Below are 72,089 nucleotides of genomic sequence, written 5' to 3'. Positions count from 1 at the left end.
CCTGTAATCTCAGCACTTTGGGAGGCCAAGGCAGGCGGATCACGAGGTCAAGAGATCAAGACCATCTGGCCAACATGGTGAAACCCCATCTCTACTAAAAATACAAAAATTAACTGGGTGTGATGGCGCATGCCTGTAATCCCAGTTACTTGGCAGGCTGAGGCAGGCGAATCGCTTGAACCGAGGAGGCAGAAGTTGTGGTGAGCCAAGATTGCACCACTGCACTCCAGTCTGGGGTACAAGAGCAAGAATCTGTCTCAAAAAAAAAGTGAAATGATCCATTTTTTTCCAGAGGATAAAAAAAAAAAAAAACACTAAACTCTAGGCTGTCTACAAGAAACCTATTTCAAATATAGAGGATATAAAAGATACACCATGAAAACACTAATAAAATGAAAGGTAGAGTTGTTTCTTAGAATCAAACAAAATAGCCTTCAGAACAGGAAATGTTACTAGAGATGCAGAGCAGCGTTTCATAATTATAAAGAGGTCAATGAGTTTTTAAAAACCTAAATGTATACATACCCCAATAACCAGAAGTCCAAAATACATGAAGCAAAACGTAATAGAACTAAAACACATGCGCGCGCGCACACACACACACACACACACACTATTACAGTTGGAGATGTCATCAGTTTCCTCAGTAATCGATAGAAGAACTAGACATAGAATCAATAAGTATATAAAAGACATAAACAACAAACGCTATCAACTTACCAGGCTGAACTGATGTTTGCAGAATGCTCTAACTGAAAACAGCAAAATATACATCCTTTCCAACTAAACATGGAACATTTACCAAGAAAGACTATATTCTAGATAATAAAAAAGAAGCTCAATAAATTTAAAAAGTTCAAATCATTTAAATATGCTCTATAATAACAATGTAATTAACCAGAATTAAATGATTAAAGATACTGAAAATATTCTTACTATTTAAAACTAAATAAACACTGTTTTAAATAACATACAAATTAAGAAAGTTCACTAGAAAAACTAGAAATTATGTCAAACCAAATGAAAATAAAAACACACCAAAATATGTGAGGTACAGCTAAATCAATGTTTAAAAGAAAATATATAGCATTGAATGCTTATTTAAGGAAAAATAATTCAAATCAATGTCCCTAGTTTTTGTATAAGAAAGAAATAAAACAATGAGTAAATCAAACCCAAAGTAAGTTGAAGAAAGAAAATAAAAAATGATCAGAATAAAAATCAGTGGGATAGAAAGCATAAAATCAATAAAGAAAAATCAATAAAATAAAATTCTGTTAATTTAAAACAAAAGGTAGAAATGATACAAATTAATATCAAAAATGAAAGGTCATCACTAAGGATTCTACTAACATTAAAAGGCTAATAAGGAATATAATAAGGAATACTAGGAACAACTGTATTCCTTCAAAATTAAAATATATACAAAATCTGTATACTGAAAACTTTAAATCACTGATGAAAGAAATTAATGAATATCCACCAACTAGAAATGTAAATCATTGTTATGGATTGAATTGTATTCCCCTAGGATTCATATGTTTAAGTCCTAACCCCTAGCAAGACTGTATTTGAAGACAGGGACTTTAAGGTGGTAAATAAGGTTAAATTAGGTTATAAGGATGGAACTCTAACGCAATAGAACTGGGTGTTTTCTAGGAAAAGAGAGACACAAGAGAGCTCCCTCATTTCCCAAGGCCATGTGAGAAGACAGCATGAAGGTAATCATCTTCAGGCCAGGAAAATATTTCTCACCAGAAGCCCACTCCGATGGCGCTGTGATCTGGGACATTGAGACTCCAGAACTAAGAGAAAATAAATTGTTTAAACAACTTAGTCTTTGATATTGTGATGCCAGCCTGAGCTGACTAATACAGATTTTAGTACCAGGAAATAGAATGGTATTGTAACAAATAACTACAAATGTGGAAGTGGCGTTGCAACTGAGTGATGAGTAGAGGCTGGAAGAATTTTGAGGTGCATGTTAGAGAAAGCTTAGATTGCCTTGAAGGGACTTTTCAAGAAATGTGATCATAAAGGTGATTCTGGTGAGAACTCAGAAAGAAAATAGGACAGCTATAGAGAAAATGTATGTTATTTAGAGAATACATATATCAGCATGAACAGAATGTTGGTAGAAGCACGAACAATAAAGTAGATCTGGTGACGTCTCAGACAGAAATGAGGAAGATGTTATTGAAAATTGGAGGAAATGGTGACAAAGACCTTGGCTGAATGGTGTTCTAATATTTTGTGGAAGGTAGAATTTATTTGTGATGAACTTGGATATTTAGTTGAGGATATTTCTAGGCAAAGTGTTGGAAGAAAAGCCTGAGTTATCCTTACCGCTTATAGTAAAATTTGTGAGGATATGAATTAAAGAAGGAATTGTTACGTAAAAAGGAACCAGATTAGAAGATTTGGAAAATTTTCAGTATATCCATATTGAAAATAAAAAGAAGAAGAAGAAGAAAGTGTGAAAGACCATCATGGGTTGTTCCTGGATAATTATTCCAAGAAGAAATTACTGTGTATTTAATTAGCTACCTGTGCAAAAGCCAGGACTGGACAGTAGTGTTACCTGGCTGTGAACATGCCTTATCCTTTAAAAAGTAAGAAAAGGTAATGCTAAGGACAATTCAGACATTGATAGGGCTGCCACTGCCACCACAGGTTCATGATATATAGTCTCAGTAGTCAAGTCTGCCGACCCACCAGTTTCAGAAACCTGACCACCTCCTTGGTTTCAGAAGGTGTAGCGAATTCTTCTGTCAATGCAGTTGCACCAGCCCAGATCCTTAGGAGCAATATTTCTGCCTGTGGTCAGGAAGGCAGGAGCACTGTGTAGTGACAAGAAGGTGCGATTACTGCCCCAGTGGGCCCAGAAGGTGGGACCATTGTCCCAACGGGACCAGATGGCAGAACATTCTGCCAAAGAAAAATTTTCTTGAGCCTTAGATCCAGTAAAATTTGCCTCACTAGGTTTTAGATTTATTTAAGACCTGCTGCCCATTCTTCTTTCCCACTCGTGCCTTTTGGAATGGGAATATCCATCCTATGCCAGCCCCACCATTATGTTTTGCAAGCACAAAATCTTGGTTTTACCAGCTCACAGCCGGAGGGGAATTTTGCCTCAGGATAAATTTATTTCAGGTCTCTCTATAACTAATTTACTAGTGGGGCTGTTGAGATGGGGTGAATGTATTTTGCATATGAGAAGGACATGATTTTGGGGGGGCCAGAAAGTGGAATGTTATGGACTGAATTGTGCCTCTTCTCAAATCATATGCTGAAGCCCTAACCTCCAATGTGTCTGTACTTTGAGATACAGCATTTAAGGAGGTAATTAGGTTAAATGAGGTCATAAGGGTGGGGGTTTAATTCAATAGGAAAGGTGTTTTTATAGAAAGAAGAAAAGACACAAGAGAGTTCTTTCTCTTCCCATGTGCACATAGATAAAAAAGCCACGTAAGGACAAAATGAGAAGCAGCTATCTGCAAGCGTCTGCAAGTCAAGAGAAACCTTACCAAAATCCAATTCTACTAACACCTTGTTCTTGGTGTTTCACCTCTAAAAATGTGAGAAAATAAATCTCTGTTACTTAAACCACCTAGTCTGTTTCAGCAGCCCAGAATGACTAATACAATCGTATTTAACGATAGAATGATTCAACTGGGTGAAGATGTCAATTTTCTCCAAACTGATATAAAGATTCGACACTATCCCAATCAGCATCTCAATAGGTCTTTTATGTTTTTAGAAACTGATAAGCTAATTCTAAACTTTGTATAAAAACACAAAATATCAAGGAGTACCAAAATGATTTTGAAAAGAAAAGCAAAGCTGAAACAATCATGGTAAATGATTATATGATTTCAAGACAGTCAAAATCGGTAAAGATCAAGACAACTGTAATATTGGGGTCATGATCCATTTGAGATGCCATAATAAAATACCTTATACTTGAGGTAATTTATAAACAACAGAAATCTATTGCTTACAGTTCTAGGGCCTGCAAAGTCCCAGATCAAGGTACCAATAGATTAGATGTCTGGTGAAGACTAAGTCGTCATAGACAGCACTTTCTAGGTGTGTCCTCAACATAGTGGAAAGGGCAAATTGCTCACTCAAGACTCTTTTATAAGGACATTAATACCATTTATGAAGGCTCTGCCTCATGACCTAATTACCTCCCAAAGTCCCACCTCTTAATACCTTAACCTTGGGGGTTAAGATTTTAACATAAGAATTTTGAGGGAACACAAACAGAAGATACAAAATGGCATAGTGATAATCACATATAGATAAATAGATCAGGAAAGAGAGTCCACAACTAGATGAACACATATATGGACAAATAATTTTTAGCAAGATGTCAGTAATCTTTTGGAGAAATGATACTCTTTTAAACAAATGATGCTGAGACATTTGGATATCCATGTACAAAAAAATTAAAAAAACAAACAAACAACAACAAAATCGCCAACAAGCCAAAAAAAAATTACTCAAAACTAACTTTACATATAGAAAGTGTAACTAAGAATTTGTTATAGACCTACTATATGAGCTAAACCCGTATAACATAGAGAAGAAAAGTTGAAGAATATCCTTGTGACCGTGGGCTTGGCAAAGATTTCTTAGGGTACACAAAAATCAACCGTATAATGAACAAATTGATAAATTAGGCTTTATCAAACTGAAAAAAACGTTTGCCCTTTGAAATACATACCAAGAAATGAAAAAGAAAGAGTTCTGAGAGAAGATATTTGAAAAATGTATATCTCATAAGTACTTGCTTGTACCCAGAATTTGTGTGGAATACATACAAACCACTTCTTTATTATTATTATTATTATATTTTAAGTTCTAGGGTACATGTGCATAATGTGCAGGTTTGTTACATATGTATACTAGTGCCATGTTGGTGTGCTGCACCCATCAATTCGTCAGCACCCATCAATTCATCATTTACATCAGGTATAACTCCCAATGCAATCCCTCCCCCCTCCGCCCTGCCCATAATAAGCCCTGGAATGTGATGTTCCCCTTCCCAAGTCCAAGTGATCTCATTGTTCAGTTCCCACCTATGAGTGAGAACATGCGGTGTTTGGTTTTCTGTTCTTGTGATAGTTTGCTAAGAATGATGGTTTCCAGCTGCATCCATGTCCCTACAAAGGACACAAACTCATCCTTTTTTATGGCTGCATAGTATTCCATGGTATATATGTGCCACATTTTCTTAATCCAATCTGTCACTGATGGACATTTGGATTGATTCCAAGTCACTGCTATTGTCAATAGTGCCACAATAAACATACGTGTGCATGTGTCTTTATAGCAGCATGATTTATAATCCTTTGGGTATATACCCAGTAATGGGATGGTTGGGTCATATGGTACTTCTAGTTCTAGATCCTTGAGGAATCGCCATACTGTTTTCCATAATGGTTGAACTAGTTTACAATCCCACCAACAGTGTAAAAGTGTTCCTATTTCTCCACATCCTCTCCAGCACCTGTTGTTTCCTGACTTTTTAATGATTGCCATTCTAACTGGTGTGAGATGGTATCTCATTGTGGTTTTGATTTGCATTCCTCTGATGGCCAGTGATGATGAGCATTTTTTCATGTGTCTGTTGGCTGTATGAATGTCTTCTTTTGAGAAGTGTCTGTTCATATCCTCTGCCCACTTTTTGATGCAGTTGTTTGTTTTTTTCTTGTAAATTTGTTTGAGTTCTTTGTAGGTTCTGGATATTAGCCCTTTGTCAGATGAGTAGATTGCAACAATTTTCTCCCATTCTGTAGGTTGCCTGTTCACTCTGATGGTAGTTTCTTTTGCTGTGAAGAAGCTCTTTAGTTTAATTAGATCCCATTTGCCAATTTTGGCTTTTGTTTCCGTTGCTTTTGGGGTTTTAGACATGAAGTCTTTGCCCATGCCTATGTCCTGAATGATATTACCTAGGTTTTCTTCTAGGGTTTTTATGGTATTAGGTCTAACATTTAAGTCTCTAATACATCTTGAATTAATTTTCATATAAGGAGTAAGGAAAGGATCCAGTTTCAGCTTTCTACTTATGGCTAGCCAATTTTCCCAGCACCATTTATTAAATAGGGAATCCTTTCCCCATTTCTTGTTTTAGTCAGGTTTGTCAAAGATCAGATGGCTGTAGATGTGTGGTATTATTTCTGAGGACTCTGTTCTGTTCCATTGGTCTATATCTCTGTTTTGGTACCAGTACCATGCTGTTTTGTTTACTGTAGCCTTGTGGTATAGTTTGAAGTCAGGTAGCATGATGCCTCCAGCTTTGTTCTTTTGACTTAGGATTGTCTTGCAATGCGGGCTCTTTTTTGGTTTCATATGAACTTTAAAGCAGTTTTTTCCAATTCTGTGAAGAAACTCATTGGTAGCTTGATGGGGATGGCATTGAATCTATAAATTATCTTGGGCAGTATGACCATTTTCACGATATTGATTCTTCCTATCCATGAGCATGGTATGTTCTTCCATTTGTTTGTGTCCTCTTTTATTTCACTGAGCAGTGGTTTGTAGCTCTCCTTGAAGAGGTCTTTTACTTCCCTTGTAAGTTGGATTCCTAAGTATTTTATTCTCTTTGAAGCAATTGTGAATGGAAGTTCATTCATGATTTGGCTCTCTGTCTGTTACTGATGTATAAGGATGCTTGTGATTTTTGCACATTAATTTTGTATCCTGAGACTTTGCTGAAGTTGCTTATCAGCTTAAGGAGATTTTGGGCTGAGACAATGGGGTTTTCTAAACATACAATCATGTCATCTGCAAACAGGGACAATTTGACTTCTTCTTTTCCTAACTGAATACCCTTGATTTCTTTCTCTTGCCTGATTGCCCTAGCCAGAACTTCCAACACTATGTTGAATAGGAGTGGTGAGAGAGGACATCCCTGTCTTGTGCCAGTTTTCAAAGGGAATTTTTCCAGTTTTTGCCCATTCAGTATGATAGTGGGTTTGTCATAAATAGCTCTTATTATTTTGAGATACGTTCCATCAATACCGAATTTATTGAGCGTTTTTAGCATGAAGGGCTGTTGAATTTTGTCAAAGGCGTTTTCTGCATCTATTGAGATAATCATGTGTTTTTTGTCTTTGGTTCTGTTTATATGCTGGATTACGTTATTGATTTGGGTATGTTGAACCAGCCTTGCATCCCAGGGATGAAGCCCACTTGATCATGGTGGATAAGTTTTTTGATGTGCTGCTGGATCCGGTTTGCCAGTATTTTATTGAGGATTTTTGCATCGATGTTCATCAGGGATATTGGTCTAAAATTCTCTTTTTTTTTGTTGTGTCTCTGCCAGGCTTTGGTATCAGGATGATGTTGGCCTCATAAAATGAGTTAGGAAGGATTCTCTCTTTTTCTATTGATTGGAATAGTTTCAGAAGGAAGGGTACCAGCTCCTCCTTATACCTCTGGTACAATTCAGCTGTGAATCCATCTGGTCTTTCAGTTGGTAGGCTATTAATTATTGCCTCAATTTCAGAGCCTGTTATTGGTCTATTCAGGGATTCAGCTTCTTCCTGGTTTAGTCTTGGGAGAGTGTAAGTGTCCAGGAAATTATCCATTTCTTCTAGATTTTCTAGTTTATTTACGTAGAGGTGTTTATAGTATTCTCTGATGGTAGTTTGTATTTCTGTGGGGTTGGTGGTGATATCCCCTTTATCATTTTTTATTGCATCTATTTGATTCTTCTCTCTTTTCTTCTTTATTAGTCTTGCTAGTGGTCTATCAATTTTATTGATCTTTTCAAAAAGCCAACTCCTGGATTCATTGATTTTTTGGAGGGTTTTTTGTGTCTCTATCTCCTTCAGTTCTACTCTGATCTTAGTTATTTCTTGCCTTCTGCTAGCTTTTGAATGTGTTTGCTCTTGCTTCTCTAGTTCTTTTAATTGCGATGTTAGAGTGTCAATTTTAGATCTTTCCAGTTTTCTCTTGTGGGCGTTTAGTGCTATAAATTTCCCTCTACACACTGCTTTAAATGTGTCCCAGAGATTCTGGTATGTTGTATCTTTGTTCTCATTGGTTTCAAAGAACATCTTTATTTCTGTCTTCATTTCATTATGTACCCAGTAGTCATTCAGGAGCAGGTTGTTCAGTTTCCATGTAGTTGAGTGGTTTTGATTGAGTTTCTTAGTCCTGAGTTCTAGTTTGATTGCACTGTGGTCTGAGAGACAGTTTGTTATAATTTCTGTTCTTGTACATTTGCTGAGGAGTGCTTTACTTCCAATTATGTGGTCGATTTTGGAATAAGTGTGATGTGGTGCTGAGAAGAATGTATATTCTGTTGATTTGGGGTGGAGAGTTCTGTAGATGTCTATTAGGTCTGCTTGCTGCAGAGATGAGTTGAATTCCTGGATATCTTTGTTAACTTTCTCTCTCGTTGATCTGTCTACTGTTGACAGTGGGGTGTTGAAGTCTCCCATTATTATTGTATGGGAGTCTAAGTCTCTTTGTAAGTCTCTAAGGACTTGCTTTATGAATCTGCGTGCTCCTGTATTGGGTGCATATATATTTAGGATAGTTAGCTCTTCCTGTTGAATTGATCCCTTTACCATTATGTAATGGCCTTCTTTGTCTCTTTTGATCTTTAATGGTTTAAAGTCTGTTTTATCAGAGACTAGTACTGCAACCCCTGCTTTTCTTGTTCTCCTTTACTTGGTAGATCTTCCTCCATCCCTTTATTTTGAGCCTATGTGTATCTCTGCATGTGAGATGGGTTTCCTGAATGCAGCAAACTGATGGGTCTTGACTCTTTATGCAGTTTGCCAGTCTGTGTCTTTTAATTGGACCATTTAGCCCATTTACATTTAAGGTTAATATTGTTATGTGTGAACTTGATCCTGCCATTATGATATTAACTGGTTATTTTGCTCGTTAGTTGATGCAGTTTCTTCCTAGCCTCGATGGTCTTTACATTTTGGCATGTTTTTGCAATGGCTTGTACCTGTTGTTTCTTTCCATGTTTAGTGCTTCCTTCAGGGTCTCTTGTAAGGCAGGCCTGGTGGTGACAAAATCTCTAAGCTTTTGCTTATCTGTAAAGGATTTTATTTCTCCTTCACTTATGAAACTTAATTTGGCTGGATATGAAAATTCTTTTCTTTAAGAATGTTGAATATTGGCCCCCACTCTCTTCTGGCTTGTAGAGCTTCCGTCGAGAGATCTGCTGTTAGTCTGATGGACTTCCCTTTGTGGGTAACCTGACCTTTCTCTCTGGCTGCCCTTAAGATTTTTTCCTTCATTTCAACTTTGGTGAATCTGACAATTATGTGTCTTGGAGTTGCTCTTCTCGAGGAATATCTTTCAGGCATTCTCTGTATTTCCTGAATTTGAATGTTGGCCTGCCTTCCTGGGTTGGGGAAGTTCTCCTGGATGATATCCTGAAGAGTGTTTTCCAACTTGGTTCCATTTTCCCCCTCACTTTCAGGCACCCCAATCAGACGTAGATTTGGTGTTTTTACATAATCCCATACTTCTTGAAGGCTTTGTTCATTTCTTTTTCTTGTTTTTTCTTTAGACTTCTCTTCTCACTTCATTTCATTCATTTGATCTTCAATTGCTGATACTCTTTCTTCCAGTTGATCGAGTCGGTTACTGAAGCTTATGCATTTGTCACGTATTTCTCGTGTCATGGTTTTCATCTCTGTCAGTTCGTTTATGGCCTTCTCTGCATTAATTATTCTAGTTATGAATTCTTCCACCCTTTTTTCAAGATTTTTAATTTCTTTGTGCTAGGTACGTAATTCCTCCTTTAGCTCTGAGAAGTTTGACGGACTGAAGCCTTCTTCTCTCATCTCGTCAAGTCATTCTCCGTCCAGCTTTGATCTGTTGCTGGCGATGAGCTGCGTTCCTTTGGAGGGGGAGATGCGCTTTGATTTTTTGAATTTCCAGCTTTTCTACCCTGCTCTTTCCCCATCTTTGTGGTTTTATCTGCCTCTGGTCTTTGATGATGGTGACGTACTGATGGGGTTTTGGTGTGGGTGTCCTTCCTGTTTGTTAGTTTTCCTTCTAACCGTCAGGACCCTCAGCTGTAGGTCTGTTGGAGATTGCTTGAGGTCCACTCCAGACCCCGTTTGCCTGGGTATCAGCAGCAGAGGCTGCAGAAGGTAGAGTACTGCTGAACAGCGAGTGTACCTGTCTAATTCTTGCTTTGTAAGCTTCCTCTCAGGGGTGTACCCCACCGTGTGAGGTGTGGGGTGTCGGTCTGCCCCTAGTGGGGGATGTCTCCCAGTTAGGCTACTCAGGGGTCGGGACCCACTTGAGCAGGCAGACTGTCCGTTCTCAGATCTCAACCTCCGTGTTGGGAGATCCACTGCTCTCTTCAAAGCTGTCAGACAGAGTCATTTGCATCTGCAGAGGTTTCTGCTGCTTTTTGTTGTTGTTGTTGTTTAGCTGTGCCCTGTCCCCAGAGGTGGAGTCTACAGAGACAGGCAGGCCTCCTTGAGCTGCTGTGGGCTCCACCCAGTTCGAGCTTCCCAGTGGCTTTGTTTACCTACTTAAGCCTCAGCAATGGCGGGCACCCCTCCCCCAGCCTCGCTGCTGCCTTGCAGTTAGATCACACACTGCTGTGCTAGCAATGAGGAAGGCTCCGTGGGCATGGGACCCTCCCAGCCAGGTGTGGGATATAATCTCCTGGAGTGCCCATTTGCTTAAAGCGCAGTATTGGGGTGGGAGTTACCCAATTTTCCAGGTGTTGTGTGTCTCAGTTCCCCTGGCTAGGAAAAGGGATTCCCTTCCCACTTGTGCTCCCCAGGTGAGGTGATGCCTCACCCTGCTTCAGCTCTCACTGGTCAGGCTGCAGCAGCTGACCAGCACTGATTGTCCGACACTCCCTAGTGAGATGAACCCAGTACCTCAGTTGAAAATGCAGAAATCACCTGTCTTCTGTGTCACTTGTGCTGGGAGCTGGAGACTGGAGCTGTTCCTATTCGACCATCTTGCTCCACCAGTCCATTCAAACCACTTCTAAGACAACCAGCCCAAAGATGAACAAAAGACTTGAACCAATATTTTACATAAAGATCCCAAATAACAAATAAGCACATGAAAATATAATGAACATTATTAATCATCGGTAACAAAGAGGTAACACTGCATACACACAAGAATGTCTAACATTAAAATGAGTGACAATATGAAGTGTTAGCTTTAATGTGGAGCAACTGGAGTGCGTGCTCACAAATCACTTATGCAAATTCAAAATAGGAATTTGGAAAGCAGTTGGCAGGTTTAAAAAGTTAAACATCCAGTTCCCATAAAACCCATTAATTTAATTTCTAGCTTTTTACCCGAGAGAAATAAGAGCATCTCTACACACAAAGATTTGTACTTGTATATTCATAGTAGTTTTATTTATAATGGCCAAAGACTGGAAAACAAAATATTCATCAAAGTGAAGGAATACTACTCAGCATCAAAAAGAAAACATGTGGTAGTTGGTTTTCTGTTCCTTCATTAATTTGCTTACGATTATGGCTTCCAGCTGCATCTATGTTGCTGCAAATAACACAATTTTGTTCATTTTTACAGCTGCATAGTATTCCATGGTGTAAATGTACCTTATGTTATTAATGTAATCCACCACCTAGGTTGATTCCATGTCTTTGTTATTGTGAGTAACCCTGTGATTAACATATGCATGCATGTGCCTTTTTGGTAGAAGAATTTATTTTCTGTTGGGTATATACACAGTAATGGAATTACTAGGTCAAATGGTAGTTCTAAGTTCTTTGAGAAATCTCCAAACTGCTTTCCACACTGGCTGAACTAATTTACATTCCCACCAACAGTGTGTAAGCATTTCCTTTGCCTTGCAGTCTCATCAACATCTATTATATTTCACTTTTCAGTTATAGCCATTCTGACCAGTGTGAGGCAGAATTTCACTATGGTTTTGATTTGCATTTCTCTGATAATTGGTGATGAACGTTTATTCATGTGTTTGTTGGCCACTTATATGTCTTCTTTTGGGAAGTATCTATTCATGTCCTTTGCTCACTTTTTAATGGAGTCATTTGTTTTTTGGTTATTGATTTAAGCTTCTTAAAGATTCTGAATATTAGACCGTTGTTGGACATGTAGATTTAAAATACCTTCTCTCCCATTCTTTATGTCATCTTTTTACTCTGTTGACAGTTTCTTCTGCTGTGCAAAAGCTCCTTAGTTTAATTAGACCCCATTTATCAATTTCTGTTGTTGTCGAATTGCTTTTGGGGGCTTAGCCAAAAATTCTTTCCCACAGCCAATGTCCAGAATGGTGTTTCCTAGGTTTTCTTCTAGGATTTCTATAGTTTGAGGTCTTACATTTAAGTCTTTAACTCATGTTGAGTTATTTTCTGTATATGGTAAAAGGAAGGGGTTCAGTTTCACTTTTTTACATAGGGATAGCTAACTATCCCAACATCATTTATTGAATAGGGAGTCCTTTCCTTGTTGTTTGTTTTTGTTGGCTTTGTTGAAGATAAGATAGGTAGGTGTCTGGTTTTATTATGGGATTTTCTTTTCTATTCCATTGATTAATATATGTCTGTTTTTGCATATGATGCAGCACGGGTGAACCTGAAAATTGAGGTTTAGCCCATGAGGGTTCTTGACTTCATCCAGGAAAGAATTCAAAGGTGAACTGGTGCTGTTAGACAGCAATCTTTTATTGAAAAGTGCTGTTCCTTGTGGAACAGGGCTAATACACAGGTTATGTGCCCAGAGTCAGCAACATATGGGATCTTAGCAATTGTATTTATACTCAAGTAAACCCACTTTCAATTACATGCAAACTAGGAGGCATGTCAATGCAAATTTAGGGGTGGGTATTTATAGCTTTCTAAGAAATAAGCAGTAAATTCTGGGTTGTTGCCACAGAAAGGGTTGGTGACTTCCAGGTCATTGCCATGGCATTTGTAAACTGTCATGGCACTAGTGGGTGTGTCCTATGCTAATGAGCAATAAGACAGCTATGAATTGCCTTCATTGACATCTGCTTGTTTATGCTGATTTCTTCACTTTATCCCGTCTGGATTATATCCTATTTCACTCAGCAGTGTGATGACCAGAAAACAAGTCCTGCCAGTCTCCTACCTCATATCATGCTGCTTTGGTTTCTGTAGCCTTATAGTATAGTTTGAAGTTGGTGTGTGATGCTTTTGGCTTTGTTCTTTTTGCTTAGGATTGTTTTGGCTATTCACTGTGTTTTTTTGGTATGATATAAATTTTAGAACAGTTTTTTTCTAATTCTATGAAAAATTATGTTGGCAGTTTTATAGTAATTGTATCGAGTCTATAAATTACTTTGGGCAGTATGGCCATTTAATGATATTGATTCTTGTAATCCATGAGTATTTAATGCTTTTCCATTTATTCGTGTTATCTCTTATTTATTTCAGTAGTGTTTTCTAGTTCTCCTTATAGATATCCTTCACCTCCTCAGTTAACTGTATTTCTAGGTATTTCAATTTTTTGGCTATTTTAAATAGGATTGTGTTCTTTATTTGACTCTCAGCTTGAATGTTACTTGTGTACAGAAATACTACTGACTTTTGTATGTTTATTTTGTACCCTAAAACTTCACTAAAGTTGTTTATCGGTTCTAGGAGACTTTGGCAGTCTTTAGGGTTTTCTGGGTATAGAATCATATCATCAGTGAAAAGTGATAGTTTGACTTCTTCTTTTCCTATATCAATGCTTATTTCTTTCTCTTGCCTGATTACTCTGGCTAGGACTTACAGTATGATACTGAATAAGAGTGGTGAGAGTAGGCACCTTCGTCTTCCAGTTCCAGTCTCCACCCCCAAGTGGAATGGTTCTAGCTCTCTCCAAGCAATATGACAATGGCTTTGGGCTTGTCATAGATGGCTTTTAACATTTTCAGTCATCGATGGCATTTCCTTTGTTGCCTCATCTGTTAATGAGAGGTGACAGCGTGCTTGCAGCCCTCGCAGCCCTCGCTCGCTCTCAGAGCCTCCTCAGCCTCCGCGCTCACTCTGGCCGCACTTCAGCCCACTGCTGCACTGTGGGAGCCCCTCTCTGGGCTAGCCAAGGCCAGAGCCAGCTCCCTCTGCTTTCGGGGAGATATGGAGGGAGAGGCATGGGCGGGAACCAGGACTGCAGGGTGGCGCTGACGGGCCAGGGCCAGTTCCAGGTGGGTGTGAGATCCGTGGGCCCCCGCACTGGGAGCAGCCAGCCAGCACTGCCAGCCCTGGGCAGTGAGGGGCATGGCACCCAGGCCAGTGGCTGTAGAGGGTGCACCAGGTCCCCCAGCAGTGCCGGCACACTGGCCTGCACTCAAATTTTCACTACCCGAATTCTCGCTGCCTGAGCCCCCCTGCCACTGTGGGCTTCCACAGGGCCTGAGCCTCCTTGACAGGCACCGCCCCTGCTCCCTGGTGCCCAGTCCCATCGACTGCCCAAGGGCTGAGGAGTGCAGGCACATGACACAGGACTGGCAGGCAGCTCTGCCCACAGCCCTGGTACAGGACCCACTAGGTGAAGTCAGCTGGGTTCCTGACTCTAGAAGGGACTTGGTGAACCTTTATGTCTAGGTAAGGGATTGTAAATACACCAAACAGCACCCTGTGTCTAGCTCAAGGTTTGTAAATGCACCAATCAGTGCTTTGTATCTAGCTAATCTAGTGGTGAATTGGAGAACTTTTCTGTATAGCGCTCTGTGTCTAGCTAACGGATTGTAAACACACCAATCAGTACTCTGTGTCTAGCCCAGGGATTGTAAATGCACCAATCAGCACCCTGTGTCTAGCTCAAAGTTTGTAAATACACGATCAGTACTCTGTATCTAGCTAATCTATTGGGGGCTTGGAGAACTTTTCTGTCTAGCACTCTGTGTCTAGCTAAAGGGTAAATGCACCAATCAGCACTCTGTCAAAATGGACCAATCAGCTCTCTGTAAAATGGACCAATCAGCTCTCTGTAAAATAGACCAATCAGGTCTCTGTAAAATGGATCAGCAGGATGTGAGTGGGGTCAGATAAGGGAATAAAAGCAGGCTGCCCAAGCCAGCAGTGGTAACCGGGTACCCTTCCACACTGTGGAAGCCTTGTTCTTTCACTTTTTGCAATAAATCATGCTGCTGCTCACTCTTTGGGGCCGCACTGCGTTTATGAGCTGTAACACTTACTGCAAAAGTTTGCAGCTTCACTCCTGAGGCCAGCCCTTGAGACTAGGAACCTCCGGGGAGAAATGAACAAATGAACAACTTCCCACCGGAGGAAGGAACAACTCCAGACGCGCAGCCTTAACAGCTGTAACACTTACCATGAAGGTCTGCAGCTTGACTCCTGAGGCCAGTGAGACCATGAACCCACCAGAAGAAAGAAACTCCGAACAGGTCCGACCATCAGAAGGAACGATCTCCAGACACACCATCTTTAGGAACTGCAACACTCACCACAAGGGTCTGCGGCTTCATTCTTGAAGTCAGTGAGACCAAGAACCCACCAATTCTGGATACATTAAGACTTTTTATCATGAAAGGATCTTGGATTTATCAAAACCTTTTTTCATTTCAATTAAGATGTTCATATGGTTTTTTGAGATGGAGTCTCACTCTGTCGCCCAGGTTGGAGTGCAGTGCCCTGATCTCAGCTCACTGCAAGCTCCCCCTCTTGGGTTTACCCCATTCTCCTGCTTCAGCCTCCTGAGTAGCTGGGTCTACAGGCGCCTGCCACCATGCCCAGCTAAGTTTTTGTATTTTTAGTAGAGACAGGGTTTCACCATGTTAGCCAGGATGGTCTCGATCTCCTGACTTGGTGATCTGCCCTCCTCCGCCTCCCAAAGTGCTGGGATTACAGGCGTGAGCCACCATGCCGGGTCTTTGATTTTATGGAATACTTTCTGTAGGATCGGTAGCAGTTCTTCTTTGTATGTTTGGTAGAATTTCCTGTGGATCCATGTGGTCCAAGGCTTTTTGTGATTGATAGGTTTTTGTTATGCATTCCATTTCAGGACTTATTGGTTTGTGTTTTGGTTATCACGTTCTTCCTGATTCTATCTTGGGAGGTTATGTGTTTCCAGGAATTTATCTATTTCCTCTAGACTTTTTAATTTGTGTGCATAGAATTGTTCGTAATAATCTCACAGAATCTTTTGCATTTATGTGGGTTTGGTTGTAGTGTCATCTTTGTCATTTCTGATTGTATTTAGACTTCTCTTTTTTGTTTCTTTGTTAATCTAGCTAGCCAATACCAATCTTAATTCTTTCAAATAAGCAATTATTGGTTTCACTGATCCTTTGTGTGAATCTTTGCATGCAATTTCTTTCAGTTCTTCTCCAATTTTAGTTATTCACTCAATAATTTGGTCTCTCTCAGTGAGCGCAGTCTTCCTGGCTTGTCTAGTTTTGTGTCTTGTGCCCCTTCTGTTCTTTCCATTTTTTTGCACCAACCTTCTTTAAGTACAGGCATTCATTTGCTAAAAGGATGATAAATGTTGTTATGATAGAAATTCACAGATAAAGAGCTAATATTCACATTTGACTTTTAAACCACACATTTTACATTTAAAGCAAAACAATAGGTTGGAAACCTTGATATTACTAAAAACAAAAATAAAACAGGTTTTCTAGCTTTCACATACTATAATTAACTTTTCAGGGTGCAGCCTTGATTGACTTGAAACCATAAGTAGAAAGAACTAGGGATATAGTATAGAGGAAGATATACAGAACCCTAAGGGAAGAAAATGGAAAAGATGAGGTACAGTGGAAAGCAAGAATGACCCTGAGAGAATCAGGAAAAGTATGAAAAGTTAGAGGAAGAAGACAAACGCCAACATTCTTACTTTCCCCTTTTTGAAATCTATTCGGGTGTGGGACACATAGTGGAAAATTCTCAATAGGAATGGGGCACTCGAGAACACTGGGCTCACATTGTGACGTAGTAGTCCCCTATTTAGTTTGGTGTCTTGTAAAACGTAGTGCAATAGCATAGTGTATCAGTAGAAGAGGGAAATGTTTAGCTAGTGTGGTGATTTGAATGTGGCCCTCATGTATTGGAAACTTAGTCCCCAGTGCAAAAGTGTTGAGAGGTGAGATCTTTAAGAGGTGGTTATGAGGACTCTACTCTCATTCATGGATTAATGTCCTTTTCACAGGAGTGGGTTCATTATTAAGAGTAGGTTATGGGCCGGGCACAGTGGCTCACACCTGTAATCCCAGCACTTTGGGAGGCTGATGTGGGTGGATTACAAGTTCAGGAGTTTAAGACCAGCCTGGCCAAGATGGTGAAACCCCGTTTCTACTATAAAAAAATTAGCCGGGGGTGGTGGCAGGCACCTGTAATCCCAGCTACTCAGGAGGCTGACGCAGGGAATTGCTTAAAACCTAGAGGTGGAGATTGCAGTGAGCCAAGATCATGCCGCTGTACTCCAGCCTGGGCAACAGAGGCAGACTCCGTCTCAACAACAACAAAAAGAAACAAAGAAGAAAAGAAAGAAGGAAAGAAGGAAATAAAGGAAGAAAGAAAGAAAAGAGTGGGTTAAAAAGGTGACTTTGGCCTTCCTTCTGCTTCTCACCATATGATGCCTTCTGCCATGTTATGACACAGTACATAGGCCCATGGCCGATATAGCCCCTTGATCTTGGACTGCGTAGCCTATAGAACTGTGAACCAAACAAACTTCTATTGTTTATAAATTACCCAGTCTTTGTTTGGTATTCTGTCATAACAGCATGGAAATGAACACAGACAGATGGTTAAAGATGTGGCAACACATTTATTTCCCTAAAGCCCATCAAAGAAATGCAAAAGTTCTAGAAGATGTCCTGGTTTTGGAGACTTAGAGGCTCAGAGAAGAATGAAGGACCTACAGAGACCCAAAACTGAGAAAACAAGGCTACAGGATGTAAGAGGTTTGACACTAGAAGGAATATTATAAGGCTAGAGTATCCACTTTAAAATGAGAAACTCTAGATGAAAGACATAAAATAAATTTTGTAGGTAGTAAAATAAAAACTTCATGTCCAGTGTTGTCCACAAGCTCACACATCTTAATGCTACATTTTTATAACAACCTTCTTGGTTAGATAATCAGTCGTGAAGATGGCACAAAATACCAGATCACTTTTATCTCACACAGTGTTTTTTTGTTTTGTTTTGTTTTGTTTTGTTTTGTTTTGTTTTGTTTTTGCAGCCTCCCACCACAGCAAGAATCTAAGAAGGCCTGAAAATAATTTTGGGCCTTATCTGAGAATGAAGTCAAATGCTTAGTAGCAAAAAGGCTAAGTTTAGCATGTTAACCAAAACTTCTCAGCAAGTTTATCAGAGCAGCAGCCTGTTGAAAAGGTGATATAATCATCCAAGGTAAACATTTTGTCCCTCCAAAATACAGTGTAATATCAGTGATACTGCAAATCTCTTGGCCTCACCAAGTCTTTTAATTACATTCCATTTTGCCTCATCTACTCAGGAGGTACTTCGGGTTAAGCACTCCTAATATGAAAATCTGAAATCTGAAATGCTCCAAAATTTGGAATTTTTGAGTTCTGGAATGATGCTCAAAGGAAATGCTCACTAGAACATTTCGGATTTCAGATTTTCACACCATGGATGCTCAATGCAAATATTCAAAAATCTAAGAAAATATTAAATTTGAAAACATTTCTGGTCCCAAACATTTTTAGTAAGAAATATTCAACCTGTGAAAGCATTATTCAGCCTCAAAAGCCAAAGGCATTCATACTTAGCTATGTTATATGAAAGTATAACTGTGCCAGGAAGTTTTAACAGTACATAGAAAAGAGCCAAAGCCATAAGCTTTTATTATGGCTAAGGATGTGATCCACCAAAGCTTCTCTAGGTTCAACAACCATTTGGACTTAAAGTATGGAGTCAGAAAGATTTCTCCCCAAAAGATGGATTTTTCTTTTCTATCATATCATCAGGCTGCAAACTTTCCAAGCGTTTATGCTGTGCTTTCTCTTGAATCCTTGCTGCATAGAAATTTCTTCCACTGGATACCCTAAATTATCTCTCTCAAGTTCAAAGTTCCACAGATCTCTAGGGCACAGACAAAATGCTGCCAGTCTCTTTGCTAAAGCATAGCAAGAGTCACCTTTACTCCAGTTCTCAACAAATTCCTCATCTCCATCTGAGACCACCTCAACCTGGACTTATTGTCCATATCACTATCAGCATTGTAGTCAAAACCATTCAACGAGTGTCTAGGAAATTCTGAACTTTCCCACATACTGCTGTCTTCTGAGCCCTCCAAGTCTCTAGGAAGTTCCAAACTTTCCAACATTCTCCTGTCTTCTTCTGAGCCCTCCTAACTGTTCCAACCTTTGCCTATTACCCAGTTCCAAAGTCACTTCCACATTTTCAGGTATCTTTATAGCAGCACCTCACTCTACCAGTACCAATTTACTGTATTAGTCTGTTCTCATGCTGCTAATAAAGACAGACCCAAGAGAGGGTAATTTATTTTTAACAAAGAGGTTTAATTGACTCACAGTTCCACATGGCTAGGGAGGCCTCACAATCATGGCAGAAGGTGAAGGGGAAGCAAGGCATGTCTTACATGATGGCAGGCAAGAGAACATGTGCAGGAAAGCTCCCCTTTATAACCATCAGATCTTGTGAGACTTACTCAGTATCATGAAAATAGCACAGAAATGACCTGCCTCCATGATTTAATTACTTCCCTCCCAGGTCCCTTCCATGACACATGAGAATTGTGGAAGCTACAATACAAAATGAGATTTAGGTGGGGACAGAGCCAAATCATATCAGTATATCTAAAAGAAAAAGATTTACTAACTCAGCTTTTGATTTCAGTTCTTTCTATTCAAGGAGAAATAGTATTAAAGTTTGCACAACAAAGGAAGTTGAGAGCTATAAATGGTGAACTAATTTAAGAATAATGGATAATTAACACACCTCATGTATTTATTATTTGGTTGTGAGAACACTTAAAATCTACTCTCAGCAAGTTTTGATGCATATGTTAATTACTTGGATTTAAACATTCCACAAACTATAAACATCATCTTGTGCACCATAAATATATAAAATTATTGTCCATTTAAAACAAGTCAATAAAATAGATAAAGAGCAGTAAGAGATAAATTTTTTTGCAAATATTTTAAATGTCTGATATAATTGAAAATATTTATATTCTCATACCAGATTCTATAGTTCATCTGTTGTGAGATTTTTTGGTAAGAGTGTTTCACACTGATATGTGATGAGAAAAAGGAGAATAATTTTAACAGCCTTTTGAGATAATTATGATGTTCTTGGATATTATACCGATACTGGACAGGTTTTAACTTCTTAAAGGTTTTTGCAATACAGAGTCTGAAACCCCATCAATGAACAATTTGTTCTCTGGTATGTTAAAATCCTTGGTCCAATTCTGCAAAAAATACAGACACACACACACAAAGAAAGAATAATAAATATATTTTGGGTGAAAAGTCTCCCACTTTAAAGTGTTTATGTGTATGTATGTTTATATAACATATATATGTTATATATGTGTATGTATGTTTATAAGGACATAGAATAATGCAAAATATATTTCATACATGAAGTTATGGTTTTAAAATGTTCAATATCCACTGCACTAGGAAAATATTTGCTCATGTACATTAGGAGACAAAAGAATGTCCACAGCATCTCAATTTTAAAAAATTAAAAAATAATTTAAATTTTTATTGAAGTATTAAGGTATAGCAGAGACTATATCATGCACTTTCCAAACCATTTGCTTTTCATACTAGGCACATGTCATCTTCTCCATCTAGATGGAGCCATATAATTGTGTTCTGTTTAAAATGTGGGAAAAAACAATGGTCAGAAATGCCTTATGCAGTAATCTCCTTCACCTCCTCCTTCTCTCTCTCCTCCTTCTTTTTCCTCTCCCCTCTCCTTCTCCTTTTCTCCTCTCTCCTCTCCAGCTCTCTCTCATCTCTCTCCATCTTTCTGTCTCTCTGTTTCTCCCTCTCCCTCTCCCTCTATTTCTCTCTCTCCTTCTCACTCACATGCAAACACTCCACACCTCTGCTCTCATCCCCATTTCCATTTCCATTTTGCAATCAAAGACTGCAAAATGTTGAACACACACAATGGAAAGAGCCTGCATCCCTAGGTTCTCTGCTTTGAGGATGGACAAGCAGGACAGCTGTCCAACAAGATTTGTCTGCATCAGACATTGTATGGGCAAAAAATAAGCCACTGAATGTTTTAGGATTATTTGTTACTGTGGTTAATTTATCTCATTATACAAATAGATAAACTGTAATTTAGTCCTACTATAGAATGCTATATAACAATAAAAATCAATTATTTACAGCTACAATGAAAATCTCAGATGAATCTAACCCTAAAAAGCACCTTGAGGAATACATAGAATATAACTTCATTCATATATGGTTCAAAATATGCAAAACTAAGCTATGTGTTATTTAATATTCTAAATATTGTGTTAGAACTATAAGGAAAAGCAAGAGAATCACAAATATGAAATCAAGTATAGTGGCTACTTTTGAGTAGTAGTAATGGAAGAGGTTAGGATGCAAGGGCATACTCACAGGGAATTTGGGTTTAATAAAAAAATGTTCTTTTTTCTAAAATGATTGTGAGTTCATGGGCATTTTTTGGTATCTTCCATCTTTAAACCTTAGCTATATTTGTAATTTTTAAAATTTGTCCACTTTTTATTTTATATTTTTAGATAAGAGTGACTGAAAAACAGTTCAATTATTGCAAAATAGAGAAAAACAAAGTAGTTTCCAGTTAGCAATTTCTCCAAAAGTATTTGGCAAGAAGCAAGATCACTAGGCGAATGTTCAAAAAACTAGACTATGCAGCCAATAGAAATTGCAACAGAGTTATTCAGGAAAAAGAAAAACAGATTAATCAAAGGCCAATTGAAATAATTAATTTAACTTACAATTTGGCTAAAATTGAAAAATCCATAATCATCTGTGGAACTGATACATAATATTCAAATGGAAGAATTTATAAGTGTAAGTTCATAGAGTTGGAAGTTCTGAACAATATCTGGCTAAAAAGACAATGGAGAATATTTTTCCATAGGCATTTTTAAAACTGTAGATAAAATCATAACATGGTATAAGTGAATAAGCCCTTACAGATTCTACAGCAGTGACTCTCAATCTTTCCTGCACATTAGAATCATCTAGTGAGTTTATTTTTGAAAAAAAGTCCCATTGTTCAGTTTGCACCAGACATAAAATAAATCAGAATATCTGGGGACAGGCCCTAGGCAATGGTATTTTTAAAGATACCCAGATGATTTTATGTTCAACCAACATTAAGGACCACTGAGCTAGAGCGACTCCTTTATTTCACAGTTGAAAGGTCTGAGGTTGCAAGTTGTAGATTGTATCGCATAAGGTCACGCAGTTGGTTAATGATTTTCTGCTCTTTTCCCTGTCTTCTTTCTTCAACTTTTAAATGTTGCTGCTTCCTCTATATTTTGTACATTTATTCACAGCACTTCAGATTCTTTTGGTCTCAGCTCTCTCTTATTCTAACCACCCAGTTTAGCAGATATGAAATCTGACACCTCAGATCTAGACCATGTAGTGCCTACCCTCTTCCCAGGAGCTTCTTTAATGATATGTGGTAGCAGACCCTTTGGGAACGCCCTTGGCACTCGCAACTATGCAGCTTGAAAACGCTGAAGAATTATAATGCCATGGGGTGAACCTATGACTAATGAGTAATGAAAGCCAATGAATTTGCTTTTCACTTTCATTCCCATATACTGGTAGTCTTGAGATGCATTTCATACGCCTCATTAAGCAGGCATGGGAGCTTGAACATCTAGTCACCTATAGCTGTGGGCAACAGCATAGTGAATCTTTGTCCTGGCACTCCCTCCTCCCCTGCTAACCTTGTCTCTTTTCCACCTCCTTGAGTCTCATTTTCCAATAAAACATTTGCACTTAATTCTTTGGTTCAGGCTCTACTTTCTGGAGAATCCAAGCTAAGACATTACCCTTCTTTGGTTATCTTAATATTAATCTTTCATGGTCAATATACAATTTTCATTGCCTGGACCATGCCTGGATATTTAAGATGCAATGATTATTAAAAACATCATCAACTTGTGGTCCTTTATATATATATGTTCTTTGGTGCTTTAAGAACCTTCCATATTCATTTTCTGGAGAAGGTGAAGGAGAAAAATGTCAACAAAAAGTAAAACGTGCCAGGAAAAAAATAGATCATACAGAAAAAAGCAAACTGATTAAAACATGAAAAGAGATTGAGGAGGAGAACAAGACCAAAAGAAACCTGGAATTGGAAATGGAGAGGGTCCAATAAGTCCTCTCTATCCAAACTGCAATCAGAGTAATTCTTCATTTCCCCATAAAGACTGTTATTTCAACTATTGTCAATATATTAAATCATCCTCTTTATCTATGCCTCTATCTTTCTGCTAATCAGATTAACAAAGATGGCATTTATTCATTCATTATGTACTCATCCAATGTTAATTTGGTCCCATTGTTCTAGAAATTCTAGTAATTATTGAATTTCCGCCTAAGTTCCTAAGACAATAAGGAGACCCTTCCTAAATACATCTAACTATAAGTAAATGAGAAATGGAACGTTTATTCTTTCAAAGAGTATCATACCCATATATGACCACCATATCCTTACTTGTTCCTATTCTTGGATATATTCACACCAACACTTGGCTCTCTGGTCATCATAGAACACACAACCTTTCTTATTTACATATATTATATGACTTGTTCCTTAGTAGGGTTTTTATTTTCTCATTCATAAGTCCTCAGGTGTCTTCTGAAATTCAAGGGCTTTTCTTCCCATATTTTTCATTTATTCCACAAATGATCTTTACTATATGAAATATATCTTGTGATACAGTAGATAATATGACAACACATTCTGTCTCTTCACTGAGTTTACCTTTTAGTGGAGGTATCAAATAGAAATGAGATAAAGAATACAGATTACCATAAATAGGATGGAATAAATAGTAAATGCATAACACACGATTAGAAAGAATAGCCAGGGAAAGCTTATCTGAGGAGAGAAATGGGACCTAATGGTCTCATGGGGACCTCAGAGGGAAGTTGAGACCTAAAGAATAAGACTGAGTCAGCCAGGCAAATATCTACCAAAAAAGCATTTTAGGCAGAGATAAGTAATTGCAAAGGTCCTGAGATGGAAAAAGGTTTGATAAATTCCAGGAACAGAATGGGACCAGTATAACTGGAATATAATGTAAAATCAGGAGAAGGGCATAAAATTAGGTTAGAGAAGGCTGGGCACAGTGGCTTGTGCCTGTAATCCCAGCACTTTGGGAGACTGAGGCAAGTGGGTCACCTGAGGTCAGGAGTTCGAGATCATCCTGGCCAACATGGCAAAACTCCATCTCTACTAAAAATACAAAAATTAGTCAGGAGCGGTGTTGGGCACCTAGGGACTACTAGGTGCTACTACAGCTACTAGGGAGGCTGAGACAGGAGAATCGCTTGAACCTGGGAGGCTTAGATTGTAGTGAGCCAAGATCGCACCACTGTACTCCAGCATGAGCAACAAGAGCAAAACTCCATCTTGATACAAAAAAAAAATAGATTGGAGAGAATATAAGTACTAGACACTTTGGAGTTTTGTAAACCGAGATATGGAGTTTGCATTTTATTATAAGAACAATAAAAATCCTTGACGGATTTTTCAGCTAGGAAAAAGAAAATAGCCGGATTTCCATTTTTGAAGACATTTTTCAAGTTACTCTATGGAGAAACAAGTTAGGAGGCTGGTATAATCCAGTAAAGAATTGAAGAAGGCATTAAAGAATAAAAGGCACATAAAATAAATACATGTCAAAGATGGCATTTGATTCATTAATTAATGAAAAAACCAGTAAGATGTTACAACTAATTAAAAAGAGAATCAAATAACACATGTATATTAACAATCAAAAATACTTAGATGAATTTGGAATACTGTAGATGCAAAACTGGTCAATTTCCACAGGGCAATAATCAACTGAATTTCTATGAACAAGAATCATTTGCATGACTATAAGTTTTCTACAATTTACAAGATCGCTAAAATAGCTCAAAGATGATGAAAGTCACAAGTAAACAGGAACAGTGTGCTAGACAGGACATCCAGCAATTTTATTTTTTGTCTTCCAAAGTCTTTTACAATTTTTCCTGACAGGAGCCTGAATTAGAACAGTGATGGAGGACACAGAAAACAATGCTGAATGACAGATATGTTGCAAAACTTCATTACTGAGATCAAAATCATCCTAGCTTTGATGTAACCATCACAAACTCGAACAAAAAAAGATATTTAATCTACATGAGAGCTATTACTGAGGAACTGAGTGGTGTAAGTCCCTTGGGAGAACAGGTGCTGGCTTTTCCTCCCCTTTGATGTCAGCTTTCTGGTGAGACCTGCAGTAGCGTTTGCTTAGTCTTCACAGTCCAGTCAACCCTAGTCCTGTGACTGCTGTGCTAGTGCGATCAGTTCAAACTCTTCTGGTGTTTGCATGACTGGGCAGCAGATCTCTTGACAGGGCAGCTCAAATCGGTTGCCCATCTTTTCACGTTCCCACCAAAGTCCTGAAGGTTGAACGAGCTGACAGCCCATTGATTGTCGTCTTCTGCTACTTCTTGGCCAAAGAGCCTTATGAAACACATATGGATGTCCATCAGTGTTCCAATCCCTGCAAGACTTGAAGTGCATTTTTGGACCATAGTTCAAATGAATTTAGTAACAGCAGCCTGCACAGCTGTTTTTGTTTGTTTGTTTGTTTGTTTGTTTTTTCTGAAATCTTTGTATTACTTTTTCCAAATGTTCTTAACTAATTTTGGAGTCTAGACTAGGAAATGTCAATACTCTCTAATATGCTGCCTCTCCACTATTCACAATAGCAAAGACATGGAATCAACCTAAATGCCTATCACTGACTAGATAAAGAAAATATAGTGCATATACACCCTAGATATTATTCAGCCAGAAAAAATAATGAGATCATGTATTTTTCAGAAACGTGGATGGAGCTGGCAGCTGTTATCCTTAGCAAACTAACACAGGAACAGAAAATCAAATACTGCATGTTCTCACTTACAAGTGGGAGCTAAATGATGAGAACTCATGGACATAATGAGGGAAACAACAGACACTTGGGCCTACTTGAGGGTGGAAGGTGAGAGGAGAGAGGGGATCAGAAAGAAATAACCATTGGGTAATAGGCTTAGTACTTGAGTGATAAAATAATCTGTACAACAAACCCCCATGATATGAACTTACCTATACAACAAACCTGTACGTGCACCTCTGAACCTAAAGTAAAAGTTAAAAAAATTATGCTGCATCTCTTCACGATGCCTGGGGACATTTAAAGAAAACATTATTCAACAGTTAAGTAGATTAGTGATATGGTACCAAGTTCCCTCAGCTACTGCCATGGCGTTTCTTAATTTTTAGCTAGTCTCCATCCATGGGCACGTTCTTCCCTATCATTCTATTGTTCTTTCTTACCCATTCTCTCCATATATCCTCGTCATTGTGGTCACTGACTCTTATTCTCTGCGTTCTGAGATAATGTATGTGAAAGCACTCCATATTCTAAAATTCTACACCAATGTGAAGTATCAACATTACTGTAACTCATATATTTCCAATCTAGTTTTGTGAGTAGGTGGGTGTGTGCAATGTGAATGAGTGTATGAGTACAGGAGAGCAATGCTCAGTTGTCGTGAACAGGCCCCCATCCTGGACTAACATCTCCATTGCCTCCCTACACAGAAAGAGCCTGAACTTACGGAGATAGGCAAGACTCAGATACACTTAACTAATGACAAGTTTCAGATTTGAGGCTTTTTTTAAAGAAGCACAGCAGTAGAAGTCCTTTCCTAATCTAAGAAGCAGATACAATTTGTTTACAGTCTCTCATCTTTTGTATCCCCTGACATTTCTTTTTCTTTCTTTTTTTTTGTTTTTGTTTTTTGTTGTTGTTGTTGTTGTTGTTGTTTTTTGAGATGGAGTCTGGCTCTGTCGCCCAGGCGAGAGTGCAGTGGCGCGATCTTAGCTCACTGCAAGTTCCTCCTTCCGGGTTCATGCCATTCTCCTGCCTCAGCCTCCCGAGTAGCTGGGTCTTCGGGCGCCTGCCGCCATGCCTGGATAATTTTTTGTATTTTTAGTAGAGACGGGGTTTCACCATGTCAGCCAGGATGGTCTCGATCTCCTGACCTCATGATCCACCCGCCTCGGCCTCCCAAAGTGCTAGGATTACAGGTGTGAGCCCCCACTCCCGGCCTTATTTTTCTTTATCATGGACCCCAATGCCCTCTACTATTCTCCAGCAAGTCCAATCTCAGTTATTGGTTAATGCCCCAGCACCATACTAAGTAATGTTTGGTGCTTTCTAATTGCCTTCTCCGAAACTCAAACTCTCATGAATTTAGGCTATAGAAGAAAAATGTTCTATTAATCTGGTCCACTTGATAATATGACAAGATAAAAACAACATCCATATGGGCAACTTCGTGTTTAATAATTTGGTGTTTGTTATAAATGGGTGATGGCTTTAAAAGTCTCAGAAAAATATTTTAAGAAAGAATGCGTTCTAAAAATCGCTTAATTTTAAAAGTGATGCATTGACATTCATGAGGCAATACCTAACCGGGAAAAGGCAAGCAGTGAAATGAGGTGATAAACACTCTAAAAACCAGATGCAGTACTGGTCTAATGCTGTGTGGCGGCAAGAAGTGACCCACAGCGGCTCTCTGAGCTGCTCTAAGACATCCACTAGAGTCTAGAATCAATCACTTTTCATACTGAATAGACCACAAAAGACAAACCTCATTGCTACCGGGGCCATATACTCACAGAAAACATTAATCTAGGACCATATAATATTTTAAAAGGTCTTTTTAGAAAAAAAGTAATATTTTTAAAAGGTCTTTTTGGAGAAAAGATAAATCCAATGTCCCTGAAATTAGTAGAAAGTTAGGAATAGAGACCATAAAATATATTCACTAAGTGGATTTTTAAAAAGTCTTTAAAAGCAATTTAGTATCTTGGTCATAAAACAGAAAAAGAGAGTGAAGCAATCAAACATGCATGAGGTCAAGAGGTGAAAATACAGGAAAGAAAAGGTAGAGGGTCAAAGAAAAAAGAAAATAGGCCCAAAAGAAACAGTAATAGGGAGAGTCGCATTAAGAGACAAATGCAATTGTGTTTGAAAACACACACAAAGGGAAGAGAATGCCAAGAAAGGCTACACACACTTACCCATACTTACCTGATGTATATATTCTCTCTGTGCACAGAGAGATTGATTGAAAGCATGGGAAAAAAACACACATGAAGACACATTGTGATGGCTTGGTATTGTGTCGGCTTGGCTAGGTTGAACTACATTTCCAAGATTTCCCTTCCATATATTTTCCACTTACGGTGAGACACAGAGAGACTCTTGTGCAAGATTTGGAGGGTAGAAGTAAAACAGCAGCTATTTTTGTGGATCATGTAAATTGTCACTTATCCTCTGGCTTACCTTGCTGGTCTAAGACAGGAGCTCAGCCTACAATTGCTCCATCTTCCACTGAATTCTCCTTCTGATTCCCCACATTGTATGTGTGTGTGTGTGTGTGTGTGTGTGTGTGTGTGTGTGTATCTTTAGCTCCTTGATGAAGAGCACTGGCTTCTGCAGGAACCCCATGCCATCAAGGTGAGAGACAGTAAAAACTGATACTTGTGGGTTCCAGTTTGTTCCTACTGTCTCCCACTTCATATCCATTTTCCCTTCTTCTTGTGGACTTCAAGCCTTCACAGCAGATGCAAGGACACAGCTACACAGAGACTACTTAATTAGCTCCCACTTTCATAGTTGCATGAAATCTAATGCCTGGGACAAATCCTCTAATACAAATACATGATTGTATGAATGAATGAGTGAATGAACAAATATGGTTCCTTGTGACTCTGATGTTCTGATTGCATTCTGACTGATACAGACACATAAATTAAAAAACCAGGTTTCTAAAAGTTCATGAAACAGTATCTCTAGTGTTTAACCTTTAAGAACTATCCCTGCTAACATAATCTAATAAAATTCAGTTTAGAACTAGATTCTCATTCATGTGAGTTTCTCCTAATTGACAGAATTGTTATTTTATCATTCAGAATGTGAAGGGAGAAATAGCCTCAGCTAATTAAAATTTTCAAAAAACATGCTTAGACCTTGTCACTACTAACTTTAACTCTAGTTTAGCATTAAGAGAAAGTATATGAGAAGAGTATATAAAAAATACATGTTCTAACAGCTCATGTGAAATTGCGCATCTCTTAACATTTCTAGTTTTCAGTCTTCTTTGAAGGGTTTGTGAGTCATCCAAATTATCATCTTGTTTGAGTCATTCTTATGTAAATATTGATATCCTTTGAAATGCACAGAATTTAACTGCAATTTACATAGTCCCAGGTACTGCTGATCATAAATATTTTGTCTTTATGATTTTGATTAATAACAATAAAACTCCTAGAGTCATCTAGCGATCATCAAGATCCCTTATATAATTTGTCTTGTATTGACAAATTGTAATTTTACTATGACCAACGATAAAGTAAATGCCTGCCTACTTCTTGGAAATGTCTTCAACTTTACTGGGAGATAAACAGAATTGAAGTTTGAATCCCTACTGGACTCAGGCCCGTAGAATGTATTGCAGTGCCATCCACCAGAAATATTATGTAGGTCACATCTGTAATTTTAAATTTCCTAGTAGCTATATTTTTTAAAAAACTAAAAGTATATCACATTTATTTTCACAATATATAACTCTATGCATTTAAAACAGTATTTCAACATAATCAGTATAAAAAATAAAGCTAGTTATATTTACAAATTTTTCCATATGAAGTAAGTCTTTGAGACTCAGTGTGCATTTAAAATTTCTGCACACCTCAATTAAGACTAGGCAAATTTAAAGAGCTCAGTAATCCCATTTGATTAGTGGCAAATACATTGAACAGTGCAGTTATAGTGAGTCTGTTGGGTGAAGGAAGTGATAAGCCTGAATATGCCTACTAAACTCAGGCAGCAAAAGCACAAATTAGTTATCCCCCAAAAGAGATTGTGAAGTTATATAGGCCAGGAAACTTCCCTGCAAACCTAAGGTTAGGTTCCTCTTCACTGAGGAAGGCAGTATTCTAAGTAATCTGGATGAAACCCACTCCACCTTGTTATTGCATATGCAAGACAGAAAACACATTTGGTGTCAAAATAGAATTGTAAGCCCCTGCACAGATACACTATATTGTTCTCAGCACAAGCCTGCTTTGGGATGTCTCTGACCCCAGAATTCCATGGGGTGATCAGGAGCTGACCCAGCCAAGTTTTTGGAGCTTTGCCAAAAGATCTCTTCTGTCACAAGCAGGTGCAATGCACACTTGGCAGAGAATTATGTGGCTTGCACTGGATATCTTTAGTACCACTGCAGAGGGGTTTCTGGAGGAGTAGTGGGGAGCAGCACTGGTGGAAATCAGGCTCCAAGGATGTGCAAGGGTCCTAGAGGGCTCACTGTAACCAAATCCAATATGCCACACAGCAAATGTGACTAAACTTCTGGGGAATGGTGTGAAGAGCAACCAGGTGGAGGTGCAGGAAAGCGAGAGTTTCTTCTTTGGATCTCATTCATGTCAGACTCTAGGTCTCAGGTCCACTCCAATAATAATGACAACAGCAACAGTGTTAGTGGTACTTGCCAATCAATGAGCATCTCCTGCCATTAACATTTTTGAAAAACTCTATGATGACTACATTTACAATAGCACACAGTTACTAGATGTGTAGCATATGCCAGTTACTCTTCAAAGTGCTTTCATGAACTGTTTATCATATTTTAGAGCTGTAAAAGATGAATAATTTTTATCTTCACTTTAAAAATGAGACAACTGAGATTCCAGAGGTACTTGTTTATTATCACACTGCTAGAAAGTAGATAATTGAAATAGGAACTTTGTACATATGATCCCAAAAATATACATTAGATGTTAGGAGCAACATACAAATTGCAAAAGCATAAAAGTGAAAGGGTTTTTTCTTTAGATGGAAAAAAGGTTAACAGCAGATCTTTTTCGTCCAACAGATGGTAGGGTTGTCTTAGACCATTTGGGATGCTATAACAAAATGTCATAATATCGGTAGTTTATAAAAAACATAAATTTATTTTTCAGTTATGGAAGCTGAGGAATCTAATATCAAGGTGTTGACAGAATCAGTGTCTAGTGAGGACCAACTTCTGGGTTTATAAAAGGCATCTTGCTGCACTCTCACATGGTGGAAGGGACAAATGAGCTTCCTTAGGCCTTATATTAATGCACTGGAGCCCTCATGACCTAATCACCTCTTTGAAAGCCCTATCTCCTAATACCATCACCTTGGGGATGAGGATTTCGACATATATATTGGTGGGATGGGGATATACAGGCACAAATACTCAAATCATAGCAAAGGTGTCAGAAAGTTTTATAGTGATAGAGTTGTAGCTGAGGACTTGAATACCTGACTAGAACTAATGTTTCCCAGGACCCTTTTGGGTAGATGTGCCCAAGTGACTATGTTCTCGACAATGATATGTGAACAGAAGTAATATGTGTCACTTCCTTTCTGGAACCTTAGAAAAGTAGACATGCATCTGCTTTCTCTTACTCCTTCCACTGGCTGTAACCTGAGCATGCCAGGCACTTAGTTTTAGCCATAGATATGATGAAAATGTCCTGTTTGCTGATGCAGTTATGCCTTAGAAGGAATTTTATTACACCAGTGACTGTGAGGATCAGAGTTGTTCTCCCTTCCTGGACAGCTCACTTACTGTATTTTATAAGTCTATAAGATGAGTATTTCAATCCTCATTTAGAAGATGAGACAACTGAGGTCATAACATAATAGCGAAATAGGCATCTATAATCCTTTTGTAGGTCTTTCTGTTATTGCAGCTTCTCTAGACCACACAAAACACAGAGGAAGCTTCTACTGTCAAGTTAGGACTATGCACACAAGAATTGCAGAAGGTGGTGTGCCCTCCCTGTCATCCGTATCAGCAACATAATGAACGTATCTTGCAATGTACATTTGTATCTTGTGATGAGCATTACCAATATGTAGCGTATCTTGCAATGAAGACAGACCTCAAGGACTTTGAGTGCTCAGAATTTTAAAAAACTTTTATCTAGCTTTATATAAGCTAATGTGACTTAAGAGAAAGAGTATGCTTGTCATAGTAAGTTTTATAATTGCCATCACAAACAACTATATATAAAATTAGCCAATCTGTATTTCATATTTATACTAATAAATATGGTGAATTATACCAAGCTATATGGGACTATATAGACACAAAGAAAACTATGCAGAGGCCCGTAATCTAATGTTAAGAGACATTTAGCTTCTCAGTTCATGGATTTCCATAGGTGAATAGGGAGAATATTATAGCCATTACTTATAAACATGTGAACAAATTAAATGTAAAATGATATGAACAGCTTCGGAAAGAAATAAACTCTGTACTCAGGATAGTTAAGTGGAGTCATATAGTAGTCAACTAGTACTAACTAGGGCCAGGTAACAAATGGCACTGAAGTTCTCACTAGTCAAAAACAAGTAGAATTCATTTATCATTCATTGGTCTAAAGACAAGCTGTGGTTCAGCTAGGATCAACCACGGGGTCCAATTTGCAGCCTGGGTTCAAATTGACTCTATATGTCTCCTCATTGACTTTGGCACAGCCAGCTAGCTTGGGCATGCTCTCCTCATGCAAACACAAAAGCACAAGAGAGCAAGGAGAGCGAGTGGGAACGCACACTGCCCCTGAAGATGTTGAAACTTCTGCTAATGCTCCCTTAGTTAAAGCAGCTCCTATGGCCAAAACCAACACCAAGGGACAGATAAACTCAATCCTGCTGTGGCTGCCAACTCACATGGCGAAGGCATGAAAGGATCATTATTGAAGATTGGAAGTGAAGACTTGAAACCAATAATAACCCAATTCCTCGCTGGTTAGAGTGGAAATTTAGTTCTAATTATAAAGTCTTACATACTTTCCACTAAGTCATATTGCCCTGACATTTTATTTTGGTTTTTCATATATGAATTCTCACTTAGTCTAAACAATATTCTTATGAAGTAGGTATCATTGATCCCATATTAGAGATGAGGAGCCTGAGGCTCATGAACTTTGAATAACTCAGAAAATGTCAGACATTAAGCAGTGATAGAACTGAAGTTCATATTAGGTCTTTTTGAATTCATACTCTTTAAAATGTGAAAGAATTAAATAATTTTACACAACTTTATAATGCATGCCCAGAAGACTTTCATTGCATGAACTACTCAGAAAGCCTTAATTTAACATCTGCTGTGTGAGGGGCACCACAGCAAGCCCTCTACAAAACAAATTCACAAATACATAATCTTTAACTTGAGCTTCATGTCCAGGTTAACTAAATAACATGCTTAGTCAATTTGAATTACTCATGTCTTGCTTGATGAACAACGAGCTATTTTACAGCATTATAATAATTCCTAGTCACACACAGCACAACTCCTTTTGGTCACTGGTATTTGTTTTGGCTTTACTTGCATCTCCCATTTCAAAACATGTTTTTTCCTCAAGAATCAATTGTTTATTTATTTTTGCTCATAAGGACTCACACATATGTCAGAGAGGTATCCCTGTTACACATATTTACTAACTAGATTTTTCTTTAAGACACACATTTCCTTTAGGTGAGTATGAATTCTACTTTTGATCCAGCATGCTTGTTTGATTATACTTTCAATTTAAAAAAATAACCTGCCACTATCTTTTTTGCTATTGTGTTTATTTTAAATGATTCTTAGCTGAATTCACACAATTCATGCTATAAATGTCAGGTGAGTAAAATGGAATATTATCTGAAAATAGTTATCATAATTTTTGTGAATAGAGAAATGAACAGAGACCTTAGTATTAATAAAAATATTGTGATGCTCTGGATAAGGTAGATAAAGAGAGAGGTTTGATATTTATTTGAATTATGTAACTCAAGGAAAAGATGTCAAAACTTAATAAAAGTACTATTTTGACAAGCATAATGATAATTTGAACCACTTATAATTGTTCCATTATAATGGAGTACAAGAATGGAAGATTGCCATCCACATTTTGTGAATGTAGGGCACGTTGAACACCCTCTGACATGTTTTACCAACCAGTTGGATGCCACTAATTGATGTGGTGATATTTTATTTCTCCTAAACTTCCTTTTTTAAATTTTCAGTCAGGTGTAGTGGCTCACACCTGTAATCCCAGAACTTTGGGAGGCTGAAGCAGGTGGATCATGAGGTCAGGAGTTCAAGACCAGCCTGTCCAAGATGGTGAAACCCTGTCTGTACTAAAAATACAAAAATTAGCTGGGTATAGTGGTGGGAGCCTGTAATCCCAGCCACTCGGGAGGCTGAGGCAGAGAATTGCTTGAATCCAGGAGGCGGAGGTTGCAGCGAGCCAAGATCACACCACTGCACTCCAGCCTAGCCGACAGAGTGAGATTTTGTTTCAAAAAAAGAAAAGAAAATTTTCTTTTTAAAGCAATTTCTACAATATGTTCTCCTCTCATTAAAAACAATTTACCAAATGCCTCTTCTACATCAACTACTCTACTAGGTCATTTCCACTCATTAGAATCATACATAAATCCAGGGGGGGAGCCCAAGATGGCCGAATAGGAACAGCTCCAGCCTCCAGCTCCCAGCATGAGCAACACAGAAGATGGATGATTTCTGCATTTTCAACTGAGGTACCGGGTTCATTTCACTGGGGCGTGTTGGACAGTTGTTGCTGGTCAGTGGGTGTAGCCCGACCAACAAGAGTGAAGCAGGTGAGGCATCACCTCACCTGGGAAGTGCAAAGGGGAAGGGAATTCCTTTTCCTAGCCAAGGGAAACTGAGACACACAACACCTGGAAAATCAGGTAACTCCCACCCTAATACTGTGCTTTACCAAGGGTCTTAGCAAATGGCACAATAGGAGATTATATCCCACACCTGGCCATGAGAGTCCCATGCTCACAGAGCCTCCCTCATTGCTAGCACAGCAGTCTGAGATCTAACTGCAAGGTGGCAGTGAGGCTGGGGGAAGGGCACGAGCCATTGCTGAGGTTTAAGTAGGTAAACAAAGCCACCGGGAAGCTCAAATTGGCTCAAGGAGGCCTGCCTGCCTCTGTAGACTCCACCTCTGGGGTCAGGGCATAGCTAAACAAAAAGCAACAGAAACCTCTGCAGATGTAAATGTCCCCATCTGACAGCTTTAAAGAGAGCAGTGGTTTTCCCAGCACAGAGGCTGAGATCAGAGAACGGACAGACTGCCTGCTCAAGTGGGTCCCTGACCCCTGTGTAGCCTAATTGGGAGACACCCCCCACTAGGTGCAGATCGACATCTCACACCTCACACGGCTGGGTACACCTCTGAGCTGAAGCTTCCAGAGCAAGAATCACACAGCAACACTCACTGTTCAGCAATATTCTATCTTCTGCAGCCTCCGCTGCTGATACCCAGGCAAACAGGGTCTGGAGTGGACCTCAAGCAAACTCCAACAGACCTGCAGCTAAGGGTCCTGACTGTTAGAAGGAAAACTAACAAGCAGAAAGGACACCCACACCAAAACCCCATCAGTATGTCACCATCATCAAAGACCAAAGGTAGATAACACCACAAAGATGGGGAAAAAGCAGTGCAGAAAAGCTGGAAATTCAAAAAATCAGAGCGCATCTCCCCCTCAAAAGGAACGCAGCTCATCGCCAGCAATGGAACAAAGCTGGACAGAGAATGACTTTGACAAGTTGAAAGAAGAAGGCTTCAGTCGATCAAACTTCTCAGAGCTACAGGAGGAACTACATAACCAGCACAAAAAACTAAAAACCTTGGAAAAAGAATAGAAGAATGGATAACTAGAATAATCAATGCAGAGAAGACCATAAATGAACTGATAGAGATGAAAAACATGACAGGAGAACAATGTGACAAATGCACAAGCTTCAGTAACCAACTCGATCAACCAGAAGAAAGACTATCAGTGATTGAAGATCAAATGAATGAAATGAAGCGAAAAGATAAATGTAGAGAAAAAAGAGTAAAAAGAAATGAACAAAGCCTCCAAGAAATATGGAATTATGTGAAAAGACCAAATCTACGTCTGATTGGTGTGCCTGAAAGTGATCGGGAATGTGGAACCAAGTTGGAAAACACTCTGCAGGGTATCATCCAGGAGAACTTCCCCAACCTAGTAAGGCAGGCCAACATTCAAATTCAGGAAATACAGAGAACGCCACAAAGATATCCCTCGAGAAGAGTAACTCCAAGACACATAATTGTCAGGTTCACCAAAGTTGAAATGAAGGAAAAAATCTTAAGGGCAGCCAGAGAGAAAGGTCAGGTTACACACAAAGGGAAGCCCATTAGACTAATAGCAGATCTCTCAGCAGAAACTTTCCAAGCCAGAAGAGAGTGGGGATCAATATTCAACATTCTTAAAGAAAAGAATTTTCAACCCAGAATTTCATATCCAGTCAAACTAAGTTTAATAATTGAAAGAGAAATAAAATCCTTTACAGACAAGCAAAAGCTGACAGATTTTGTCACCATCAGACCTGCCCTACAGGAGATCCTGAAGAAAGCACTAAACATGGAAAGGAACAATTGGTACCAGCCATTGCAAAACCTTGCCAAAATGTAAAGACTGCCAATGCTAGGAAGAAACTGCATCAACTAACGAGCAAAATAACCAGCTAATATCATAATGACAGGATCCAGTTCACACATAACAATATTAACCTAAAATGTAAATGGACTAAATGGTCCAATTAAAAGACACAGACTGGCAAATTGGATAAAGAGTCAAGACCCATCAGTTTGCTGTATTCAGGAGACCCATCTCACATGCAGAGACACATAGGCTCAAAATAAAGGGATGGAGGAAGATCTACCAAGCAAATGGAAAACAAAAAAAAGCAGAGGTTGCAATCCTAGTCTCTGATAAAGCAGACTTTAAACCATCAAAGATCAAAAGAGACAAAGAAGGCCATTACATAATGGTAAAGGGATCAATTCAACAGGAAGAGCTAACTATCCTAAATATATACGCACCCAATACAGGAGCACGCAGATTCATAAAGCAAGTCCTTAGAGACTTACAAAGAGACTTAGACTCCCATACAATAATAATGGGAGACTTCAACGCTCTACTGTCAACATTAGACAGATCAACGAGACAGAAAGTTAACAAGGATATCCAGGAATTGACTCAACTCTGCACCAAGCAGACTTAATAGACATCTACAGAACTCTCCACCCCAAATCAACAGAATATACATTCTTCTCAGCACCACATCACACTTATTCCAAAATTGACCACATAGTAGGAAGTAAAGCACTCTTCAGCAAATGTAAAAGAACAGAAATTATAACAAACTGTCTCTCAGACCACAGTGCAATCAAACTAGAACTCAGGACTAAGAAACTCAATCAAAACCACTCAACTACATGGAAACTGAATAACCTGTTCCTGAATGACTACTGGGTACATAATGAAATGAAGGCAGAAATAAAGATGTTCTTTGAAAACAATGAGAACAAAGATACAACATACCAGAATCTCTGGGACACATTTAAAGCAGTGTGCAGAGGGAAATTTATAGCACTAAATGCCCACAAAAGAAAGTAGGAAAGATCTAAAATTGACACCGTAACATCCCAATTAAAAGAACTAGAGAAGCAAGAGCAAACACATTCAAAAGCTAGCAGAAGGCAAGAAATAACTAAGATCAGAGCAGAACTGGAGATGGAGACACAAAAACTTTCCAAAAAATCAGTGAATCCAGGAGCTGGTTTTTTGAAAACTTCAACAAAATTGATAGACTGCTAGCAAGACTAATAAAGAAGAAAAGAGAGAAGAATCAAATAGATGCAATAAAAAATGATAAAGGGGATATCACCACCGACCCCACAGAAATACAAACTACTATCAGGGAATACTGTAAACACTTCTACGCAAATAAACTAGAAAACCTACAAGAAATGTATAAATTCCTGGACACATACACTCTCCCAAGACTAAACCAGGAAGAAGCTGAATCCCTGAATAGACCAATAGCAGGCTCTGAAATTGAGGCAATAATTAATAGTCTACCAATCAAAAAAAGTCCAGGACCAGACGGATTCACAGCCAAATTCTACCAGAGGTACAAGGAGGAGCTGGTACCATTCCTTCTGAAACTATTCCAATCAATAGAAAAAGAGGGAATCCTCCCTAACTCATTTTATGATGTCAACATCATCCTGATACCAAAGCCTGGCAGAGACACAACAAAAAAAGAGAATTTTAGATCACTATCACTGATGAACATTGATGCAAAAATCCTCAAAAAAATACTGGCAAACCAAATCCAGCAGCACATTAAAAAGCTTAAAAGCTTATCCACCATGATCAAGTGGGCTTCATCCCTGGGATGCAAGGCTGGTTCAACATTCGCAAATCAATAAACACAATCCAGCATATAAACAGAACCAAAGACAAAAACCACATGATTATCTCAATAGATGCAGAAAAGGTCTTTGACAAAATTCAACAGCCCTTCACTCTAAAAACGCTCAATAAATTCGGTATTGATGGAACACATCTCAAAATAATAAGAGCTATTTATGGCAAACCCACAGCCAATTACATACTGAATGGGCAAAAACTGGAAGCATTCCCTTTGAAAACTGGCACAAGACAGGGATGCCCTCTCTCACCACTCCTATTCAACATAGTGTTGGAAGTTCTGGCTAGGGCAATTAGGCAAGAGAAAGAAATCAAGGGTATTCAGTTAGGAAAAGAAGAAGTCAAATTGTCCCTCTTTGCAGATGACATGATTGTGTATTAAGAAAACCCCATCGTCTCAGCTCAAAATCTCCTTGAGCTCATAAACAACTTCAGCAAAGTCTCAGGATACAAAATCAGTGTGCAAAAATCACGAGCATTCTTATACACCACTAACAGACAAACAGAGAGCCAAATCATGAATGAACTCCCATTCACAATAGCTTCAAAGAGAATAAAATACCTAGGAATCCAACTTACAAGGGATGTAAAGGACCTCTTCAAGGAGAACTACAAAACCACTGCTCAGTGAAATAAAAGACAACACCAACAAATGGAAGAACATACCATGCTCATGGATAGAAGAATCAATATCCTGAAAATGGCCATACTGCCCAAGGTAATTTATAGATTCAATGTCATCCCCATTAAGCTACCAATGACTTTCTTCTCAGAATTGGAAAAAACTACTTTAAAGTTCATATGGAACCAAAAATGACCTGCATTGCCAAGACAATCCTAAGCCAAAAGAACAAAGCTGGAGGCATCACACTACCTGACTTCAAACTGTACTGCAAGGCTACAGTAACCAAAACAACATGATACTGGTACCAAAACAGAAATATAGACCAATGGAACAGAACAGAGTCCTCAGAAATAATACCACACATCTACAGCCATCTGATCTTTGACAAACCTGACTAAAACAAGAAATGGGGAAAGGATTCCCTATTTAATAAATGGTGCTGGGAAAATTGGCTAGCCATAAGTAGAAAGCTGAAACTGGATCCTTTCCTTACTCCTTATACGAAAATTAATTCAAGATGGATTAGAGACTTAAATGTTAGACCTAAAACCATAAAAACCCTAGAAGAAAACCTAGGTAATACCATTTAGAACGTAGGCATGGACAAGGACTTCATGTCTAAGACACCAAAAGCAATGGAAACAAAAGCCAAAATTGACAAATGGATCTAACTAAACTAAAGAGCTTCTGCACAGCAAAAGAAACTACCATCCGAGTGAACAGGCAACCTACAGAATGAGAGAAAATTGTTGCAATCTACTCATCTGACAAAGGGCTAATATCCAGAACCTACAAAAAACTCAAACAAATTTACAAGAAAAAAACAAACAACCCCATCAAAAAGTGGGCAAAGGATATGAACAGACACTTCTCAAAAGAAGACATTCATACAGCCAACAGACACATGAAAAAATGCTCATCATCACTTGCCATCAGAGAAATGCAAATCAAAACCACAATGAGATACCATCTCACACCAGTTAGAATGACAATCATTAAAAAGTCAGGAAACAACAGGTCCTGGAGAGGATGTGGAGAAATAGAACACTTTTACACTGTTGGTGGCACTGTAAACTAGTTCAACTGTTATGGAAAACAGTATGGAGATTCCTCAAGGATCTAGAACTAGATGTACCATATGACCCAGCCATCCCATTACTGGGGATATACCCAAAGGATTATAAATCATGCTGCTGTAAAGACACATGCACACGTATGTTTATTGCGGCACTATTGACAATAGCAGTGACTTGGAATCAACCCAAATGTCCATCAGTGGCAGACTGAATTAAGAAAATGTGGCACATATACACCATGGAATACTATGCAGCCATAAAAAAGGATAAGTTTGTGTCCTTTGTAGGGACATGGATGCAGCTGGAAACCATCATTCTCAGCAAACTATTGCAAGAACAGAAAACCAAACACCACATGTTCTCACTCATAGGTGAGAATTGAACAATGAAATCACTTGGACACAGGAAGGGGAACATCACACACCAGGTCCTATTGTGGGGACAGGGGAGGGGGAGGGATTTCCTTGGGAGATATACCTAATGTAAACGATGAATTAATGGATGCAGCACACCAACATGGCACATGCGTACATATGTAACAAACCTGCATGTTGTGCACATGTACCCTAGAACTTAAAGTATAATAAAAAATAATTTTAAAAAATCATATGTAAATCCACTCAGTGATTCCCACTTTTAATAAAGTAACCAGCTTTGAGTGTTTATGAATTTCTAATGCTACCACACTTTTAAAAGAGATGATATATAACATAAACAGATATGCAAAGTTGATTATTTTATATGTAACAAATATTTAAATCACTTTAGAGGGTAAGAAAAAAGGTACAAGTAACAACATTCACAGAAAGGTAACCTTAAAACAAATATTTTATATTAAATTTTCTTTTGCCTGGTATATTTCAGACCTATTAAATAATTGACATTAAATCCTTTAGGAAATGGATAATTTTGAATGGTGATAATGCTACCTGCACTTATGGAATTCTAATTGCTTTATTTGTTAATATTTATTTACTTAATTTATGTATTTATTTACTGTATTTAGTTATTTACTTTATCAATTTGTGTATTGTAATTTACCTAGTCACTGGCGTCCTTGGCTGACAACAAACAAATGGATGTATTTTAGTAGCAGTAGTAGCGTCATTAAAAATTTAGGTAACTCATTTGCTTGTGAATTTAACCTGCTAGGTAAGTTTCCTATTAAGTGAAATGACAACATATTTTGTTATCTTTAGAAATAATCTATAGAATGTGTTCACAAAAGGACATGGATAATTTTGTAAAACAAATCAATACAAGTAGATAGTTTTGCTAAAATTTAAGTGAAACCCAATTATTTGTGAGTTATTATGCTCTCAAAGTAAAATAAGCACATTTACCACCTCAATGTTGAAAAGTTAATTGGATATGATATGGCTCCAACAGAAGCCAATCCTAATTCTTTTTTCTTGTCATCATTGTTCGTACTTAGCAGTTGTTCAATAAATTCTAAGAACAATGTAGTAGAAGATTTCTACCATAGCAGGAAAGAAAACACTTACTTCAGGGATGAATCACCCAAGGCCAATAGATACTTGAGATACATTGCATAGAATTTTAGTATTATATTTTATTGCCCTTAATATACCTTGGCATAGCATGGCAATAATGCTAAATGAAAAAGTAGGGGGCAGGCATGGTGGCATACACCTGTAATCCCAGCACTTTGGGAGACCAAGGTGGATGTATTACTTGAAGTCAGGAGTCTGCAACCAGCCTGACTAACATGATGAAACCCTGTCTCTACTAAATACAAAAAAACTAGCTGGGCATGGTAGCCCATGTCTGTAATCCAAGCTACTTGTGCGGCTGAGACAGGAGAATTGCTTATACCGGGGAGGCGGAGGTTGCAGTGAGCCTAGATCATGCCATTGCACTCCAGCCTGCGCAACAAAAGCAAAACTCCAAAAAAAAAAAAAAAAAAGGAAGGAAGGAAGGAAAGGTAGGAAGACATATGATTATAATTTGTGAAATGTTTGTGTAGTGTGTGTGTGTGACACAGAGAGAGAGAGAGAAAGAGAAAGAGTGTGTGTGTGTGTGTGTGTAGAGAGAGAGAGAGAGTACAGAGAAGGGAAAAGAGCAGAGGAGAAGATAGGGAGGGAAGAGAAGGAGAGGGAAGAGAAAGAGGGGGAGGGAGTCATGGAAAAATACTGATAGAAAATAAAAATTTATCAGTTTTCTCTATGAAGGAAATTTTTCTTCTTTTTTCTTTCCTTTTTTATTTTAACAAGTACTTTTATAATCATTTATTTAAAAATCTTAATGCCTTTACCTTGAGACCTGATGGAAAAATGTTACAGGTACAAAATGTAGAAATTTAACCAGTGTTTAGAATTCTCGCCTCAGCAACCTGTGTATGACCTATTTTTAAAACCATAGTATTTTTTCTTGATAGGTTTCCGTGATTGGAATTAATTTTGTAAGTGTATGCTACAAAGTGACAAGAATCACTCAATTTTTGTTGGTGTTGTGAATGATTATCAACAATATTCCAGTGGGAGGTACTATAACTGACATTACTCTGTAAAACAGAATTATCCATATAACACATGTTTGTGAAACCTACTGCATATCCAGCCCAACAAAGATGTACTTGGTACAGACTATTGTTAAGCATATGTTTTGCTTCAGAAGATAAAGCTAAAAGAATAATAAAAAAGATAATTTCTGGAAAAAATATTTTTCAAACAGAATATAGAACTAAATTCTAAAATTTTAGTATAATTTATATGTTAAGTTTCAAACACAGCTAAATATTTATGAACTAGCAAAGTCAGATAAAAATTCATGAGGAAGATAGAATGTGTTTTAGCCTTGAAAATGAAGAAGAAAAAGAAAAAATGAAGAAGAAGAAAAGAAAATGAAAAAGAGTAGGAGGAAGAAGAAAAGGAGGAGGAGGAGGAAGAAGAAACTGGTATAAATAAAGCATATGCTTAAGTGAAGCATTGCGTTTTGCACGGGTTATCTCATTTAGTCTTCAAAGAACTTTATAAGAAATATAATGTTCTTAATATTACAGGTAAGTAAAGTTATCTGTAAGAAAGATAGGATTCCAATCCTGTCACACTGTTTTCAGATATATTTTATTCTCATTTTCTGCCCTGATCCTAATAATCACATAATTTTGGGTAAGATCAAATACACACACACACACACACACACACACACACACACACACACACACACACACAAAAAAAAACAAACAAACAAACAAACAAAAACACCCCACCAGATTGCCCAGAATTCCCTTCCCTAATTGACTGTACTGCTATCTATCCATTTGTCAAGACTTAGCTGGTTCATCTTGGACACCCTAATACCAAACATTTGTCGAATTATGAGTAAGACTGCAAGAATTTTTAAATTGCAAAAAAAAAAAATTAAACTGGGAGCTTAGGAAAACTATAGATTCATAGATCATCAGGCTCCAGGTATCTTTATTTTATTTGTCAAGTTCTTAAAATCTGTGGTTTACAGAAATTCTCACTAATGCAGCCTTGCTAGAAGAGCACTTGAGATTAATAGCTTGTACCTTACCCATGGATCAGTTGTCCCAAATCTTAGCTAACTCTGGTAACATTATCTCTCTCAAATCACAACATCTCTGAGGCCATTCTGTTATTCACTTCAGAGGCAAACTTTTAATAATGACCACCTATGAGTCAGCCACTGTGCCAAATTCTGAAATTTAAAAAAAGCATCTTCTTTACAATGTTCATTATTGACAGAGAGAGACAGTGAGCCAAAAAGCATAGTCCAGTAGGTATCAGAATTGCTTTATGCCTAAGGATTCGAAAGATCATATAAGAGGGATAATGCAAATGCAATTTCCTGGCTTCCATCACTTTTTCTGGCTGTTCCTTTTGGTGCTTCTTCCCATGCAGTCTTCTGGAGGGTTTATTTACATCATTTCATTTAATCTTTACAACACTATCAAAAAGATAAACAGTGATAATTTCTTAGGATAAGGAAACTAGGACTAAGAGGAATTTAAAGAATCATCCAAATGTATACAACTAAATAATAGAGAGAGCAGGCAAAACAACAGCTGTCCAAAAGTGCAAAAGTATACCCTTTACACTTTGCAAATTGCCAACAATGTTGAAGAGGTTTATCTCAGAAAGTGAATAGTACAGCCAATCCTTTGTCCAAGGAAATAGCTTGAATTTTAAGCTCTTATCCTAGTTTGAATAAGTAACACATTCAGTCAATTTGAACAGTGTATGTCTTGCTTGGTGAGCAATTAGTTATTTTACAATGAGTATAACAATTCAAAATCAGACACAGCCTCCTTCATTGTTGGCTCATATTTGCTTTGGCCTCTGGTATGAGTCACACCACAACTCCTGTTCCTTTCCCAGGAAGCCATTTCATTTCCTCTCATTAGAACCTGTACCCATATTGTTTGCACGCTGCTGTCTATAAAATATTTTGTGGTGTATCAAGAAAATAAAACTGCAGATTAAAAGACTGAACTTAAATTATAGCATATTCCAGCAAATCCTTCCTTCATAAGGTAAAATATTTGCTGTAGTACCAGTGAATCTTATTTATCAATGTTAAGGTTAAAAATATTAAGACCTGATTTTAAATCTCACAACTAGGGTCTACTTTGAAAGAATTAGAAGTCCAGTGAGAGGATCTCATTCTTTTTTTATGTACTCCATTGGGTGTAAGTACTACATTTTCTTTCTAAATTCATCTGTTAACGGATCCTTAGTGTGGTTTCCATATCACGGCTATTGTGAATAGTGCTGCAATAAACATGGAAGTATAGACATTTCTTTGATATAGTGATTTCCTTAGGTGACACATATATTTAAATGTAGCATGAGATCAAGATGACATAGCTTTAACAGAGCAAAGTTTAAAGTCACCATTCAGAGCTACCATTTCATCATGGGTATTTGAGTGAAGATGGTGAATCAAGGGAGCATGATCTCGGGGATTACATTTGAAATTCAAACATTTATTACTACTACTTGAAGATGGGTGGAGAGAAGACAGTCATAAGTGTTGAAATATAAGTGTTGAGGTATATGAGAACCATGGATTGTGTGGGTACATTTGATTTCCAATTCTTCACCTGCTGTTTTTCATTTTTGTCTCCCAATAATAAACTTTTCCTGCTTGAGATACTGCCACCGGGAATCAAGTAGTAAAAACACACACTACTGGCATCCAGTATCAAAATCACATAAATAAAAATATATGTGAACTTCTAGCTAATTAGAAAACACTTGGCCAAGCACAGCAGCTCAAGTGTGTAATCTCAGCACGTTGGGAGGCTGACATGGGATGATCGCTTGAGCCCACGAGTTCGAGACCAGCCTGGGCAACATGGGGGAGATCCTGTGTCAACAAATAATTTTAAAAATTAGCTGGGCCTGGTGGCATGTACTTGTGGTCCCAGCTACTTGGGAGGCTGTGGCAGAAGGACCCTCTGAGCCCTGAGCCTGGGATGTTAAGGCTGCAGTGAGCCATCATCATGCCACCACACTCTAGCCTGGGCAACACAGCAAAATTCTGTCTCAAAAAAAAAGAAAAAGAAAAAGAAAAAGAAAAGAAGAAGAAGAAAAAAGAAAGAACGGTGATGTATGTTTAATTTTTTTAATGTACTCCCAACATAGAAAAATTTCCCAGATATTTGAAGCATTCTGAAATCTTACCAAATATCCCAAAAGAAATGCTAAAATAAAATTTGTACCTAATAAATTCCTGCTATTTCCCAGAATTAATTTGATGGGTCATAGAAAAAAAAGTTTTAATGTTTTATGTAACAAACACTTTTTTTTTTTTCATTTTCCCGGTAGATTAATTCAGCCTGACCTCACTACTAACAAATTCTGCTTCAAATAATTTTTGTTTTTCTTTGTTCTTGAAGTTTAAGTATGAATTTTCGTCACTCATTTTATTCAATTTCTTCAATAGTTTTATTCATATTATCTGATAATAAAATAACATAATTCCATTTTTATCTTGAGCAACCATACCAATAATTTATTTTAAGGAATTTGAAATACAAAAACTTTTGAATACAAATAATCACGGCTAGAGCTGTCAGTGAATAAAATATGAGCAATTACATTGAAAGCCTATTCTGAGGACTATAAGATTTGGGATAGAGATAAGCTAAGAACATGGAAAACATCTATCAGACAATGAATAATTCACAAAAATTATTCAAAGTGTTATGGGAAAGTTTCTATCAGATTTTGAGAAATCAGAAAGGTCTCATGGAGAAGCTTACATTTCATTTTAAAAAAATTATTTGAGAGAGAAATAGAATGTATCAAAACAAGTAGGAGGTGAGAGTTATGGTCTAGAAGGAAATAGTATCAGCAAAGATTCAAAGAAAAAGGAAAAGAAAATGTGCATTTAGGGAGATCAAGGCATTCATTTCCTCCATGGTATTCTCTACTACTACTATCTGGAATTTGTCACAATATGTAGTGGTCTTTTATTTACATCTTTCTCCTCATAAGACTATGTATTGTTCAAAAATGAAGACCTTGCATTATTATCTTTATATCTTTATAATTTATGTCTATATAATTTCCAGTATATAGAAAGTTGTTTATGTTATTGAATAAAAAATGAATGAATGAATGTTTCAGTACAAAAGAAATGTAAGGGAATTGTTAGTGACAAAGATAAAAAATATTGAAGTAATAATGTTGTAAAAAGGAAGAGGTAAATAATCACTGAAGGATTTTGAGTAAAAATTTGGCATAAATAAACAATGCTTTAGAAAAATAGTCTGACTGCATCAAGAAGACTATGCTGAAATGGATATAAACTGAAGGAAGGAAGAAGTCCAGTTCCAGAGTATAAGTAATAATTTAAGTCAGAATCAACTTAGTAGCCATGAACATGGACTTGTGGGAGGCAACGCTCTATGAGAGTTGTAGAAATGGTTCTGCTGCCTGCCTGCTTTGCCCCACAGAAATGAAAGATATGCCTCTAAGGGCCTACACCAATAAGAGCATGGCCTGGTCATGAGTTAGATGTTTCCCTCACAACAATGTGAGGGTTGAAAATAGTCCCTAGGCCTGGGGTAGACTCAGTCCTTTGGACATAACCATCTATTTATGTCCACAGTTGTCTCCTTCTGCAGCCTGCCTGTCCGATTGCCTTCTTCCTGGGCCCCTGATGCTCACTTCAGTTTCCTCACAAAAGTAGATTTTGGCTCTATACCCTACCCTGGGCAGTCAGCACTCTACTTCCATACTCTGTATTCTGCCAGACTAATTCTCCAGAAATCGTTGGTGCTCAGTCTGATAACATCCTTCCTGATATAGGACTCAGGTACCCATATGATATTGATGAATGATGCCACTCCAAAACATTCAAATTGAATTCCTGCTTTATTCTAGAACAGACAATAGATCATTGTTGGCCTTGACCTAATGATTCGAAGAACTGGTTGCCCTGGCTTTTTGCTTGTCTTTTATTAAAATCTTCCCTATACCACATGGACAAGCCATACCTTATAAGAGGTATAATTAATAGAGTTCAGCAATGGATTATATACAACACTTCAGAGTTTCTGGAATAAAAAAATATCATCTGAGATTTTTAGCTTGCTTAGTTGAGAAAATGACAGTTTCCTCAACAGAATAGAGGTAAGAAGGGGAAAATATGAGGATGGCAGATGGGAGGAGAGCAATAAATTTGATTTCAGACGTCATAAACTTGAGATGTTAAGTTACAACTAGACCAAGTTGCAAAAGAATGGTTGGAGCCTAGAGGTAAAGTCAAGTCTAAATATTCATATTTTTAATTAAATAATAAAGATGCAGAGACTTAATTAAACCACACTTATGGTAATTGAATGGTCAATAATACAAAGAAAATGAGTTCACAAAGAAAATGGGTTTACAAAGAAATAAAGCAGATAGAGGAAAATCTTAGTAAATGATTAGGGAAAGTTGGGAGAAGAGAGACTGAACAGAAGCTAAGAAAAAAAGATTTCAGAAAAAATACATAAACTATATCAAATTTCTCAAATAAGTCAAGGATAAAGATTTGTTGTTGATGCCGGAGCTTGGAGTTGCTCTTTTGTGGGAACATTTTCAGGAATGTGCCAAGAATGAAAGCCAGGTTGAGAGAGACAAAACAGTGAGAGTCAACAAGATGGAGTCAAAAGTCTGCCCAAGTTTCAAGAACTTTGGTATTGAATGAAAGAGGAAAAGAGGGTATAATTTGGAGGGGAATTGGATTGGGATGAGTTTTCTCTTCTTTAGAATAGGAAAAGCTTTGAACCCTTTTGTCAGCAGTGGAGAAACCAGCAGAGAAAAAGTGACAGAAGACACTGAAAAAACATCAGGAAAATGGATGAACAAATTTCCAGAGAAATCGGGAAGCAGGGATTTGTAATTGTCTTTTCAAAGACAGCAACAAATCAAAGAAGGGAGACCAAGATTTATAGAGGCTTTAGGAAATTAGAAGTAAAGCAGAGAGCTCAGGTAAGATGATAATAAGCTAGTCGAATATAAAAAGAGCACTCAGTTTTGCTAGCCTGAGACAACCAGGAATAACTAGGATCATCTTCCAAAACGACATTTCAAGTATGTTGTCATTTCAAATAATAAAATAACAGCCTTCATTAATCTAAAATTCAACTGAGGTGTGTATTGCCTTAATATATGGATTTGAAAAGTTAGATTGATTTAATGCAAGATCATGCTTTCATGTTTACATGTGCCAGGAGCCCAGCACACAAAAAATACTTAATATGTATTTGTTCCTAAGTAAATCAGTAAAACAAAAACACAAATAGCTTATATTTTTAATAGACGGTTAGCCTTAACTACCCACATACTTATTATATAAACACACAGAGAACTATATGTATACTTGTTGGTTGACTGAATGGCTCATGGAGGGGGGCCTCTCTCATCACCTAATTCACAGAACCCCAAATTCTCAACACTTGAAGTAGGGTAAGTTGTGATCCTAAAGTAGCCTGTAACACTTGCATGAATCACCTTCACAATGGACTGCATCTGGTTTTTATCCATAGGTACATCATTCCCCAAACAGCACCACATTCCAAGTTAACTAATATCTGGATCGAATAGGTGAGAATATAAGAGTTCCTTCCCTGTTGTTATAGTTTGAATGTATTCTCCAAATTTTCACATGTTGAAAACATAATCTCTCCATCCTCGTGAATAGATTAATGTCATTATCAGGGGAGTGTGTTTGTTATTACAGGAGTGGTTTCGCTATAAAAGCAAGATCTCTGACTCTCTTGCTCTTGCCTCCTAACCATGTGATGCTCTCCACCCTGTTATGAGGCAACAAGAAAGTCTTCACTGGATATAGCCCCTCGACTTTGGACTTTCCAGCCTCCAGAACAGTGAACTTAATAAACCTATTTTCTTTATAAATTACCCACTTTGTGGCATTTTGTTCAGCAACAGAAAATGAACCAACACTTCTCATTGTCTTCTCCACAGCCACTACATGAGAAATTCAATTCCAAATCACAGCTCTTAGTCCTAAGTGGTGTGGAGCTCTTCAGGTCAGCTTACCCAGGTACAACTGTATGAATTGATTGTATGAAACATGACTCTCTCACCCAGACAGCAAGGTAAGTATTACATCACTTCACAGAGGAAAAAACTGAGTTTCAAAAGGAGAAGTAATTTGTTCAAGCTTTAGATGCCTGTTAAGTGGCTACAAATGCATTTGGTTCTCCAACTACCCCACACTGCTAAAGTAGCACAGGGGTATCTTTTTTTTTTTTTTTTTTTTTTTTTTGAGACGGAGTCTCATTCTGTTGCCAGGCTGGAGTGCAGTGGTGTGATCTTGGCTCACTGCAACCTCTGCCTCCTGGGTTCAAGTGATTCTCATGCCTCAGGCCCTGAGACAGTCAGGCGCCACCACATCCATCAAATTTTTGTATTTTTGTAGAGACAGGGCTTCACCATTTCATTGAATGGTATTTTACTAGGTAAAGTTTTATGGAAGAAAAAGTCAAGATAGTTCTGAAATCTTAGTTCTTTTATTCTCTGTGCAGCACTCCCTCTCTAAATAGATTCTGATTCTCTGTTTTGTGTAGATCACACTCTGACACAAATTCCTGCCCTTTTGGGAAGTATGATAAGCCTCAAGGCAAACAATTCTTCCGTCACAACTGCAGTTCTGGGTACCTGATGACATAGAATGACTCGCTGGACTCCTGCCTCTTCTACTTCATTCTTACCATGAGCTCCCCTAGAAGATGTAGTCATCCACCATTACCAAAATCTGGAACCAGAAAGATCAAGCTCTAGGAAGCAGCACACACTATACTCCTGTGTGGAAACAAAGTAATCCTCATCAGATCATCTAACTTGCTGTTGCTATAAGGACTGTGAATTGGTGGCAATAAATAAAGCATAGGAAATAGGAGGGAAAGCACCATCAATGATAGTTAAAAACTGGATGTGAAATTTGACCACCTGAGTTTAATTTCTAGTTCTGTCTCTTTCTAGCTGTGTGACCATAAATTAGTTACTTATCTCTCCACATCTTAAACTCTTCAGGATTGTGTGCTTTCAAAAGAAACAATGGCACTATAATGTATATGCAGCACTGATGAAAAAACACCTGGGACACAGTAGGTGGTCAAAAATAATATCCATTAATACCAAGAGGAGCATACGTTCTGGCAGGAAAGTTAAGACATCTATGAACTGCATATATAAATAAAGTGCCATATAAATAAAACAAAATTTCTGTAATGGGGAGGGCCTGGGAGTAAGCTTTCTGTCACTCTGCAGAGAACCCTTGAACATGGAAAACACCTTCTTACTTTTTACCAGAAACCCAGAACTTTGTGAGGGGATGAACAACACGAGCCCTTCTTATTTGTTCCCATGAATTTAGCTTGAGTTTCTATTTGACCCCCTGCCATAGATTCAATCTGTTTCCATTTAGATCTGTCCATCTGTCCTGACACTGATCTGCCCAGCCTACTTGCTGTCTTCATCCTCCAGGTTGGCAAGCATCTAGATTCTTCAGAGTGTCTAGTGTTTATACACTACTTCTTTCCAGGCCAGCTTCTGCCTGTGACTTCCTGTCTGAGTGCCTCATAGCTGATTTTGCACCTTTTGCTAAGTCCAGTTTCCATTCCTGGTTTCTTCTATTCTGCCCTGCCCATGACCTAATCAGTGCCCATTTTTATAACCAGACTTTTTTTGTGCCATTTAAACTCCTGAGTTTCTTCCCAAACCCGTTCATTGTAATCCTCATATTCTTTAGCATCAACAAAGGAGCCATCCACGCTGGATTCCCCCTCATTCCCTAGAAGCCTGTAACACATTATTCCAGGCACCTGACCCAGAATGTGCAGACTCATTCCTTGCATTACCTGGTCTTCCAATATCTATAATCTCCTCTCCTGTAAGCACAGCAGCCCTGTTGTTGTGAGAAATCACCAAAGCCTTCCCTATTTGGCTATATCCCAGGTTACAGGCTTTGACAAAGTAGCAATGACTATCTTGAAGGAGCAGTCACTTTCCTGATGGAAAGAATTCCTCTTGGAATTGAGATCAAAAACCACATGTGGTCAATTAGCATAAATTTTGGGATAATTTTTTTCACCAGATCACCTAATTGCTATAACTCTATTGTTTAGTGAACTTGATTAAAAGACAGTGGACTGAGCACAAGTTTTATTCAGGTTATGTTGCAAAAAATTTTTTTAAAGAGAAACTGACACTTACCTTGAGGGTTAATGAGAATTGTATCAGTTTCTTAGGGCAGAGGTAACAACTACTGCAAACTAGGTTGTTTACAAAAATAAAAATTTATTCTCACATAGTTCTAGAGGTCAGAGCCTGAAATCAAGGCGTCAGCAGGGTTGGTGCCTTCTGGAGGTTCTGGGAGATAAATCATCCCATGCCTCTCTGCTGGCTTCTGGTGACGGTTGGCAACCCTTGGCTCATGGGTCACCACTACACTCTCTGCCTCTGTCATCATGTGGCATCCATCCTCGGTGTGTCTCTGTGTCTTTGTTTTCTCTTCATATAAGGACACCACTTACTGGATTAGGACCCACCCTAATCCAGTATGTCCTCATCTTAACCTAATTATATCTGCAAAGATTCCATTTTCAAGTAAGGTCACAGGGTGAATTTCCAGGTAGACACAATTTGGGAGACACGGTATTCAACCCAGAATATGAATATTAGTGAGAAGGAATGTAAAACACCTGGCAAAATGTCTGGCACACAATTAGGGTTTAATAACTAGTAATTATTGGTACTTGTGGCTTACTAAATTGGCTATTCTGCACTGAGTAATGCTAGAGTGCTGACCGTGTAATGAAGGTTAGAGCAATTTACAACCATGTCAGTATATCTTTCTCACTGTGTTTTTCTCTCAACCTCAGACAATTTAAACTCAGTGCCTAAGGCAAGTAAATTTAAACCTGAGATCAATCAGTTTGCTCTGGTTTCTTGTAAGCCACTTTAGTACTCCTGAAATACAAGCAGGGAATTAGCAGAGCCTTCTAATGCCTTGAATTAAATTTTGTGCCAAACTTCACTGCATGCTAAAAATAGATTGCCTCATTGTTCACTAGTAAAGGGAGGATCCCTAACTGCTTCAAATTGTGAGCTTCTCGTTTAATTGCATACTTTTCTCTGCTCAGACTTTGTGGAGTCCATGGCTGCTACTTCTCTACTGTTTATATAAATTTTATCTTGGTGCTAAAGTGAAAATTGTGGCATTTCTTAGATGTAGGGTTTTGTAAGGAAAAAAAAATTTACACCTGTTTTCCCAAGGATTAATTGTGATTATGCTGGAAAATAGGAAACTGAACTGGAAGAATCTAGAGATTCCCTCTAGCAAGGATCTTCTGTTTCTCCTCTTGGACTTGCTGTCATTATCTTTCCCAAGCCAATTCCCAATTGTTCCTCAATTATTTCAAATCAGCCACTACTTCTTCAAACTTTAAAATCTCATTACTGGATATTTCGGTTCAAAACTCCAGGCTACACTACTTTAGTGCCCAAGCTAAATACTATTTAGCTTGAAAGAAAAAAAGAAAATTCTGCCATATGTGACAATATAGATGAACCTCAAGGACATTATGCTGTATAAGAGGACATTAAGTTACATAGGCCTTGTTGTTTTCACTTTTTAAAAATGTATATACTTTGGAATAAACAGATAATTAAAACTTTTTCTCACTACTTCCTTACCTTGATATCAGATTTTTGCTATGTGTACAGCATTGTACCATAAGGCATTTTGAGGTCAGGTGGTGACTACAAAGGTACATTTTTTTTTTTTCTAAATACACTATTCTGTCCATGAATCAAGCCACACTATTAGAAAAAAACCTGCATACCTGAATCATGTTTTACCATCTTATACATTTTTTTTTTTACTTTTTCTTTTTTTTCTTCTGAATTATTATATAATGTGGTGTTTCTAATACACTTTGAGGAACATTATAAGAAATAGCTTTGTAGAGCACACTTTTGTATTTACCAAAATAATGTTGTGGAAAACATGGTTTAACACATGGCACCATACTTCTCTCTGACAACAAACAACAAAATAGTTCTCCAGAATCAACACTGAGGAATGTTTTACTCTTCTGAGCAATTGCTTTTGTTTCATTGTATAGAACCTTTGAGATGGTTAATCAACCATAATTCTGTATTTTTGTGGTCTGCCAGAAACCTTAATGTTTCCTATCACTAGAAAAGGGCAGCATAGTGGTGTGCTAATCAGGCTAGTGGTTTTATCTTATTTTTCTCATCTTCATTCCCCCATTCCTCTGTTATGGTTCGCATGCTTCCAAATCTCATGTTAAAATATATCCCCAATGTTGGAGTTGGGGCTTAATGGGAGGTGTTTGGGTCACAGAGGCAGTTTCTTTATGCATAAATTAATACCCTCCCTTAGGGGTGAGTGCTCTATTAGTTCCCAAAGGAGCTAGTTGTTTGAACAAACCTGGTGTCTCCCTCTCTCTCTTTCTTCCTCTCTTACCGTGTGATCTTTATGCAAGCCAGCTCCCCTTTGCTTTCTGCCAGAAGTGGAAGGAGCCCGAGACCCTCACCATATGCAGTATCCCAAACTTGAACTTTCCAATCATGGGAATCATGAGCCAAATAACTTTCTTCTTTATAAATTAGTGAGCTGCAAGGATTCATTTGTAGCAACATTAAATGAACTAATACCCTCTTTAAATCTTATTTGTGTGCATCTTGCTACCTGCCTTAAGTCTTTCTAGAACGAGGTGAAGTAAAAGGAAAAATATTTAAATTAATAAAATTTAGTTTACACATTAAACTAAACTTGATTAAAGAAAACTGGTTGGATTAGACCTAGTTAAATTTAAATTATCTGTGGTTTCTAAGATGGCCATTAAGAAGGGAGTTCAGTTTTTCACATTTCCAACCTACTTGTGAGATTCTTTAGAGTGTAGTTTAGACATCTTATAATTTGAAAGTAGTAATGAGACTGAAAAATAGAAATTGCTGTCATTAAAATGTTACTGAGACCTAATTTTACAAAGGCCTTGTAGTCATTCTGTAGGTAAAATTGTATAAACCCACCATCTTTCCCTGGGAATCTAGAATCACTAATAAAAGGTTTACTACATTCAAATCAAGGAGCTTTGAATCCAAAAAGATTCAAACTAAGAATTGTTTGTATCATTCAAAGAAGTGAAGGATATATTCAGTTGTGGTTGAAAGGAGGTGCTGTAAAACACATTCATAAAAGAGCTTGTGCCTCTTTGAGGTAAACGAATGACAGTTCCCAGGAGCCACCAGGATTTAAACAACTTCTGAGTTATTTCAAATAACATAAGACAAACATCCCAGGAATGACCTTATAAAACATTTTTCTATTTGCCCTATTAATTTCTTCAGATACTCGTTCACTAGGAGAAAGTAAAAACCTGTAAAATATAATGCTAAATCTATAAGTCTGCAAGCTTAAATTTAAATATTTCAAGTAAATACATCCAAGTTGTAAAAATGTCAAAACATTCCCAGTACCTGACTTATTAAAAACAAAATTTCCCAGGCTAAAGCCCAGTAGGAAAGGAATGTTTGCTCCATCATTCTTTCCTCAACCTGAATTCCGAAAGTACTCCTCCCTTTGTATAAAAAAAGACAGCAATCATCTCAACTTGTCAGCATATAGAATGCCATGTAATTGTCATGACATGCCACAAAATGTAGACAAATGTTTTTGAATTTTTTTTTCAACTGCCGGACCTATTACAATGTAACCACATAAGCTATTGGTATTATATTGATATTCCAGCTTTTGTGTTACTGTAACTTATCATACCCATCATGTCAGAACCAAGAGTCTTTAATCATTATCATCCTCATTTCTGAAGGGTTGGGGTAAGGAGACAAATTTTGTCAGTCTTATAGAATTGGCAATTACAGATATCATAACTTCAAATTTAGAAATTCAGTATGAAAATTCTGTTATGTTAACAGATAATTGGCTCCACAGAGGAGGCAATTAAACATTGAAACAGTGCAGATGCATTCTGGTTAGCTAAATATAATGACTAAAATGCATTAAATCTCATTCTCAGGAACTTATACATGATTTTAGGATCAAGTAGATATGTTTTTAAATGGTCAACTCTCACTTTCAAGTGATTTCAATTATTTAAATAATTCAATAATGTACCTGCAAAAATGGATTTGACATCCAAGTCTTTAATAATTTACAGAAGTATTAAGAGAGCACTTGCCATTAATTTTAGGAAAGGATTTTATATCCTGATGAGAATTCCTACTATAAAATTTTACTGGCTAATCAACATGAAAAAATAATAACCTTATTTCTAAATTAAGATACTTTTTTCTTAAAGTAAATGTAAAATATTCATCCAACTGCAAACTTGGTCAAGTGGAGACACACAGACAGAATACTGTATTAAGAAAAATAGATTTCATATGCCTGAATTATTGTTCCATAGACTATGACTCTAAGATAACAATACTTACTCTTGGAGCCAACTCAACATCTTCCTTTTGGATGTTCATAAAATTGTACTTAAAATATGTTTTTGATTGATTAATTTACTTTTACCTAATCAGAACTATTTAACAGTGAAGCTCACAACTGCATGTGTATTCACTAAAAAACAAACCTTAGTTATTGTAAGATTATATGAGCATTTTAAAATCAGCCAAACTATTTTTTCCAAAAGGTATTGCCAAATTTCACACTGATCACACCATTAAAAAAATTAACAGCACACTAGATTACATGGTGGTCAAAAATATTTATACATTTTGACTTGTATGTTTACAAATTTCACTAAGTTATGATCAGTTTTTCCTCAGCAGAAATTCTCTTTGATTAATTGGTTTAAATTGGTATTGATTTTCAAATGCTTTATGAAAAATGTGATTAGTTAGGTTTCTTATATCAAGAGGCAGCAGGCTGGAACTTATAGGAACCAGAAGCCCAGTGACTTTCCTGTTGTCGACAAATTCCCTCAATCATATCATATTTCTTCAGTGACTTCTGGTTTTCATAATGAGAGGGGAAGCCAGCTGGGCTTCTGCCTTGGTTGGGGACTTGGAGCACTTTTGTGTCTAGCTAAAGGATTGGAAACACACCAATCAGCACTCTGTAAAATGGACCAATCAGCAGGATGTGGGCAGGGCCAAATAATGGAATAAAAGCTGGCCACCTAAACCAGCAGCACTTGAGTTGTTTTCCATGTCTTGGAAAGTTTGTTCCTTTGCTCTTGGTAATAAATGTTGTTACTGCTTACTCTTTGGGCCCACACTACATTTATAAACCGTAACACTCACTGGGAGGGTCTGCAGCTTCACTTCTGAAGTCAGCAAAACTGCGAACCCACTGGGAAGAATGAACAACTTTGGATGTGCCAACTTTAAGAGCTGTAACGCTCACTGCAAAGGTCTGCAGCTTCACTCCTGAAGTCAGCAGGACCACACATCCACCAGAAGGAATAAACTCCAAACACATTTGAATATCTGAAGGAACAAACTCTGAACACACCATCTTTAAGAACTGTAACACTCACCACGAGGGTCCGTGGCTTCATTCTTGAAGTCAGGGAGGCCAAGAAGTCACTGAAAGTGAGAGGTGAATGCATGCTGGCAGCCCTTGCTCACTCTTGGCACCTCTTTGGCCTTGGTGCCCACTCTGGTTGTGCTTGAGGAACTCTTCAGCCTGCCGCTGCACTGTGAGAGCCCCTTTCTGGGCTGGCTGAGGCCAGAGCTGGCTCCCTCTGCTTTGGGGGAGTTGTGGAGGGAGAGGCATGGGTGGGAACTGTGGCTGCACATGGCGCTAATGGGCCAGCGTAAGTTCCAGGTGGGCATGGGCTCGGTGGGCCCCCACACTGGGAGGGGCTGGCTGGTGCCACCAGCCGCAGGCAGGAAGGGGCTTAGCCACCCAGACCAGCAGCTGCGGAGGGTGTGCCAGGTCCCCCAGCAGTGCCGGCCCACTGGCACTGCACTCGAATTCTCGCTGGGCCTCAGTTGCCTCCCCGCAGGGCAGGGCTCAGGACCTGCAACCTACCATGCCTGAGCCTCCCCCCATGCCATGGGTCCCTGCGAGGCCTGAGCCTCTCTGATGAGTGCCACCCCATGCTCCATTGGGCCTCGTCCCATCAACAGCCAAAGGGCTGAGGAGTGCCGGCCTGGTGCAGTACTGGCGGGCAGCTCCACCCACGGCCCTGGTTTGCAATCCACTAGGTGAAACCAGCTGGCCTCCTGAGTCTAGTGGGGACTTGGAGAAACTTTATGTCTAGCTAAAGGATTGTAAATACACCAATCAGCACTTTGTGTCTAGCTCAAGGTTTGTAAACACACCTATCAGCACCCCGTGTCTAGCTCAAGGTTTGTAAATGCAGCAATCAGTGCTTTGTATCCATTTAATCTAGTGGGGACTTGGAGAAGTTTTCTGTCTAGCATTCTATAGCTAGCTAAAGGATTGTAAACACGCCAGTCAGCACTCTGTGTCTAGCTCAGGGATTGTAAACGCACCAATCAGCACCCTGTGTCTAACTCAAGGTTTGTAAATACACAAATCAGTATTCTGTATCTAGTTAATCTAGTGGGGACTTGGAGAACTTTTCTGTCTAGCATGCTGTGTCTAGCTAAAGGATTGTAAATGCACGAATCAGCACTCTGTGTCTAGCTCAAGGTTTGTAAATACACCAATCAATAATCTGTGTCTAGCTAATCTACTGGGGACTTGGAGAACTTTTCTGTCTAGCACTCTGTCTAGCTAAAGGATTGTAAACGCACCAATCAGCACTCTGTGTCTAGCTCAGGGATTGTAAATGCACCAATCAGCAATCTGTCAAAAAGGACCAATCAGTTGTCTGTAAAATAGACCAATCACCTATCTGTAAAATGGACCAATCAGCAGAATGTGGGTGGGGTCAGATAAGGGAACAAAAGCAGGCTGCCAGAGCCATCAGTGGCAACCCGCTTGGGTGCCTTTCCACACCATGGAAGCTTAGTTCTTTCACTCTTTACATCTTCCTGCTGCTCACTCTTTGGGTCCACGCCGCCTTTATGAGCTGTAACAGTCACCACAAAGGTCTGCAGTTTCACTTCTGAAGCCAGTGAGACCACAAACCCACTGGAAATAATGAACAATTGCAGATGCACCACCTTTAAGAGCTGTAACACTCACCACAAAGGCCTGCAGCTTCACTCCTGAAGTCAGCAAGACTACAAACCCACCAGAAGGAAGAAACTGCAGACGCATCTGAAGGAACAAACTCTGGACACACCATTTTTAAGAAATGAGGAACAAACTCTGGACACACCATCTTTAAAAACTTTAACACTCACTGTGAGGGTCTACAGCTTCATTCTTGAAGTCAGTGAGACCAAGAACCCACCGATTCCGGACACAGAAGGAACCAATTCCAGACACAATAACATGGAGGAAGGTCCATTGTTTCAATGTGTTGACTTTGGCCGGGCGCGGTGGCTCACGCCTGTAATCCCAGCACTTTGGGAGGCCGAGGCGGGCGGATCATAAGGTCAGGAGATCGAGACCACGGTGAAACCCCGTCTCTACTAAAAATACAAAAAACTAGCCAGGCGCGGTGGTGGGCGCCTGTAGTCCCAGCTACTCGGGAGGCTGAGGCAGGAGAATGGCGGGAACCTGGGAGGTGGAGCTTGCAGTGAGCCGAGATCGCGCCACTGCACTCCAACCTGGGCGACAGAGTGAGACTCCGTCTCAAAAAAAAAAAAAAAAAAAAAAAAAAATGTGTTGACTTTGTTTTTCAGTAACTAGTATTATATACATTTCTTTTTATTGCCATTTCATAATTTAAATCATAGTTATCTGAATGTGAAGAAATAATTTTCAGAAAAAAATGTTTTAAATATGTATTTTCAAAGTTGAAATCTATGTTTTTCATGCACTCTGAGTAATAATTGTAGGTATTCAATAGGCAGTGACTCCTAAGGAATATGCTATAGGCTAATCCTTTGTTTCCATCTGTAACAGACACTATAAATTAGTATGAAAATCAGTGTAAAAAATGAGTTTTCTTGTGCTTTTTAAAACAAACGCGTTTTTTAGAAAAATTTAGAAGATACATAGTAGAGTCTCTTTTATTAAATATTAAATCTTTAAAAAATTTCCATACACCTCTGAGTCAATGGATTTCAAATTAATTTTGCAATCATTACATTATTAATTATATGTGTTTTTAAATTGAAAAGTTATAGAATGTGTTCTCTAATGTGGAGTTAATTTCAGTTCAGTTTAGCACATCTCGGTTATTACTGGGAATCAGGCATTGTGCTAAGTGAAAGTGAAACAGAAAGACATGGGGGAAAATGTTCTGTCTTGTAAGAACTCCCTTACTTGGATCTACAAGACTACAGATCTTAGCAAAGTACCTATAGAACACTGACTAGCAGCAGGCCTAAGGCAAATAAAAACATGGTAGCAATGATAGAAACCGCAAACAAAGAAATCAGGGATAAGACAGTATTTAGCGCCTCTGAATCCTAGACACTGTATTGAAGATACCAACATGAAGAAGACAAAGTTATTTACTTCCAGGAAAAACATAGGAGTATAATAGCAGATTCATAGAGAAGAAACGAGAGAGGCACTGAGGAAAGTGTGCCTCACAACTGAAGTTTGAATTTTGGAGGATCTGGGAATCTGCCATGTGGTAGAGTGGGTGGCATCTACTCTCCTCATTCTCCAGATGAACAATATGAGCTCATATTGATAGACCAACTTCCTTGAAATGAGCATGTAGAAAGATGGGTAAAATAGAGCGAATTCATTTTAGAATTCTCATTAAGCCCATCTCTTAAATTTAAATAAGTACAAGATAATTTCATTACAGGTAAATCAATACAGGTATACTGTGGACCATTTTAGATCTTTGGATTATTGTGCATATTTCAGTATATGTTGAAAAAATTCAAATATCTTGAAGGGTTGCTCAACCTCCAAAATAAAAAATAGTGACATTAATGTTAAAGAGACAGAAAAATAATATTTTTAGCCAAATCTTCAAATATATTAAAAGCATTGAAATACACTTATAAAGTAATTTTCTTCTGGTAAGTTCTAATAAGTTGTTCTCAAACTTATTATGCATCTGAATCAGTTGGGGAACTTCAAAAAATAGGTTTCTGTGACAGTTAATTTTATTTGTTGGACACACAGTGTCCAGATTAAACACCATTTCTGAATGTCTGTGAGGGTGTTTCCAGATGAGACTAACATTTGAATTGATGAACTAAAATGAGCAGATTGCCTTTTCCAATGTAGGTGGACATTATTCAATGCATTGATGGTCTGAATAAAACAAAAATGCAGGGGAAGAAGAAATTCATTCTCTCTGTCTGACTGCTTGAGCTGTGTCATCAGTCTTCTGCATTTGACCAAGACCTAAACCATCTGTCCTCCAGTTATCAGAACACCACCACCAGCTTTTCTGGGTCTCCAGCTTGCAGGTGGCAGATTGTGGAACTTTTGAGTCCATGTAATCATATGTGCCAATTTCTTATAATAAATTATATGTGTATGCATGTGTGTCCCTCAGTATCCACAGGGGACTTGTTCCAGGAATCTTCACAAATATGAAAATCCATAAATGCTTATGTCCCTTATATAAAATGGCATAGTATTTGCATATAATCTACAGACATCCTCCTGTATACTTTAAATCATCTCTAGGTTACTTATAATACCTAATACCTAATACATTACAAATGCTATGCAAATTGTTTTTATTCTGTGTTGTTTAGAGAATAGTGACAAGACAATAAAAGTCAGTATAAGCACAATCATCCATTTCTTAAAAATATATGTATTTTCAATCTGTGGTTGAGTGAATCCACAGATGCAGAATATGAAGAGTTGACTGTGTATCTCCAATTAGTTCTGTTTCTCTGGAGAGTCCTGACTAATATTTAAAAAAATGGTAGCAGGAAGAGGTGGACTACTGCTGTAACAAATACTTAACACTATGAAAGCAGTTTTAAATGTTTTGGAATTGAGTACCCTTTGGAATTGGGTAATGGGTAGAGACTAGAAGAATTTTGAATACATGCTAGGAAAAGCCAATATTTTAATGGAGTTTTAAGAGAGATGCTGATGATTGAGGCTCATTGAAAAAGAGGAGAGCTATTGACAATTCTTTCATATTCTTAGAGAATACATTAATAATCATGTAATAGTGTGTTGGTAGAAACAGATGATAAAGTCCTTTCTGATTAGGTCTCAGATGGAAATGAGAAAAGTCACAAGGCAATCTTTATTATAAAGTGGCAATAAATTTGGCTGAACTGTGTTTATTTTCTTCTATTTTGTGGAAAGTAGAACTTGTGAAGAATGAAATTGGGTATTTTGCTGAGAATATTTCTAAACAAAGTGTGTGAAGAGTGGCTTGGTTCCTCCTTACTATTAATAGTACACTGCAGGAGGAGAGGAATGAATTGAAGATGCAATAATTAGGTAAAAAGAACCAGAACTTAAAGATTTGGAAAATTCCCAGCCCATTCATATTGCTAAAAGTGAGCAAGCATTTTTGAAAGAGATCACTAAGGGCATGGTGCACTGACCTTTTGATAAAGACATTAGTGTCAGTGTGGACAACAAAGCCACCCACAGCCTTAGGGGTGAGTCCCCACTTGGCAGAGTCCTAGAGGAATGAATCTTACCTAGCAGAGAGGTTCATGGGCGGACCTCAACCTCAATGGTTCTGGAAGATAAGAAAACATTGAGCCAAAAGAATATTACTCCTGAACTTTGAAATCTAGTGAAGTTTACCTTGCTAGATTTGGCACCAGCACCTCTTCCTTCTTTCCTATTTTTTTTTTTTTTTTTTTTTTTTTTTTTTTTTTTTTGAGACGGAGTCTCTCGCTGTCGCCCAGGCTGGAGTGCAGTGGCCGGATCTCAGCTCACTGCAAGCTCCTCCTCCCGGGTTCACGCCATTCTCCGGCCTCAGCCTCCCGAGTATCTGGGACTATAGGCGCTGCCACCTCGCCCGGCTATTTTTTGTATTTCTTAGTAGAGACGGGGTTTCACCGTGTTAGCCAGGATGGTCTCGATCTCCTGACCTCGTGATCCGCCCATCTCGGCCTCCCAAAGTGCTGGGATTACAGGCTTGAGCCACCAAGCCCGGCCCCTATTTTTTTAAAAATAAATTTAAGAGGTACAAGTACAATTTTGTTACATGGATGTATTGTGTAGTGACAAAGTCTAGGATTTTATTGTCCATCATTCTAATAATGTACATCATACCCATTGAGTAATTTCTTATAATCCATCCCCACCTCATACCTCAACCTTTCCAAGTCTTTATTGTCTATCAGTCCACAATTTATGTTCAGATGTATACATTACATACTCCCAAAAAGTGGGAGTGACATAAAAGTGACATGCAATATTTTTCTTTCTGAGTTGTTTCACTGAAGATAATGGCCTCCAGTTTTGCATGGTGCTGCAAATGATATGATTTTATTGTTTTAATAGCTAAAACATATTCCACTGTGTAAATATACCACATTTTCTTTATCCAATCATCCATTGGTGGACACTTAAATTGTTTTCATGTCTTTGGTACTGTGAATAGTGCTGCAATAAACATATGAGTGCAGGGTTTTTTTTGGTATAATGATCGTTTTTTTCCTCTGGGTAGGTACCCAAGGATGGGATTGCTGGATCTAATGGTAGTTCTATCTTTAGTTCTTTGAGAAATCTCATAGTGTTTTGCCTGTTATAAGATGATATTTCATGGTGGTTTTAATTTGCATTTCTCTGATGATTAGCTTTGTTGAGCTTTTCTTGGATGCTTGTTGGCCATTTGTATGTTTTCTTTTAAAATATATCTATTCATGTACTTGGCCTAATTCTAATGGAATTATTTGTGGGTTTTTAAAAATTATTAGAGTAGGTTGTAAATTCTGGGTATTAATCTCCTGTTGGATGATAGTTTGCAAATATTTTCTTCCATTCTGCAACTTCTTTGCTCATTCTATTGACTATTTCTTTGGCTGTGCAGAATCCTTTCAGTTTCATTAAGTCCCATTCATTTGTTTTTGTTGCTTGCACTTTTGAGGTCTTAGTTGTAAATTCTTTTTGGAATGGGAATATGTATTCTAGATCTGTCCCATTATTATATTTTGGAAGCACATAATGTATCTGGCTTCATATATTGAAGAGTTGAATTGGAATTTGACTTCAGGATAAATTGCACTTTGAGTTTTACCCATATCTGATGAAGATGATATTTAGATGAGATTTTGGACTTTAGACTTTAGAGTTGATGTTGATACTAACTAAGACTTTTGGAGCTATTGTGATTAGATGAATGCATTTTGCATGTGAGGATACAAATTCTGATGAGTGAATGTCATGTACTAAGTGGCACACAGTACATGAATGGGACACAATCATGTCCCATCAAAATTTATATATTGAAGCCCTACTCCCCAGTGTTGTGGTATTTGGAGATGGGGCCTTCAAGAGGTAATTAGGTTATGAGGATGGAGCTATAATAAATGGGATCATTGTCCTTATAGGAAGAGATATGAGAGAGATAATCTTTCTTTTCATCATGAGAGGATACAGCAAAAAGGTGTCCCTTTGAAAGCTAGGAGGAAGGCCTTCACCAGAAACCTAATTGACCAGCACCTTGAGCTTGAACTTCCCCGACTCTAGAACTATAAGAAATAATATTTTTGTTATAGCAGCCCAAACTGACTAAGAAAGTCTCTAAAGTTCACCCCAGACTTTTTGTATCTAAATATCCATAGTTGGGACTGGAAAATTATACACTTTACAAAGTTCTTTAAGTGATTCTGAGGCACAAAGCAGTTCAGAAGTTCCAGTCTAAGCAATGGTAACTACTAAAATATGAGTTGCACAAGGGGATTGTTTTGAAAGATCTATTACTAAGTACAGATGTAGCAAGTAACAAAAAGTAATTTAGTTATAAGGCATAAATGGAACATGTAAATTTATTTTTTTTCAACTAGACCTCTGCATGTAATAGTATTAAACACATATTACATGCAGATGTAATATGAAGGAATAATAGAAAACAATGGAAGAGGAAGAATTAATATAGAAGAAAGTTCAGATTGTAAAAGATAAGAGCTAGAAGAGAAAATGCCATTTTAATGGGGTTGTTCATATTACCTATATCTATTATTCAAGTGAAAAGTGAAATTACACTTTTTATATCATTCTATATTATTTTTACTTAATAATATGGTATAATAACCTTACATTTTAATCAGATGATTTCCCCATCATTCTCAATGCTAGAATAGTATTATTTTTATTACACAGAAGTACCATAATTTATTTAACTAATTCCAACAACCAACAGAAAAACAGGAAAATCATAATAACAGGAAAACCATCCATAGAGTTTTTATGGTCAAAATGCATATGAAAAAAGTATTCAGCCTCCTTAGGAATTTAAAATGAGCATCAAAACAACAATGAGATATAATTTTTATTAAGCAGATTAATAAAATATCTAAATTATTTAATTTGGGCCAGGGTTTAGGGAAATATGAGTACTCAAATGATATTGGTTGAAATCTAAATTAAAACAAGCCTTTTTAAAAAGGTAACTGTGGGCCGGGCGCGGTGGCTCAAGCCTGTAATCCCAGCACTTTGGGAGGCCGAGACGGGCGGATCACGAGGTCAGGAGATGGAGACCATCCTGGCTAACACGGTGAAACCCCGTCTCTACTAAAAAACACAAAAAACTAGCCGGGCGAGGTGGCGGGCGCCTGTAGTCCCAGCTACTCGAGAGGCTGAGGCAGGAGAATGGCGTGAACCCGGGAGGCGGAGCTTGCAGTGAGCTGAGATCCGGCCACTGCACTCCAGCCTGGGCGGCAGAGCGAGACTCCGTCTCAAAAAAAAAAAAAAAAAAAAAAAAAAAGGTAACTGTGGAGTTTCTATAAGAATTGCAATTTCAGTTCTAGGAATTAATCTTGTTTGTACAGATGTACAAAGATGTCTATGTATTCATTGTAGCAGTGGAATCAAGCTATATATAGATGCACTTAACTTTATTTGAAACATTCAAGAACAGGTTTGAAAAATATTAAATAGCTATTATATTAACAGTAAGTCTTTCATCCATCTTACCTATCTCACTCCCACCTGTCTCACTCTCAGGGAAAATCTTTTTCCAACATTTCTAATTATAGTTTATATGATGGTTATGAACATAATGTAAATAATAGGCTTTTACATCAATTTCTTGATTATGGTTTTTAAATAGTATCCATTAGTTTCTCACTTTAAAAGATAAGACTTGAGTTACTTACAAACTTCCCACCTAATCTTCCATGGTCTATTAAAACATGTTTTCTTCTATTGATTATTTTAATAAATCTAAATAGTATACTTAAAGCTTTGCTTGCTATTCCATCAATCTCAGATACAACCTTCTAAATTTCTATTATGAATGATGAGAAAAATTGGGCCCGTGAGCTATTTTCCACTCCCTGCTATTACACCCTGATCTATGAAAATACATTTTAGTTGGCAAAGTCTGAGTCCTGTGCCCTCGCTTTCTTCCCCAGACAGCACGAGCTTCACCATTCCTCCACCTTCTCCACCAACTACCGGTCTCTGGGCTCCGTCCAGCCGCCCAGCTACCGCGCCTGGCCGGTCACCAGCGCGGCCAGCTTCTAGGCAAGCGCCGGGGGCTCTGCTTCCCCTATCTGCGTGTCCTGCTCCAACAGCTTCTGGGGCGACTTGGGGTCCAGGGGCCTGGCCGAGGGGATGGCCGGGGTCTGGCAGGAATGGAAGGCATCCAGAACGAAAAGGAGATCATGCAACGCCTGACCGACAGCCTGGGCTCCTACCTGGAAAGAGTGAGGATCCTGGAGGCAGAGAACTGGAAGCTGGAGAGCAAAATCCGGGAGCACCTGTAGAAGAAAGGACCCCAGGTCAGAGACGGGGGCTTTTACTTCAAGACCATCGAGGACCTGAGGACTCAGATCTTGCAAATACTGTGGGAAATGACCGCATCGTTCTGTAGATCGACAATGCCCGTCTTGCTGCTGATGACTTTAGAGTCAAGTATGAGACAGAGCTGGTCATGCGCTAGTCTGTGGAGTGGGACATCCATGGGGTTCATTCGGGATTTCTTCATTACTTTACATTGCTTTATGTTTGAACTCTAATTTTTTGAACAGATTCTCACGCTTGTTTTGCCACCTTGTTAATTTCATGTATATTTAATGTACTAGAGTTGAAAGAACTCAGTTAAATGCACATACACAGAAAGTGTGTACATAACTATATTTGAGAGTCCCAAGGCTAAGAAGCAGCATATTATTTTTAACTTATAAACTAGTTATGCTTGAATAGTATTATGGATTAATAAGCAAAAGAAATAGAAAATCAGAAGTCATCTATTGTTTACATAACTGTCCTTCACAATGTCTATACAATATAGCAAAACTTAATTTTTAACATCTTTGGTTCTTTGCATTCACAGATAAGATCACGAAAGGAGAATCATAAATAATTTAAAATAAATAATTGAAAGATACTTTAAAAAGTTTTAACATTTGAATTAATCTAAGGCTATTATTGAAATTATTTGACCAAGATCTGTTAATTTGTAAATAAAACCCACCAAACTCTCCATTTTCTTCTGTGCCAGCTGCATTCTGGTGTGATGAAAATGACTCTTTTCATTCTGACCAAAGTTCCGTTAATTTTACTTCTGCTTCATTATTCTATATCGCTACATAGCAATTTGCTTTAATAGTTTACATTCATTTTTATAAAATATATTTTATGTGATTTTTAATAAAATATTGTATAATTTTAATAAAGTGATATTAAGCCTTAAAAAATAGTAAATCATTTTTTAAAAAATTAAAAGATCTATGCGCATCCAAGAGAAATACAGACTCTTACATAATTTTCTCTGCCTCTGGATTCCAGACCTCTAACGACATTTAGAAACCCTAAAGTCATCCATTTCCTGCTGACTGAGCTCCAAATTTAGGGGAGAATTTAAATGAGGAAAATTCTTAACAATAGTGGTATGACAAATAGTCATCAAAAAGTTTTGGGGCATCTTCCTTGTAATGAGCCCTCAGAGATACGGAAAGCAAATGAGAGTATGTCTCATGCAAAGAAACAGAACAGTCTCTTGGACAACCCATTATTTTTCATCTGTGAAAAAGATAGGAGATCTACAGAGAATTCACAATAAGAACCCTCTCTACTTTTCCCTGGTGTTAATCACCACTGAGAACATCTAGGATACTCAGCTCTCTCCAGTGCCCAAAAAAGAAAGTGCTATAACACAGTGCCTGTGACCTTGTAGGCAAATTCCTACACAAAAGGCCCTTGTGTATAGTACACAGGATCATAAGTTATTACTAACACTCTCTTCTCTTTGCCTTATGTTTTTCACTAGTCCCAGGGACTATGGGCACAGAACATTTTTTAAAGCTAATAGTGAAGATTACTTATAGGTCAAACACATGAATGTATAAGCCCATATAATTCTTTTCTTGATAACAAAACACATAGCAAAAGTTAAATAGTATGAATTATAAAAATTCCTATAACCAAAGACAGTATTTTGTTGAGGTTTAAAAAATTATCAGCTCATGGTGAAACCCCATCTCTGCTAAAAATACTAAAAATTAGCTGGGCGTGGTGACGGGTGCCTGTAGTCCCAGCTACTCAGGAGGCTGAGGCAGGAGAATGGTGTGAACCCTAGAGTCGGAGCTTGCAGTGAGCCGAGATCCTGCCACTGCACTTCAGCCTGGGCGACAACAGCACTCCATCCAACCTGGGCGACAGAGCGAGACTCCATCTCAAAAAGCAAAAACAAAGACAAAAACAAACAAACAAAAAACTGTCAGCCCACTAGTACTTCAAAGTGCCACTGAATCTTTTTAAAAAATGTTTCAATCATGAAGTAGTCATTCACAAAAGATTCAAGCTTTGGATGGTAGCAGATACTGCTGCTATGTCTATCCCCTGAAATGACTAGCTAGGTTGCTATATATCCACAAAAATGAATGGAGGATAACAAACCAGAGTTATATCCACAGCTTTATTGCAGAACCCTACCCGTGCACAGCAGAGTCTAGACTTTCATGCATGATGTGACAGTGGCGCTGTCTCTCCTGAAGCCAGGAGAAAAATCCACATCAAGCTTCTGTGCTGTGTCAGCATCAGGCACCCAAGTGCTGGTGAAACAAAGGAAGCTATCTCTACAACCAGGAAAAAGAGAAGTCTGGCTTTAAATTTAAATCCCCTGCTCAACTGGACCTTATGTAAACAGACAACAACCCTCTACTCCTAAGCAAGATCTTAGTGCTATACTCCTTAACAAACTTGTATTTTTAATCACATATAAAATAGCAAAAGTTGATATTGTAAACAAGGCATAGTACTTATTTGTGGATCATCTACTTAAATCCTTCTAATAGTTTCCCATTCTATAGGAATATGCAACTTCCTCATCCTAGCTCACAGAGCACCACATAATATGGCCCATTTTTCTTTCTTTAGCCTCGTCTCTTATATTCCTTACTTTACTCTCTCTTTTCCAGCCACCTTGGCCTTCTTTGTTTCCTCCAAACCACCAAGTTGATTGCTCCATAACAGCCTTTGCTCTAGCTATGCTCTCTGATGGTAGAGATGCCTGTCTCCAGGATTTTTCCCAGCTAGTTGCTGCTTGTTAGCTAGATCTCGGGTCGCTGTCACCTTCAACAGCAAGGTTCTCTCAACCGTCCAACTAATGTAGATGTCTTGACACTGATTACCATATTGCCTATTTTAATTTTTTTTTTTTTTTCCTTGAGACGGAGTCTCGCTCTTTAGTCCAGGCTGGAGTGCAGTGGTACAATCTCGGCTCACTGCAAGCTCCGCCTCCCGGGTTCACGCCATTCTCCTGCCTCAGCCTCCCGAGTGGCTGGGACTACAGGCGCCCATCACCACGTCCGGCTAATGTTTTGTATTGTTAGTAGAGACGGGGTTTCACCGTGTTAGCCAGGATGGTCTCATTCTCCTGACCTCGTAATCCGCCCGTCTCAGCCTCCCAAAGTGCTGGGATTGCAGGCGTGAGCCACCGCGCCCAGCTATTTTAATCATTTTCATTGCACACATCACTACCTGATGATTTTGCCACTTGATTATTTATTTTTATCTATTTGTTATCCATCAGTGCTCCCCCGCAAAAAAAAAAAGAAAAAAAAATGCAAGCTATATGAAAGTAAAAAACGATCACAGTCACTGACATAAGCCCAGTGCTTACCTGATACGAAGGTACTGTGGTTTCAATGTGTTCCCTCCAAAATTCAGGTGTTGCCAACACGATAGTATTAAGAGGTGGGACCTGTAAGGCATGACATTTTAAAAATTTGTTATGTTTTTAAAATCTTTGAAATCTCAAAGTAGTCATTCACAAAAAAAGCATTTAGAAGACAGCAGATTCTGCTGCTGCATCTATACCCTGAAACAGTTGGCTAGGTTGCTAGATAGCTACACGAATGAATGGAGGATAACAAACCAGAGGGTAAAGTCAATGCATGAGGCCATGAGGGATCTATCCTTATATATAGGATTAGGTGTCCTTTAAGGGGCTTCATGGAGGGACTTGATTCTCTCTCGCATTTCTGCCTTCTGAGAACAAGGCAAAACAGTCCTCACCAGATGTGAACACATTGATTTTGTTCTTCCCAGCCTCCAGAACTGTGAGAAATGAATTTCTCTTTTTAATAAATTGCCCAGTCTGTGGTACTCTGTTTTGGCAGCACAAATGAACTAAGATGGAAATTAGTACTAAGGAGCTAAGTGTTGCTCTAACAAGCGCCTGAAAATGTGGAAGAGGCTTCGGGACTGGATAATTGGTAGACACTGAAACAGTTGTGAAGTGAATGACGTAAAAAAGCCTATATGGCCATAAACAGACTAAGGATGATTCTAGTCAAGGCTCAGAAGAAGAGCAGTAGGGCAAAGCTCGGTCCTTTTAGATATTTCTTCATTGGTTGTGGCAGTGGAGATTATTCTGATGACGTCTCAGATGGAAATTAGGAACAATGTACTGGAGACTGGAGGAAAGGTCATCCTTGTTATAAAGTGGAAAGGAACTTGACTGAATTGTGTCTATGTTGTAGGACTTTGTAGAAGACAGAACTTAAGAATGATGAAGTAGAATATTTCACAGAAGAAATCACTAAGCCGAAAGTGCTCGGGATGCTGCATGACTTCTCTTAACACGTTATAGTAAAATGCAAAAAGAGAGAAATGATTTAAAGACAGGATATATACTTAAAAGGAAAGCAGAATGTATAGATTTCGAATATTCTCAGCCTGGGAGTGTAAAATAATTAAAAGGCAATTTTAGGAGAGAAAAATCAAAGGCATGGCTAAGCAACCATTTGATAAGATTAGTACAGCTAGAAGGAAGCCAGGTGCTATTCAACAAGACAATGGTAGCATGACCTCAAAGGGATTTTGGAGATCTTCACGGCTGCCATTCTTATCACAAGCCCAGAATGCTAGGGTCTTGGGGTCAGAATGGTTTCAGGGGATGGGTCCAGTGTCTGTGGGACTTAGCTGCCCAGGGCCTCCTTAGGTCTCTGTTCCCTGCCTCCTGGCACAGCACTCTTTGGTCACCCTAGACATGGCTCAAGCTGGCCCAGGAGCAGCCTGACTCACCACTCCAGAAGATACAAAAAATGAGCCTTGGCGATGATCATGTGGTGTTAAATCTGTAGGTGTGTAAGTTTGGAGCCATGGAGACATAGCTGTCTCTACCTATATTTCAAAGGATGTCTCAGACAGCCTTAAGTCCCAGGAGGGTACCTGCCCCAGGGATGGTGTATGGCAGAGAATTTTCATTAGGGCAATGCTGAGTGGCTATGTGGGGGCAGGGCCATCTTTGAGAAAGACATCTTTAACTGTAAAGCCACCAGCACATAGTGTCAGGCTAAGATAACCATAGGCATATGCCTTCAATGCATGACAGTTGAAGCCAGGGTTGCACCTAGCAAAGCCATGGGATGGGGCTGCCTGAGGCCTTGGGGACCCAACTCTCACTCTAGTGTATCCAGGAGGTGGGACGTGGAGTGAAAGAAGATTATTTTCAAGCTTTAAGATTTAATGCTGTTAGCCCTGTTGGGTATTCAACTTACTCGGGATCTATTACTCTTTTCTTCTTTTGTTGTATCTTTCCCTTTTGGAATGGGAATGTTTACCCTATGCCTGTCTTAGCATTGTGTTTTGGAAACATGTAATGTTTGATCTCACAGGCTCACAGCTGGAGGGATATTTTCCTCAAGATG

The 72,089-nt window shown here is 38.3% G+C and overlaps 1 long non-coding RNA gene across 1 annotated transcript; it reads left to right on the top strand.

Moving 5' to 3' along the window:
• The first annotated feature begins 18,172 nt into the window (after positions 1-18,172).
• Positions 18,173-50,675, top strand: LOC139363618 (uncharacterized). Its single transcript, XR_011624315.1, has 3 exons — positions 18,173-18,338; positions 49,746-49,879; positions 50,351-50,675. It is a non-coding gene; the product is annotated as an uncharacterized lncRNA (long non-coding RNA).
• The last annotated feature ends 21,414 nt before the right edge of the window (positions 50,676-72,089 follow it).

The sequence above is a fragment of the Macaca nemestrina genome, chromosome 6 (genome assembly GCF_043159975.1).
Source record: "Macaca nemestrina isolate mMacNem1 chromosome 6, mMacNem.hap1, whole genome shotgun sequence".
Classification (NCBI taxonomy): Eukaryota; Metazoa; Chordata; class Mammalia; order Primates; family Cercopithecidae; genus Macaca; species Macaca nemestrina.
The sequence above is the reverse complement of the archived record's forward strand: the minus strand, read 5'-3'. Positions and strand labels throughout refer to the sequence as shown.